The sequence below is a fragment of the Ixodes scapularis genome, unplaced genomic scaffold (assembly GCF_016920785.2).
Source record: "Ixodes scapularis isolate PalLabHiFi unplaced genomic scaffold, ASM1692078v2 PGA_scaffold8__174_contigs__length_109621045, whole genome shotgun sequence".
In the NCBI taxonomy this organism is placed as follows: domain Eukaryota; kingdom Metazoa; phylum Arthropoda; class Arachnida; order Ixodida; family Ixodidae; genus Ixodes; species Ixodes scapularis.
The window spans coordinates 24635346-24705120 of NW_024609883.1; the positions used below are offsets into that span (position 1 = coordinate 24635346).

Consider the following 69775-nt stretch of genomic DNA (forward strand, 5'->3'; position numbering starts at 1 on the left):
TCTTCTTTCAGTATGGCAGCGAGTGCAGTTTTAGACACCGAGGAACGCCGGGGGTTCTCGCAACGGTTTTCCAGCTCTTCACTTACCACCGGAGTATAAATTGCAGATTTGCACAAATATCCGCTTTTGTCTGCGGCAGCATCACGCGGTCGCGTCGCCGTCGAAGTGTCCGGCTTGCCCGCTTTGTCAAGCTGATAGGCCTAGCAACCGCCAAGGCTACAGTTGACAGGCTTCGCCGCTGCTCGCCCCGACTCGAGTTACGTCGCCAAATCGTAGTGGCACGAGCGTTTCTTACGGTGCTTTTTGTGAGGCAACGCGAAAATGTCGTGGTCGCCCCAGTAGAGCGTGCAGGATAGCCCGAAATGAAGCTTTCAAAGGCACGTTTATTCATCCGTCAAACGCAGTGCCCGTGCCAAGTCGTTGCAATTGGTTGTGCGACGATAACTCGGGCGAGAGGTCAGTCACGCACGAAGGCGTCGTCGGTCAAAGCCGCAATTGTGCCCTGCCATCGCTTTCAGCGACACAATCTGGAAAACCTTCGAATCTTCTTCTTCACATCTGTGCATGCCTCGCAATTACGTCATCCCTCTCGATCAGACACAAGCTGTGCTCCTTTCACTCGTGCCCGAAACCGATGCTGTTGTGTCGAGCAGCAGACGGTGCACCATTTTCTCGCGAGCCAAGCAGGCGCTCTGCGCCTGCGGTTGGAGCATCTGGGTTCTTAACCTGCAACTGGCTATAGAGAGAGAGTTCGACCCCAGAGAGTTTGGCCCCAGACAGTAGCTCAGAAGGAAGGACAGAATCCTGTGTCCGCTTTGCCGACCCATTCTTGGTCCTCCGATCGCTCCGAAGGGCCCTCACCTTTGGCCGCCTTCACCGAGGAGAACCTGGAGTGGAAAGCGGTGTAGAGGGAGAGGTCGTCCACCTCTGAGCTCAGGTTGCCGACAAAGGCGGAGAACTCGCGCCTGGGGGTGGGCAGCAAGACGAGAGCAGGTGCTTCAGCCAGGGGCTTCTGCCCTGCACCAGGGACTCGCAAAAATCTCACAGGGGGCCCAATAGGGGGCCAATTGGGCACACATACCTAGGGTGCTCTCTCCTTTCGGTTCTTCTCTAACGCTGCGCTAGCGAGATGTCCCGAAAAAGCGCGCCCGTCTGCCCCGGCAGCGAGAAAGAGAGGGAAGTTATCCATTAAGGGGGCGCACCACACCACGCAGCAGGAAGGGTCTCCAGAAGCCACATGCCCCTCCCCACAAGCGAGCGAACGCCAATTCACCCAGTGACAGTCGCGATACAATGTGACGCAACAGAGGATAGGCCGTCGTGCTTTATGTCGAATCACTGAGCCCACGGCCTGGATTAAAGCCGGAGGATCGGGCAAAGAGGTGCCACCGACTGCCGGTTCTCTGAATCCAATGTGGTCGACGGGCGAGAAATATATTGCAACAAGCTCGCAGGTATGGCCAGTTGGTGGCCATGTGTGTGCGAGGATTAGCAAATATTAAATATAAAAAAGGTCCAGGACATGCTGTATGGGCCTTCTGACAATATTTGCAAGGCATTAAACTATGATTAGATGCACACAAGCAGCTTTAAAGTTAAAAAGAGAAACTGCGTGGATGAATATAAACCGGTGCAGAGAACAAGGGCAACCACTGCCAATCCAGGTGCTACTTTCCTCCAAAATAGTGAACTTGGGTTGATTAGCGCAACCACATCTATTAATGAATAGTCATTTATCTCTTTGCACGATACATGTAATCTAAATATGGCAGTGGCATAATGTTGCAATTTGCTCATGTAAGACACAAACCAGATTCCACCAAAGTTAGTACTGCACAAGGTACACCTCAACACACTCCTGGTTTCAATAATTCTTTAAACCATGAAAAAAAAAAAACAAGAAAACCCTCTCGGTTTGTGTTGCACATTGTACATTTGCAAGAGACTGCAGCAGTGTGAGCTAAAACCCGACTTCCAGCCAGGGACAGTGCTGGAACAACTTTTGCCTCGCAGAGTGAACCCCCGTAAACCCTAGCAGTGCAGAGGCCATGAAAAACACCTCAACCACAAAATTTACATGTCGCCTTTAAGAAAAGGGTGCATATGTAAAACAGTGCTCATCTCAGAGATTCTGCATTAAACAGGCTTGTCTGTTTCATTGTCTTTACTGAGACAGATACAAGCAACCAAACAAAAAACCAATAAAAAAAGGTTCACTTGATTTTTAAAGATATGAAGACCAGACACCCCACTTTCAAATGTGATACCTTGTGTGCCTTCTATACAGAAGCAGTTTAACCAGTGCAGGAAGGTTGCTAACTAGAGGGTCTTAAGAATTCTTCACATGGCAGTGAGTACACGAAAACCCCCGGACTGGCCGACAAGGATATGTCAGCAGAGACCAGCCAATGGCTATGCTACCAAAGGAACAGATTTCGTCGATCAAAAAAGTCCTTGATGAAGATTTGGCCAATTAGATGGCAAGCCGAGTCAAAGTGAGGAAGAGGCTACTCACTGCTGATTGGCCTCCTTGCTGTGACTGGCGCGGTTGAGTTTGAACTTCTTGACCTGCGGAAAGACCAAAGTCTGAGCATGACCGCCAGCCTGCCTTCAGCTATCCCTCCACCCATACATTAACTGAAGCCCCATTTCATTGTGACACTCACATAAAAGTACTTGAAATAATATTTCATCCACGTCTGAATTTCAGTCGCCACATTCATGGATCCCACATTGGGGTTCATCACCTGGGTTGTCTAGAACTTAAGCATTTGCACATGTCCCCAGCAGCAGAACAGCTAGAATTCTACTCTGCAGCAGCTGTCGCGAGAACCCTCTCGAGAGCAGACAGTGGGAAGCAGCCCTTGCGCTACACCAATGTGAATGCCCCTCCGTGCGCCACACAACCTCTTGGAATGTCCCTACAGGGGTGGAACTCATGAAATGTACTTGGGAGCAGCCACGGGAGCAGCTGAAACAGCTGTTTTGGAGCAGGTTGGGAGCAGCTAAAACTACATTCTGGAGCAGGCTAGGAGCAGCTCTGATCAGTTTTCATTGCACTTCAGCTTGTCTTAGACAAGCACGGGAGCAATTTCAATAATGTTTAGCAACACAGATGAACATGAGTGGTTAGGGACCTAGGTAGTTGGGATAACAGTGTAACAGATGCAAAAACTTGAAACTTTGTGAGCCTTAATGAGAAGCAAAAAGCCGGTACCCTAAGTTTCTGAAGATAGCATCCTTAATGTTTTCTGAGTGGCTTTCAGCTGCTTAATATGCAAACCAGCACTGCTTATTGCACAACCCACACGTGCTCGACATAGTAATTATATGTGCGAACCATGTGACGTGCGTAAGCAACGGACGTGCAGTTGTGCGGAGGAACAGGGCAACAAATTTCGAGTTTATCTTATTGTGCAACTCAATATCGAAGCTGCAGACCACGATTAATGAGGTTATCGTATTTGAAGCGATAAGCAGGAGCAAGGTTAATGTACGCCGAGCTGCTGGCCGGAAAGGTTTCAAATCGGACCGCGTTTTCATTCCATCAAATCATGATTTATCTTGCGAGAATGCGGTTCTAACTTCTAACGATGAAGTACTGAAAGGAATCTCTTGCTCATTTGTTTTCAACGGCTGACGTCCGGATCCCGGGCCGCAGAGCCTCAGGTAGTCTGACGCTTAACGACTCTACCTCACCTCAGCCGACTTGCATAACCGCTTATGGTTGAAGAATAACAATACAGTCGCAGGTGGTGCAGCGCTTAGAATCCGAGTTTTCTCGCGCGCTTCCGACTCGGGATACACAGGGAGAATAAACAGAACAAAGGATTGCAAGGCCGACCAAGCTAAACGCGCCGATTGTAGCCAATCGAGTCAATAAAACTGAAACCAAGACAAAATAAAAAGTTTTTTGGAGCGCGTTTTGCAATCTGGCGCATAATGGCGCGAGGTATTGGCAGTGGCGCAGTTTCTGCAACATGGCGCAGGATGGCGCAGACACATGCATCTGGCACAAAATGGTGCAAATGGCACAGCCGTCCCACCCCTGCCCTACTGCCAGACTTCTGCTACATGCTACATGGAGGACTCTCCAACACCGCAGGAACATTTCTTCAGTCAGACGTTGCTGCCAACTTGTAGGTGGAAGCTCACCCGACGTGTCTTCTGTGACTTGCATGAGCATACATACAGAAAGGTACATCCCCCTTAACGGCCGTGCTTGATGGAAGTTGCGGCACATTGAATATCCCTCCTCTTTTAATTAACAGAAACAACACCCCTCGACAGAAACGAAATCCAGCAGCTGTATAGAGCTACCGTAAAATACCGGGCAAGCGCCCACTCAAAATTTAGAGATAATTGCAATAAAATAGGGGATGGGCGCTTGTCCGGTCATCAATTTTACATACAAATGTACTGTGCATATTTTCCGAGATCTTACAAATTTGGGTATGGGTGCTTAGTGTGAAATGGGCGGATGCGCGGTATTCTACAGTAGTCATGTCTGGTTAATACGGACGCCAAAAATATGGATACCCCTCTAAATAGACAAGACTTTGGGGGACAAACTAAATAAATATATGCCTCTTTGGATTGTTTCGGACAACTCACATTATGGACAATATTTGGAGGGAATGAAGGTGTCAATATCAACGAGACATCACCGTAACACCCGAATATTAGTGCAGCTACTCCTCCCCCTTTTCTCCTTATGTTTTGGTACTCTCAGAAACAAATGAAATGTAAGTGGCAAAGCCTGTAGCCTTCAATAGATGCTGCGCTACTTAGAGGCTGATAAAACTGTGGAGTGGAGAGGGAGGAGGGGGGAGACTGCAGGGCTTGTACTTACTCTGTACCATAGCTTCCTATAAAAAGAGAAAACCTGCACCTTCGATGTCTGAACAACAGTTCATCCAGTTACCTTAAAAGAGGGAGGAGGAGTGGAGGGATAGGCAAGGCAGAACCATTTGGCTAGCAGCACCACACTGGTTTTGTAAAGCCAATTAGCCCTTTTTCTTTTTGAATTCTGCAAAAGACACTGGGAGAAAAAAAATGGTGTCTATATTTTAAACAAACTAACATCCTGTCCCACTGCTCCTTGAGAGGAAAAAGAAAACACCCTTGGGCACTTAGGAGAGGAGCAAATACTGAAGGGGGATGCACCGAAGGAGTGAGAGAGGAGGATGCGTCGTTGGTGGGGTGGGGTGACGTGACCCACTAACTTTATTTTTTCTCGGAAAAAAAAAAGATAGAGGTGTATTTCGGAAAGTGGCCACACGGTGCGCTCGCCCCCCAGTGCCACTCCTGTTGTGTTTTGTAGTTTCGTCCTTCCCCTTTTGGCGACCGGATCAGGCGTGGGTGTTCTATGCCTGGGCACACCAAACACTTTCCTATAGGAATACAGCTTATTCCGCAAAAATGTAATGACCTCTGAGCAGACGGTTTTCGCACAGTTGCAACGGCTGGACGTGCGCAGCCACGGCGTTTTACCCTTCAAACTGGGAGAGATGGCTGCAGCCAGCTATCATTGTGGACAGTCTTCGAGACAGCCCAGGCGGCCGTTTCTGCAGTCTTGGCGAATCCAGTGCTATCTTAAAGCGTTGGCGGCAGCCCTTTTCCTCGGTGTGGCACAGAAGCGCGACAGCACGGGCAACGCTGCCGCTAGGGGAGGATTTGGTGCTGCAGGCACTGTCCAATGGAAATGAATAAAGTAGGATCTATACTTTTAGCAAAGTATTTGGGCACTCCCACAGGCCCCTCCCTCCTCTCCACTTCTCAGTTTTAGCAGCCTTCAGGTATGTATCTAAGGCCGCATGGCCCACCATTCGAGTTTCATTCGTTCCCAATAATATGTTGTGCGTAAGCACATGTGTGCATTTGTCTGTTTTGTCCCTACTTGCCTGGTTGGTGGCGCTTGACACGTACGGATGCAACGGCTTTTCCCGCTAACGTGCAGTGCAATAAATGCTGTCGCTGCCACCCATCAATCGTCGCATAGATCCTGGTGGCTCTTTTAAGCTGTAGTGACCTAAAATGACCTCCCAAAACGCCGCTTTTGTGCCTATTGTGGCCCACCTTTCGGCCACAAGTTTGTACAAAGAAGTTTCCTGCCTCTCCTTCCTAATAGAACGCTTTGTTCCATACCATGAAATCCTCGAACCTTGTCCCGATCAAATTAACATGTTTCCCAACAGGCAGCATCAGTTCTTTCAAAGAGGGTGGATTGGTCGGCCACTTATCACTGGATGGATGGAGGGATGCACACGGTTGAACCCTTTAAATCGGGCGATAGCTTGCGCCACCTTGCCAATGTTTCCACTTACAACAAGTAATGTCTAGCCGATATATGAAATCTTTAAGCCATATAATTACAATGCTAACGATCTAAAGTAACTGATAGGATAAGAACTGCAGGGCACAAACGGCAGGGCGAGGCTCTGCAGGATGTGCCGCCGCCGACACAAGCTAGGGGCGTTGCATGAACCCCCACGTGCTTTTCCCCCCACAAGTATGTGGAAGGGGGCGGGGGGGCAAGCCTCATCTCTTAGGTGGTATAGGCCTGTAGCTCTCAGGCTTGAACAGCATCTCTGGCACATCTTGGTCACATTTCAGTTGCATGTCATTACGCTTCCTCACATTGCTCGTGGATGCTGAGCTGGCAGAATTTCACTGGCAATTCCGCAAAAATAAAAGCGCCAGGGAAGAAGACAAGAAAGGGAAGACAAAGAGAGCTCGCAATTTGTCTTGACTTTCTTGTCCCGTTGCCTGGCACTTTTATTTTCGCAGAATGCACCAACCAGCCCCCTTTCCATTCTATTTCAATTCATTGGTAAGTATAAATCTTTAAAAAAATATATATACACAAGAACAATAAATATGCTCCAAGAGCATTTTTATTGTTTTCATGAAAGACCGAAAGCAAGAGCTGCCTTTTCTTTTGTTTTGTATTAAACTTTTTTTTAGTTCTTACAGGCGCTCCATTGGAGCACGTAGACAGATGCTGAAAAACGCTTGTGAACGACGGTGGCTTGTGCATAATCGAAAGCTGCAGTGCCGCTTTAAGCGCGAAACACATGTATGACGAAACTGTTTGATTGCTGCCCCGGCTTGCAGCAAACGATTATTCGAGACGCACGCTTCTGACCAAGCTTGCGACGTGTCGTTCCGACGGTTCCAATCGGCTACGCCCAGTTCCGTGACCAGTGCTGTCTGACAAAACTTTTCTTGGCAATGCAGTGGAAAGTACAAGCGCGCATTATCTCTCCCATTTTGAGCTCTGAATAAAGCTGTGCACGGGCTCTCCTCATCTCCCCAGAAATGCCAAGAAAAGGAACAGGGACTCTCAACCGTATCCTCACTCCTGAATAGCTCGCTTTCCAAAACGTGACGTCCTCATGACATTCCCGCTACCTGTGTCGTCATTGGATGCGGCCATCCGACCACCGCATCCACCTCTGGACAGTCGGTCGCATGCCGCAATGTCGTTCCGACGTTGTGACATGACCAAACAAGTTGCGTCCGACTGCCATATTGCCTGATCAAACGGTTTCGTCGTACATGTGGTTCGTGCTTTAAGCGCAAAACACATGTACAACGAAACCGTCCGATCGCTGCTCCACTTGCCGCAAACAATTATCCAAGACACATGCTTCCGACTTAGCTTGCGAAGCGTCGTTCCGACGGTTCCGATCGGCTCCGCCCAGTTCAGTGACCAGTGTGTGTTGCCTGACTTCCTACTCTTCTTGGCATTGCCATTTTGAGCGCCTAATAAAGCTGTGCGCGGGCTCTCCTCCTCTCCCCGGAACTGCCAAGGAAGAGGGACTCGCAACTAGATCCTTGCTCCTGAATACCCCGCTCACCAAAACGTGACGTCCTCATGACGTTCCAGCTACCTGCGTCGTCATTGGTGGCGGCCATCCGACCGCCGCAACCACCTCTGGACAGTCGATCGCATGCCGCAACGCCGTTTTGACGTTGCGACCCGACCAAACAAGCCGTGTCCAACCATCGTATTGCCTGATCAGACGTCGGATCGGTCAGTTTCGTTGTAAATGTCTTTCGCGTTTTATTCAACGCTGATAATGGGAGAGGGAACGCGTGCCTTTACCTTCCACTACATTGGTTGTGAGCAGAAGGGCGATCGTAGGAAGTCAGGCAACAAGTACTGGTCACGGAACTGGGCGCAGCCGATCGGAACCGTTGGAACGACGAGTCGCAAGCGCGGTCAGAAGCATGTGTCTCGGATAATCGTTTGCGCCGTGCCGGAGCAGCGATCGAACGTCGGATCGGACGGTTTCGTCGTACATGTGTTTCGCGCTTTATGCTCGATGCAAGTATATTACTCGGTCGCGTCTTCGGGACACGCTCGTGCCCCCTAGCCGAGAGATTCAGGCCTGCAGATGCTGCTCACCGGGTTGGAGCCAGGGATGGGCTTGCCGTCGCACTCGAGCAGGATCCGCTGTGCCGTGGCCTCGTCAAGGAACTCCATGAAGCCGTAGCCCACGGGAAGCCTGCGCAGCCATCGAGGGGTTGCGGCACGGGGCGGCCCCGCGCGCCCGCCGCCGCCACTTACCCGGTCAACTTATTGGCGATGATTTTCGTGGACAAGCACGCTTCCCCCATCTGGGCGAAGGCTTGCTTCAAGAACGCGTCGTCCATGTACGGCTCAATCTGCCGGAAACAGACGACTGCTCTCAGCCGTCGTAGGACGGCATTCCTTCCCCCGTGGACCGCGAGTCGAGAAACAAGCCTTGCGAACGCTCCTCGCACGCCGCCGAAAGTGGGAACGAAAATGGCTACTCACGTCGCCCATCCACAGGGTTCCCCTCGACATGGCTGCGCGGGTGTTCGCCAGCTAACGAAGACGGTCGGGCTTGTAGCCTAGCGAACAGTCACAACAAATAAACGACGAACGTTCGCGCTCAAACACGCTAGCGAAAGGCGACTTCGAAGAGCCGATACACACGCTAATCACACACCGCAACGCAAGCCGCAACGAGACAACCGAAGAGGAATCAACAAACGGAAGCCATTGGTCACGTGACACAAATCTGGACCAACGTCGCTTCGGTGATGCTTGTAAAGGGCGACAACTCGCGTCACCTAGCGCCTAACGTTAATTACAAAATGGTGGGACAAAATTCAGCTACAAAATTAACAACAATGACAACAACCAATATTTTTCCCTGATGAATTTAAAAGCTAGAGTTTCTTATTGCCTGCAGTCGGTCGCCAAGTAATTTTGCTCAAAGTCATTTTTAGTATTTTACTGTGTAACTGCGGGTAACTTTTCCCACTGCACAGCTGTGTTCTCCGGCGAAGCTGTGAAGCTCTTATGCGGAGCGCAAGCTTGTCTGCCTCTTGCACAGGGGTTACGATGATGGCAAAACGCCGAACTCATATTGGCTGATTGAAAACAAAATAGTGGGTAGGCCTCAAGGCGCATCCAACATTGAGATCCCACTATCTTTTCAATCAAAACCTACCAGAACTCGGCGTCATTCTCACGGTACCGCAACCTCTGCACAGAAAGCAAACGACTTGCTGTTCGCATTATATCGGCACGTTTATCTTAAAGTCACCCTACATGGTTATAAATGTACGGATATTGTCACTGATTTTTTTTACACACATACAAAAGAGTGAACTTTTGGTCTGCCGCGGACGTACGATGGGCTGCATTTACGAGATTACAGACCTTGTGTGCCGCCCCGTGTGTGGAAAAGTTTTAGGAAGTGGCCGATAGAATTAGGATGATAGGCTGAAAATCTGAAAACTCCCTGCGGATCTCTCATTATCTCTCATCGCTGGATGCGCTGGATGGATAAATGAATGGATGGATGAATACTGCTCAGCTGAGCCACTGGGCTGAGCCCAGTGGCTGAGCCTCTGGGCCACTGATCAGTGCTCTGGGCTGAGCTGGCTGAGCCCTTTGGATCGGGCGGTAGCTTACGCCACCGCCCGATCGCTGAAGGGCGCGCCGGCGCGCCTCTAGCGGCGGCGGCGTGCGTACTCTTTGGGAAGCGGCAAAGGCAGCAAAGGCGCTGGCAGCTCGTAGGCAGGCAAAGTTGGATTGGCGGTTGTGGCTGCTTCGTGCTCGTTTACAGAAACTATGGGCCCTAGTCGCAGCCACATGAACTGTTGTATTGTTGGGTGCAATAGTACGTACAGCAATTCACCTGGCACAAAGTTCTACGGTTTCCCAACGAGGCATTGGGAGAGCAAGCGCCGTGAGCGCTGGATAGAGCTCGTTCGTCGGCAAAAGTGAGACTTATTTCCCTCACCTTTTTTTTTTTCGACTAAATAAAAAAAAAAAAGGTTGTTTATACAGCCTAGAACTTAGTCTACCTCAACGGGCAACTTGTCTCCCAGCTGTACATGAGCAGTTTTGCCAGTGCAGAACCGCTAGCCTGGAGTATTTAAACGTGCACCACGCACGCCGGTACGATGCTCAGCCAGATAGAAACAGGCAAGGATGTGGATTGAACCCAGGGGGGCTATGTTGCACGTTTTGGACTCCCAGGAGACTAGGGAGAAGGAAGTGACGTAGTTGTGAATGAACAAATCTTAGCAGCACCACGCAACGCGTCATCAGTGACTCCACCAATCAACATCCAAAGAGCGTTCTTGACGTCACTTCCTTCTCCCTAGTCTCCTGGGAGCCCTGGGAGTCCAAAACGTGCAACATAGCCCCCTAGGATCGCTGGGTTCTGCAGCGCGAGCTTTCGCTTCACGTGCTGTGATCTTGACTAAAGCTATACGCACGACGCCAGATAGATGGATGGAGCCCGCTGATCTCTATGACTATTTGCTGGATTGCGTACTTGCCCGCTCCGCGAATGTGGCCACTGGTGGCCATCTTTTTGGTAGAATTATATTACCTTTAGCCTCACCATAGTAGTATGGTAGCGCAATCTACTGCCCGTTAGATAGGGTACAGCTGATGCAGCCACTATCATCCATCTATGCAAGGTATCCCAGGGGGGTAAAGGTGGGTGAGGAGGAGTGGCAAATCCCGCGCGCCGACATCCTGGATCCCGAGTGAAAGATCGCCAAAGAGAGCGACAGAACACAAGAGAAAGAAACCAATGTTGCCAGCTGAAGGACGACAGTCGCAATGGTAATCGCGAAGACTGGAAACTCTCAGCAATATAAACAGTGATAATTTAACGTTGCCAACTAAATTCTGAGCTATTCTAAGGTTTATAAAAAGCAGCATACACATTACGCTGCATTAACTTCCCTTCTGTCGAAATCTCGAAAATCTGGTAGCTGCGCGGTTTCGTATTTTCAGGCGCGGCTACCCGCGCCCAGAAACACGAAACTAAACGAGATAACCGGCTTCGGTTATCTGGTTTAGTTTAGTGTTGACGGGAGGCCGTACATCTGCGTGCTATGCAAAAAGAAAGCTTCGAACGGAACGCGAATATCTTTCCATCGGTAAGTTTGTGGATTGTTGAAGTTTATGACACTGCTCTGATGATATATTTGTGAAATCGAAGGCAGTTGGTAACCATGTGGGACCCCGAGGGTCTGCCTTCATACTCCGCCGCTTGCGGCAGCCAGAATGCATCGAAAAATGGCGGACCTTTTCCTCTAGAGTTAGTATGTATGATCTCTATGAGGTATCCATGGCAGACAGCTGTTGTGCTAGCAGGCTTCCATAAAAATAGCCGTGGGTGATTTTTCATGCTTGATTAAAAAATTGTTTGACGAAACATATATTCTTTAAACCCAGTGTGAGCGGCAGCCTGATCTTTGAGGACCCGGCAAAAGTTCCACGAAATCGCAGCACCGGGGAAAAGCACCACATCGATAGGCCGTGAACATCTGCTGGCATGCCTGTGAACAACAGCTGGTTGCACACGACACCAGCTGACACACAGCTGATTTCGCACCACACTGATGACGCCCTGTCTGCACTCTCTCGGTCGAGCGGTGGACGCCCTGGGCCTCTAGCTTTGACCGGTATGATCGGGAAAAGACATGGATTTACTTCATTTAAATGCATTTTATTTAGAACGCCACGGGCGAATATATGGTACAAAAAATATATAAATCACTCACGGGCACATCGGCACACAAGTTTGTGGAGAGACCCCGGTGAATATATACACTTGGGAGAATTCCCCAAATGACTGCAAGCACATCCACGGCGTCGCTCAAAACTCGGACAAAAGTTGCTTTCCGCACCATGTTCAGCCCTAAGCTGACAGTGTTGTGGAAGCTACATGCTCCTTGGGCCAGCCACACGCTCGTCACCCCACGGGTATTTCGAACGGCTCGGTTGTAACGCGTTGACGCTATTGACATCACCACAACGCTGACAACGCCACCAACGGCAAAGCTCATGACCACACCAGCCATGCTACGTCACGAATGCGGGGAATCTTTTCTTTCTGTTTTTGTTTGCGCCGGATATCCCATGACGCATCGCGCTGTCCGTTCGCTTCTCTTCGAGCGCTAGCTCAAGTGCACCATTTGGAGCGATAAATATAGCCAGTCGTTCAAAATACAAACGTGCAATTATCATTTACGATTATTTTCCGTCATGCTTGACTCATTTCCAAACGAAATTTGAATATTTCAACTTTTGTTTCCGTACCCCTTTAAACTTTGCACCGACATGGATCTGGCACCAACATGGTGCTGGCACCTCACGCACATGCTCGAGACCTACCGCCATAGTCAACGCATCCACTTATAGTAGTGCTGGTACCACATGCTCGGGCTAGCCAATCTCGATTGCCCATGTCCACCGCTAGGTGGCGTTAGCTCTGCGCGTTGTGCATATAGCCATTTCCGGTCGAGTTGCACGAGCTCATGCATGTAGTTTTGCTCGTATTCTTATCAATTCAGTGCTTCTCATTTCAAGTGTTGCAAAATGTTGACCCATTCATTAATGTGTTTGTTTGTGATCGGAAGCTTCCAGTTATAGAGGCGCTTGAGCTCATCAGTTCGCAGTTTGCTCACAGGATGCATAACGCATGTTTTGTTTCTTTTGCTCGCATTCCTTTTGTGCAGTGACGATGGGACAGTGTGGCTACCCACGAAGAATTCGAAAATTTGTAGCAAACACTTCGTCGGCAACACCAAGGCCAATGAAGAGAAGCACCCTGCCTACAATCCATCCATCTTCCTGTCACCGTACAGGAAGGGAAAGCCGAGATGCTCAGACGACCGCTATGAAAGGTCTTTTGATATTTGTATGAGTCGTCGTTAATATTTGTATGCTTAAAACAGAAAGTGAGGTCGTATGCAACGGTTGATCAAGAAATATGCAACTCTACCGAGATTGCAGCAACTTTTTGTTTTTGCAAAATGAGAAAACTTTACGTTCATAGGCTGGCTCGTGCAAAGTGCAGTATTGAGAGCTTCTATGCAGAGCGCAAGTTTGTCTGCTTCTTGTACAGGAGTTGCGACAATGTCGGAACACCGAGCTCCTATTGCCGTATTGAAAGAAATAGTGGGTAGACTTCAAGGCATCAAGCATTGATGTCTACCCACTATCCTTTCAATCAGAGCTCGGGATCGTTCTGACGTCACCATGACTCCTGCACAAGGAGCAGACGACTTGCTCTCCGCATTGCTCTGCTGAAAATCACCGTTAAAGCTACGGGCCATAGCATGTGTGCTGCCGATGCACAAACCTGGTTTCCATGCAAACGCACTGACTTGATTTGTTTGCTCCTTTGAAGTTTAGCATTGGCACTGTAATTTATTTTCTTGTGTGCAGGGATGGGCAAAATACATGCAAATATGTATTGAAATACAAATACAAAATATTTTGTCAAAATTGTATTTAATTACAAATCTAATTACATTTCCATAAAAGCATTTAAGCACAAGATACAAATACAACCAAATGTATTTGGTCTCCTCCCAAATAATTTTCCAAATACATTCCTCAAAATTTACGTCGGCGACTTCAGGGCACCTGCAATGGGTTTCTGGGTATCTTATGTTAATTTTGCATCGCACACTCGGGAGTTAGTGTGTGAGGCTCTAATAACGTAATAGAAATATAATCACTAAAAAAATGTAATCAGCTTGGACGTAATAGGTGAAAAAAGTGCAGAGCTTCAAGCAGCTTTTTTTTGTCGATTACATTTTGGTATAGATCAACAAAGAACCGAGACGACCAAGACGCGCAGCACTAGGTAGAGAATTTTTTATTGTTGCAACTCGCACTAGTTACAGAAATCTGGACGATCCGCACATTTAGAATAATCAAGGCAAAAATATGGATGGAAATCAGGCTGGAAAGCATCACAAGTTGTCACAGGCACTTATTTAGCCAGTCTGCCTCTGAACATTGATTTCGTCACTATTCTTGCTCTGGACTAGCACCATAATCACAAAGTCACTAAACGCTTGTGCTTGATTAAGTGACACTGCATTCGGTGCAGAACGTAGTTTTCTTCTTGCTCTGGACAGTGACAATAAACTTGAGGGATGTATTTTTGCCCACCAAATTGTATGTAATTACAATTGTATATGAAATACCTATGTTTTATTATTTAAATACACATGGCAAATACATTACCCAATTTGTAATTAAATACAAATGCAAGATACACAAAGTATTTGAAATACGTATTTCAAATACTTGTATTTGAAATACTGCCCATCTCTGTTGTGCTGTTTCATATGTAATCGGTACTGTACTTGTTTGGTGTGAACGTGAGCATTTCGCTCATGGTTGCAACATGTGTTCTTGTCGTGTGGAACTTCAGACAAAATGAGAGACAGAAAAGGAAGGGTGCCAAACAGAAACAGGACATGCAATCCTTGGACGAAGCTGTCCCTGCCAGCGAAGTGGCCACAGGCGGTGCTGATGCAGTTGAGCTCACAGAAAGTGGGCCCATAGATGTAAGTGTTCTTAGCACATGCAGTGAATTAAATTTTTTGCAATATTATATATCTTTATGGCATTGGTGAGTGTTTTCGCCTTGTCTTCGCTTTTCTACCGCAGGCATCAACGATGACAGAGGGACCCAGCGAGTGTTTCACAGGGACACTTACATTTGTCTCCATTACTATGGATGGAAATGCAAGCTGTTACGTGTGCCACAGGACTGTGCCCACGGTTGACCGAGGGACTGCGTGTGATATCAAGCTTCGTGACAAAAGTGTAGGGCCAGTACATAAGCAGCCGTATTTCGGTGGCTTTAAGGCGCTTGGTGCTAACGAATCAGCACTGCAATCATTCACATCAGTGTCTTTCCAGATTTTTGCTTTGCTCCTTAGCGTTTTGCCGGCTGCTACACACAGAGTAAATGAGCTTTCAGTTGAAGACGAGCTTCTTTTGTTCTTAATCAAGATAAAACATGGCCTCCCTTTTTCTTTTTTAGCCTCCCTGTTTTGCATCCCCAGCACTACCGCTTCTAGCATATTCAAATTGGTTCTGGTCAACCTTAAGTCTGCAACAAAACATTGGATCTACTGGCCGTCACGAGCAGCCATACACCGCACCATGCCAGCAAGTTTTCGTGCGCATTATCCTACGTGTAGGGTTATTCTTGAGTGCACTGAGCTGGAGACAGAGATGCCGCCAGGAACTGAGGAACGGAATCTGTGGTGCTCTCAGTATGAAGGAAGATGCACCCTGAAATACCTGATTGGTATAGCACCTAACGGAATGATAACCTTTATCTCCGAGGGTTTCCGTGGCAGGCCTACTGATGCCACTCTCGCTGTTGAGGCCACGTTCCTGTCTCTGCTGGAGCCCGGAGATGTTGTATTAGCGGACAAGGGTCTTCTAGGAATTTGTACAGATGTTGGTGAGCAGCGGGCAACATTAGTGATGCCACCTTTTGCAACCAGCCCTCAGTTTACCGAATCAGAAGTGGATGCCACTTACGAAACTGCGTCGGTCCGCATTCATTTTGAGAGGGTAATTCAACGGTTAAAAAAATTTGCCATTTTAACCCATAGAATACCGTACAAATTCACAGGATATATTGATGACATTCTTCATGTTGCTGCTGTAATCACAAATGTCAAGCCTGGAAGTTTCGCAAGGAATGATGGCGACGACTGATTAGGCACAAAATTTTTATTACACTTTCTCGATTTTGTATGTGTTTAAGAATCTTGTTAAAAGCATGTCTTCTGAGACTAAAACTTGTATTTATTAAACAACAAGTCCCTCGAGAATTCTGTCAAGTACTTGGTGAAATAAAACTTTCCGAGCTTTGGGATTGCTTCAGCCAGAAAAGCCTCATCTCGAGCAATCTGCAGCGCGAGTGAGTCGACTTTCGTGTAAATATGCGCAACCAACACTGCCTATGCTGCAGAACATAAAGTGGGAGTTGTATTTGTGCATAGTAGGTGCGTTTTCTTTTTCAATGCAATGTCGTCCGTTTTATTCCAGGTACCGCAGCTGCGGGAGTGTGGTCGGCTTCTTACTTCGTTCGGAGTATGGGCACTTAATCTCTGAAAATGTCATTTCTTTTTGGTCAATCCTGGAATGTACAAAGAGGACAAAGAAAAGGCACTGGTTTGGAAGCGAGCATTCGTGTCCCTGGGCGCCAGCAGAGCACTCCAATGCACACATCCGTGTTTTTTGGATTTGTTTGTTTCTAAGTCTGCAACAACCAAACGGTGCTCCCTTCCAACCATCGCCTCGATATGTGGACCTCCTGCTAAGTATGGCATAATTTCATTGACCAACCTATGTCAATCTTTGGATAGATTGGTCCACCCTCATAGGATTTCTCTGCTTTTCATCAGACCTGAATTTCCCAGTTTAATGCCAGTGACGTTGTGCACGTGTGAATGTCGCATAGACACTGTTTACAAAATGTTTACCGAAAAATGCCGTCGGAAGAGCATGCCAACTATGGTTCGAGACGACAAGGCTGAACAGGGAAACAGCAGTGCTGTATGCATTCTCAAAGGCCAAACGAACCCCCGGCTCCATTCTTAGACCATGTTGTGTCTGCCCGATTTGTGAAGTCGTGCTCGCAAATTAACACCCTCGCACATTCTTCTACTAAGTTTGGACTGAAGGAAAGTATTTTGTGCACCTGAAAGAGCAAAAAAGCACACTTCATTTTTTTTTTTTTTTTATGCTGCTCGGTCACACAATTAACTTTATATTGGTTGCATTTTTTACCACTCGGCATCAGCTGCTCAAAGGTCTCCTTTGTGCCCATAATTCGAGGAATTCTCTCTTCTTTCAATCTCGCCTTATCATTCATTGTGATTTGGGAGGGGGAGGTCGCATCCTTAGGGTCGATGGCAATGTGCATACTGCATAACTCCGATTCGGCACCTGAGAGGCTGCATGTTTTATTGTGAGTGCAGTAATGGTCAGCGTAAAATATAAGCTCCCATAAAAAAATTGAGATGGCAAACCTTTCGAGAGTCTTGCCTCTTCGGTATGATACGGTTACCACAGCCTTTCACGTAGTAGCTGGAGAAGTCACTGTGCACTCTGCTCCACTCAAAAAGTTCAATGACTTCTCTGATTTTAATATTTGAGTACTTGATCACCAGGTGCAAGACAATCTTCCGCAGCAAGATCACTGACGCCACATTCCATATCTCCAAACTGTCAAACGATGTACTTCACGGGCAAGGGCTTCATAGTCGCTGAAAGGAAATTCAGAGAAGCTGGGCGAGATGCGCGACAAAGCATCTGAGAAAACATGCATCGCAAACTGCTGGGCGATTACATTTGCACCAGGGGTGGACTTGTGGGTCAGGGTTGGGAAGGTCGGTAGGCATTCGGCTGGCGGCAGGGGGGTAGTCTGCTAAGGTATGACGCTACGGCCGAAACGTTGCCCAGATCTATTTTGTTGACCCAATATTCGCTATGTCACCGAAAACTAAACTGTTGGCTGGTGTATATTGTATATCATTGATTTTATTTTTAAAAAGTTGATCTTGGGGAGGAGCTGAGGGAGGGGGGGAAGGGCGGTCTCCCCCCCCCCCCCCCCCCCCTAATAATACCAAAAATTAGAGCCGAGCTTTAAAAGTGATCCCCCTTGATTCTGCGAGCTAGCGGCATTAGACCCAGAGTTTAGTCGGAATTTGATGCCTTTTCAATAAACTGCTGCATTGTTAGTTGTTAGTGCGTTTTTTTTTGTTTTTTTTTTAGTTTGTTTTTAGGTTTTTCGCAGTATGGCCATCAGAGCTCCTGCGCCATAAACCCTGCAAACAATCAATCGACTGCTGCGTGGGAGCTGCCATGACTATTTATCCAAGAGTGGGTGTGTGTGTTTCTTTAGAGCGCAGCTCTTGGGCACCTGTTTCCGGGTTGATCGGAGTCAACATCGGCGTCAGCGAAACCGCTCGCGTTTCACTACAGGAATTTTTCTGCAAACTTTCGCAGAAAACTTTTCTTCCTAAATTTAGCGGGAAAGTTTTCCCACTAATCTTAGCAGAAAACTTTCCCCGCTAAATTTAGCGGGTTGAGTTTTCCCGCTAAATTTAGTGGGTTAAGTTTCCCTGCTAAATTTAGCGGGAAAATCGACATCACGTGGCCCCAATGCCAATTCAGCTTTCCTGCTAAATTTAGCGGGAGAATGTTCGCTAAATTTCCCCGCTAAAGTTTGAAAAACATTTTTTGCTAAATTTATCAAAAATTTTCTGCTAAATGTGAGGGCAGCAGGTGAGGAAAAAGGAATTTTTGCTAAATTCTGCAAAAATTTTCCGCTAAATGGGAGGGCACCGGGCGAGGAAGGGGTAGGAGGGACATACCCTCACCTCCATTATACCCTCCCCTCCTCCTCCTCAAGAGCTGTGCTCTAATTCTGCATTGCAGAGAAATGTAAACGTCTTTCAATATTTTTTTTTTTACCTCTTTTTTAGCATAGCTCTTTAAAATCAGAAGTCAACCAACAATCAAGGCCAAAAAAGGTTGATCTTTAGTTGCCGAGCGTAATGCCCGAGCCCACTGCGCTAAACAATAGGTGTTGCCCCGCGAAAGCCGCTTTTCCTGGTGCACCGATGCGAAGCAGTGAAGCTCGACGCACACGAGCCTGTGCGTGGTAACAATGTATGCGAGCAGCGATAGTATCACGGTGTGGAGCTATGTAGTTGAGATTATAATCAAGTGTTCTTCAGGAGGGCGGGACCCTAGTTCTGTGTTATCATATCAGCCGCCATATACCACCATTTTATCAATTTTTCTCGCGACTTTTAGCTCCATGACACGACCGACATCACGGCATCATAATCAGGAAGTTAAGACAAAATATGCACGGAGTTGGACCCGGGTAATTAAACTATGCATCGCAGAAACCTCAAACTCAGTGAGACTGTGATGCTAGCGGTTGGGGTAGAATGCGAAAGCTTGAGAGCATGATGTTACCTGAATCAAGAAATTAAAAAGAATAATAATAATAATAATTTCCTCATAAGCCGAAAATGACATTGTGGGCACCCATGGCATCTGTTCCAATTTAAAAAAAAAAAAAAAAAAAAAAATGTCAGCAAGGAAGAAAAAATTATTCTCTTGCTTGCTGACAACTGTTTTCCACTAATACAAATCCCACAATTGTCCACAATGTCGAGTTCAGTGGTGACGATATTAGGCTTGGGTGGACGTTGTATCACAGAGAAAGTTCAGTTTTCTCAATTATCTTTTTATCCAAGTCCAAACCCCTCGAAATGGGGAAAAGACGAAGGACAAAACACAACACACCAAGTCAGTCTCTGTGTGTTGTGTTGTCCTGTGTCTTTTCCCGTCTCGGGGGTTTGTCTAAAATTATGTCTTCTTGCATTGTTTAGGCTCATTCTGGCGCAGGTGAGGCACAATGTTTAGCAAAACAGACATATTGGCACGACGTGTAGCAGCACTTGGGTTCGTATTGCTGTTTGGTGCAAATGGCACATTATTTCCATCACTGTAGGTATTCCTTCGCTGAGGCGTATTTTATTTGCACATTTCTGGCAGGGAAGTGGCGAATCTGCCGGGGTTCGAGTTCGACCAGGATAGACTTTTTCGAATTAATACCGAAAAGTTTGGCTTAAGTTCAACTTGAGTTCCACTATCACGATCCACCAGCTGGAGCAGGGGCAGCGTCAGCTCGTTCTAAAGTTTTCACATGCGCGAAAACTTTAGGATGAGCTGCGCCACCTGATGGAGCAGTGACAGCGTCTGATAGCACCTTCGATCAACTCGCACCGGAATTGCCCTGAAACCAGGACAGTGCACAGGCATGTATCCAGGATTTTGATTCGGGGGGGGGGGGGGGGGGGGGGGGGGCACTTATGACAAAATGATGTATGAGGGGGAGGGGAGGCCCCAGCAAAGTGGAAGATTTCAGGGGGGGGGGGGGGGGGGGGAAAGGGGCCTGTGCCCTCCCTCCCCCGAAACCTCCTGCACCGGTGCAGAAAAGTGTAGGGCAATGTGTATTCAGATACAACCGGAAGTACACCACCTTACAGTTTTCAGCACCGGTGAAAGCAGATCGAACAGCCTAATGTTTGTTTCACATTTATAAACTAACTGAATCACATAAAGCATTTCATTTTTTTTAATTGTGTAAACATTAGTAATTTGACAAATGTAAAAAAAAAAACTATGTGGTAAATTATCTTAAAAAATTATCCAAATATTTGCATAGAATTTGGCACCATTGTACAATTTCTGCAAAAGTTCTACACCTCAACAGAAGTCTTGCAAGAACTCTGGCTTGGCATTGCACAATTTTCATTGGCGGTAAAATTAGACGCTGCTCCTCAAGAACACCAACCTTGTGTTTTTGTTGCTGTTTTTTTTTTTTTCGCGAAACAATTGCATGTTAACAGTTTCACAGGAAAGTTAGATACACCTCAACAGAAGTCTTGCAAGAACTCTACTGCTTGGCATTGCACAATTTTCATTGGCGGTAAAATTAGACGCTGCTCCTCAAGAACACCAACCTCGTGTTTTTGTTGCTGTATTTTTTGTTTTTTTTGCGAAACAATCAACAGTTTCACAGGAAAATCAGGCCAGCTCTAGCGGTTGTTCCCGTAAACTGTAATTTCCGATACACAGCTGCGCAAGGCTAAAATTATCTTAGAAATTTGTTTTCATTGCAATACTGGAAAAGCTCAAGAAATTACTTAGTGGAGTAATATAATGTCAACTTATCGCAGTTATTGTAATCTAACAAAGGTCAACTGTCACCCAATAAACCCAATCAAATTCCTTATTGGAACACACTATCCCAACACAATTTACTATACACCGTGAAACGCTCATTTTCCCACTAAAAGTAAACCAGCAACAATGCAGGTAGGGTAAGAAACAGCAGAAGCCGAGTTTGGACAAATTTATTATCCACGACACTTCCAAAAGCTTCCTTCCATGCAAAACAGAAAAGCTTGGATACAGTTGAAACCAACTGAGTAGGACGAAGACAATTTTTTACAAAAGGATTTGTGCCAGCTCTCATCATAAAAAGGCACCCCAGGCAAAAATGCAAGAGTATTTTCAACACAGTCTAATTCATTTCCAGATAGAGGCCACCGAGATTTAAGATTCTGAGTCAGTGAAGACTCCTTAGCAATTTCAGTAATCAAAGGCTAAACAACTAGTTGCTACAAATCCACCTCTGCTTCTCACACACCTTTTTGTTTCTAGAATGCAGCAATCTAAAGAATGGCATGTCCGAACCATAGACATAGTGAGGGCTTGCCTGCACATTTCTATGTGGTCAACTAAAGTGAAACTTAATTGCTGACATCTGCGTGTCCTTCCTGTTGGGCCGTTCCTTTTTCTCGTACAATTCATATAACTCTGTTGGGCTTGGCAGGGAATGGACAAGTGGCATAGCACACACAAGCTAGGAGCACGTGGAGCGAATGCTCGCACTGCTGAACCCAGGGACCCTGGGTTCAAAACCCTCCCCTGCCTGTTTTGAATTGGATGAGCAACATACCGCTGTGCAGTCGTGTATCATTACTGCCTGATGCACGTTAAAGACCCCAGAGTAGCAGCTGTACTGCACTGGTGAAATTTCTCATCTACAGCTGGGACATTAGATGCTTATTGAGGCTGACTAACTTCCGGCTCTCAGAGCCTCAGGTAATCTAACACTTAACGACTTGCCCTCACCTCGGCCGACTTGCTTAACCGCTTGTGGTTGAAAAATAACAATCCAGTCGCAGGGGATGTAGCGCTTGGAATCCGACCACCGTGTTTTTTCGCGCGCTTCCGACTCGGAATACACAGGGAAAATAAATAGAAGGGATTGCAATGCTGACCAAGCTAAACACGCTCATTGTTGCCGATCGAGTCGATAAAAGCTGAAACCAGGACAAAATACTTTTTTTTCTGCATGTTGTGCGATTTGGAGCATAATGGCGCGAGGTATTGGCTCTGGCGCAGTTTATGCAAAATGGCACAGGATGGCGCAGACAAATGCGTCTGGCGCAAAATGGCGCAGCCGTTCCACCCTTGAAGACCTCTACCCTGTGTGCAATTGAATGTGCTGTATCAGATTGTCACATTAACTGAAGGCTTAGGGACATTCTTTGCTTTTGTATAGTCTCGTCTGTTTCTTTAGCCTGTGGCGGGCAAGATGAAAGATCTGAGGGAACGCTTTCAGACAATGCTCGCATTTGTGAGGTCTCTCTCCTGTCTGTTTTTCCATATGACAGGCCAGGTCCCCACACACGCTAAAGGCTTGGGGACATTGCTCGCATATTTAACGTCTCTCACCTGTGTGCACTTGAATATGCCACATCAGGTTCTTGCTCTTACTAAAGGCTTGGGGGCATTGCTTGCATATTTAACGTCTCTCACCTGTGTGCACTTGAATATGCCACATCAGGTTCTTGCTCTTACTAAAGGCTTGGGGACATTGCTCGCATATTTAACGTCTCTCATTTGTATGCACTTGAATATGCCACATCAGGTTCTTGCTCTTACTAAAGGCTTGGGGGCATTGCTCGCGTTTGTAAGGTTTCTCGCCTGTATCTCTCCGCATGTGGCAGGTCAGGGTCCCACGCTCATTAAAGGCTTGGGGACATTTCTAGTATTTGTAACGTTTCTCGCCCGTGTGCATTCTAATATGCTGCATCAGGTCCTCACACTGAAAAAAGGCTTGGGAACATTGCTCGCATTTGTAGCGCCTCTTGCATGCGTGTCTGTGCATGTGGCGGGCAAGAGAAAAGATCCGGGTAAATGCCTTGGGACAATGCGTGCATTTGTAAGGTCTCTCTTACGTATGTGTTTGCATGTGGAAGGTCAGACTCTCACGCATACTGAAGGATTTGGGGCATAGTTCGCATTCGTAAGGTCCCTCGCCCGTATGCGTCCCCATGTGGCGGGTCAGGTTCCGGCGCGAACTATAGTCTTTGAGACACAGCTTACATTTAAAAGGCTTATTAACTGTGTGTGTTCGAACGTGTTGCAATAGCTTTATGCTCTGACCAATGTCTTGGTAATATTGCTTCCGTCTGTAACGTGTCTCACCTGTGTGTGTTTGAATGTGAGTGATACAGTCCATGCTTAGGAAGAATGCCTCTCGACAGTTGGTGCACTTGAACGGCTTATTCCAAGCAGGGGCTGGGGAGCATTTCTGACTTTTGGAAGGCTTTTCACCTGTGTATGTTTGGCTGCGGTTGACCACTTGACTATTTCTCCAGAATGCTGCTGGACACAGGTGAGACTCAAATGTGCTTTCTTGTTCGTGAATCCCACTATGGCATGTAGAGTCTTCTATTTCGGAGAACTTTTGACACTGCTGCTGGCACTGGAGTTGTTCACCACCACACACAACCAAGTGTTTGAGGATTCCACGCTGATCAACGGTGACATGAGCGCAGAAACAGCATCTGAAGAAGACTTCTGTCGTGGTTTCTGGTAGGCAGCTGAGCTTCTTTGAGCATGTGCCTCCATCACCTACACAAATAGACATCTCCATGTGTACTATGAAAGACAAAGGAAGACAAGATGTGGTCATTAATGTTTCATATACTTTTAGACACCAATGAGTAGTTTGTGGAAATTTCCGGTCAGAAAACTGGTTCGACACACCTTGGCGCCATAGCTTACTTTGAGGCTCTAGATTTCTCCAGCTGCACCAGGCAGTGGCAGTTTCTGACGCAGCATTCTCTATGGCATCCAGTATGTTCCTGCAGCATGGGACATGCATAATAATCTTAAGGGACCTAAAAAAAGGTGTGGTAGGACCTTAGTAATTCGAGGATTGTCATACCACAAAAAATATTGATTTATGCAAATTTTCTAATTACATTAGTTACGATATTTTTTGCCAAGGATGCTGCGTGCCATTTTCACCATAAGTTTCCATTATATTCGGCCCTCCAGGTTTTTTTAATACAAGATAGGCTTCGAAATGCCTCGCATAGACATGGTTTGTCGCCTGAAGTTGGAAATCCTTTTGCCTTGCACGTCGCCAGAGGATGACTTATGCATCTATAAAAGCAGAACATATAGAGAACTTCTACTAACAGCTCTTTTGTCCCTCATGCACTAGGGAACAAAACACTTCTTTCCCATTGCAAGATTCTTAACATGGCGACATTACTAGCTAAACAATACAAAACGTGGCAGCCAGTGGGTCTCAAGTGACTCTCATTGACCCCCTACGTACGTATGAAGGTATTTCTTTCAGCGCAACCTCTTTGAATCGGGGATCTATTAAATAAACAAGTTCCAAAAAAGACGAGGAAATGAAGTCCCCGAAATGAAGTATGTCTCATCCCTGTGCCTTAAAACCCTAAGCCCCTCGTCCGTAAGCCTCCATTTGGAGCCCGAGACAAGTAACGCCACCTCGCGGTGCTTGTTAGAACTGCGAGTGAATCTTCGCCATGCTTGCTCCATGGGGAGGCAGTGCCGTTCAGACAACTCTCTTCTTCCACTGTGGTCTACCCTATTGACGACTCCAGCAAAATCGACGGCACCTAACACTAGAACAGAAAGCTGTGGCGGCAGGTTTCCTCGCCAGCTTTCTCAAGCGAGGCAGATATTCACAGCACCTGGTGGTCTAAGGATGAACCTGTGAAAGTGGGTTCCAAAACATGCGATGGAAATCGCCAAGAAATAGCACAAATGGTACCAGTGTGCAAGCGGATAAAAGATAGTGTTGCTGTTAGTGGCAACTTTGCTCCAAATCAGCTACTTTCGAGCGTATTTGGCGACCAAAAATTGAGGTTGGCTGCCTGGCTACTTTATGGCTACAGATTCAACTATGGCTGCCAAATGCTTCGTTCACACTACAAAGGACCACTGCCGTAAACCTAGAAACCATAGGGAGCTCCAACAGCCGTGCAGACATAATGAGACAACCACCTCCCTTTTTTGGAAGTTATTCTCAAGAGCTAGAAACAAATTCGGCAGCTGCGGTCAGTTTTAGCATTTTGCATCATAGAACCAGCTCAAATTTCTGGCGAGGAGCGGACACTTGCAAGAGAGTTTCTCGTGTATGCCCTAATCGCGCCCTCGCAGAAGGTGCTCTGAAATTCCTGCCACTTCTCATATTAAAGTCAGATTTCAAAGTGTGTCTTCTCAAGTTTAGGTAACAAAAACTGAACTGAGAAAAAAAATGAAGCTGGACGTCCTTGACGCAATTATGAGACCGAAGTTTGGGTTGTGGGTGCAAGAAAAAAACTTCCTCAACATTTGCCGTGCCCATCGGACACATTCAGAAAATGAACCTCCATTTACTCTCGCTACGGCACCATATATTCACAATGTGAGTAAGGGCGTACAGAGCTTCATTATTTAACTTGTTACGACGTCTTTTTTTAGAAACACGGTGGCTACAAATTTGGTGCAAAATTAAATAAAAAAGTTTATTTCTGGCTTGTGTTTTGGCCGCTTTAATTAACCGCCGAACAGCAACACTGAGAAGAAATCACAACACACTTCCGCCCAGCGACTCCCTTGCCGAGGCAGTGTGAGGGAGGGGGGGGGCGATGTTTTTAGTTTTATTGCCCGATCCCCCAAAGGTCATCCCGGTGATATCCCACACTGCCTGGTGATAGCTAAGGGAAGAAAATTGGCTAAGAAAGGCAAGAGGAATCATATGTTTGTCTTTTTAGACTTAGGCTATGTGGCGCAAGCTATCGCCCGTTACAAAGGGTACAGCCAGAGCCGTACATAGAGAGTTTGGCCATTCATTGAGAAGTATAGGAAGCGAATGAGGAGGCACCATTGGCTGAAAGCAGGCTGGGCGGGTTACAGGGCGTCTTCACAGAATTGAACGTGACCAGCCGGAAGCCCCGGCGGCGGTCGCGAAAAACAAAAGTTAATAAGTGTGTCGGAGTAACTCTCCGCGATTGAAAATATGGCGCACGTGATTGTTCGATTACGGTCATGCAAAATCAAAATCTAGGAGAACGTTCGACGTGATGTGTACGCCAGGTACCGAGGGCCGGGAATATGCCGCGTGAGGCGCGTCCGAGCGGTAAGACTGTCCGATCAAAATAGAGTTTGAGAGGCACATTCAATTCTTACATCTTTTTGCATGATTATAATGGAAACATCACGTACACTATATTTTCAGCCATAATGTGCCGTTCCCACACTTGCAACCGAGTATGACCAAGAGAGAAAAGAGCGGTTTTTAAGCCTCTTGCGACGGCAGAGGACCGGATGTGCAGCTGTGGAGCAGGTTGTACGCCGTCGCAAGTGGCTTACAAACCAGTCTTCTCTCTTAGTCGTACACGGTTGCAAGTGTGTGAACAGCGCTTAAAGGGGCAGTGCAACGATTTTCAGACTTTGGCCAATTGCGTCACCTATGCGTCAAATCTGCGTCACCTATGCAACAAAAAACAGAAAACCACATTTTCTTGCGAAAGCTAGTTCTTATTTAAAAAAAAATGCAACAAATCGAAGGTCGAAGTGCCTCTCAAGTTTCCACGCCGACTTTCGAGTGACATACTCTCGGGGTTCTTGTGGTTTCCCCTTGGGCCCTCTCCTCAGAGACCCCAGCCGCTTCCTCCGCGATTGTCGACTTTCAAAGGTTTAGCCTCGTCGAAGGTCGCGACGAACGATGGACACAAAGGACGGTTCACCACGGGGCTGACGGCGAGTGTAGCAACGGAGGGGGACGGGTTTGTTGACTCCCGCGTATCCCTCAGAGACGCCGTCATTTTCGTTCCCGTAGCCGCCACAGGCGACAGCAGATCGGCAAATAATTTGTTTTTTGCCTCGCGATTACGCAGCAGAATAGCAGTTTTTCGGGGAAAGGTGACGCGTTTTTGGTCACTTGGGCTTGTATAAACAATATAAAAGATGCAAAATGGCAATTCTTTCAACATTAAAACCGTTGCACTGCCCCTTTAAAGAGTTGCTAACTCTTATTAAAAGTGCTTCTCGCTACCATCGCTAGGGGATTCTTTTCGGCTTCTGGTGGCCAAGAGAGCATGCCAACCCCTCTATCTGCATCTCGTGCATGCCCCTGGCTCTGCCCGCTCATCCCATTCACCAAACTCTCTCTATATACGGCTCTGGATACAGCCATTAAAGGGATGCTGAACCGAGATCTGGATTCCACAAAGCACGACGGCACAAGCGTGCAACGGGATGCTACAAACATCAAAACATCACTCATACAACGATATATCGAACGAATGACCATATTTTTTCAAAAATAGGAGGCGCATTTGACAGATATGTTCATGTCTTGTTTTTCCGAGAAGGAGAGGGAACGGCCTCGCGTCTTTTCCGCCTCGCCGCCTTGAGGGGACGAAGCAAAGAAAGGGGGCAACAAGATATCTTTACGTTATGCGCCTCGTCGGCCTCATTCAATCTTGACCTTTTTCCCCCAAAATATGGCCGTCGCCTTACGAGTAGTGTTGTAGGGATTGTAGCGTTCCGCCTACAGCTCCTGCATTGTTTTCTGAAATCCAAGTTTCGGTTCACCATTCCTTTAACATTTTGACTTAAACAGCGCAAATAAGGTAAGGAGGGAAGAGACAACAGAAAGGAAGGAGCGCTCTTTCCTTAATCTCGTCTCGTCCTTCCTTACCTTGAACATGATTGTAAACCTGAGACTGGGGCAGAAAGAGAACACAACAGAAGGTAGGGATTGAGACGTTGCCTCCTCTTTTACTACCTTCTGTTGTGTTCTTTCTGCCCCAGTTTCAGGTTTACAATCATGTTCAACTTACACCAGCTCGCCTGCACTCTGACTATTTTTCCTTACCTTATTTGCGCTGTTTAAGTCAACAACCAACTCGCCCAGCAACTTATTTTGGTGCCATTAACATCCATCCATCCATATACTCGGCGCAGACAAACGCAAATCTGCGAACCAGCCGCAATATAATTTGTTGATCAGTAATAACCTGGAGTGAAATTCTAACACGCTGCGTGCTATGAGCAGACAGCCTTTAAATCGTCGTCCGTCGCACGCGGGATCGAAGCCCCAAACACCTCATATGCAAAAAAAAAAAAAAAAATAATAATAATAATAATAATAAAGTGCACAGAATTTCCTCCACGTCACCTTTAAAATACTGTTAACGTTACTAAAACGTTAATTACTGCGTAGTCGAAGCACAAATAAAAACAATAACTTGTCAGCGTAACAGCAATACCTTGCTCGATGGGATCGGCAGGACCCATTCCCTCACCAACAAGCGGACTGTGGTCAGGTCGCCGGTTGCTCATAAAATCATTATGAAGGCGTCGGATATCAGAAATTTAAGACGTTTTGCAACAAAATTTGAAGGAAATCAAGTTATGTACGACGCTCGACAACGCCAAGCACAGTTCACATCAATCTCTCTTCTGCCCATAACAACTGAATGGTAGCGCGAGGCAACCATTAGCAATGACCCCTCGAATCAGGTGGTTCTTTGCGCTATCTAGCGACTAGCGCACACACTTTGCGAGCTCTTGATTATTTTTCCGTAAAAAACAAACTTTACTCATTTGTGCTACATATTAAGGCGTAATTATACAACTCTATTTTTTTTTCTACAGATTACTTATGCATTTAACAAACAAACCGAACCAAAACTTGCGGATTAGCGCGATGGTATGCCATGTTATCAAGGTTTCAAGACAAGAAAGTACGACGATAATAATCCCTGGAGAAGGGGAGCAAGGGTATCAAAGTACAAAATCAAGCCTCAAAACACAGATAGGTGACTGGTTCGCGCCCGAAAAAAATCCGCCTGGTCCTGGTATCGAACCGATCGAACCAGAGACCTCCATTTCTAGCGGAGCGCTCCGCCAACACACACAAACAAAAAATGTCTGTCTGTGTGTTTTCGCTAACCTTTGCGGGGAAATTCAGGTCGAGTGACCTAGTGACTTCTTGCGGAAGTGGTGTGGCTGGTGTGACAACGGTGGTTGAGTAGTAGGACTTTCGGAAGTAGCGGGCGCAGTGGCGCAGTCACGATACGCGAGTTTTGGTTTTCAGTCCTCATCAGCGCAAGCCTGCAAGTGTGTACATTGTTAAAATAAAGGCGGGAAACACTGTGCTCTTATTTTCTCTGGTCCAGTGGGGGATAGAGATAAAAAAGAAGGATAGGAGTGCGGCAAAAAGGTTCTGGGAACAGGGAAAAAAGACCGAGGGTTACCTAGCAGACACTAACCACGGGATCCGGACAAGATGGTCCCGGACAAAATGGTTCCATACAGAATGGTCCCGAGTGCTAGGCCGGACAAAATGGTCCCAAGTCATTTTCACAAGTTAGTATATTGTGTGTATTTATTTTTGCTAAACACTTATGATATGAACCGTTAGTCGATCATTTTGAAGTTATTTCTTATTGCTTACTCTTCACAAGTTTGTTACTAAATGTGATTCATAAAATACTTATGTTGCGAACCGTTTGCCAATCTAGAGTTTATATTTTTTCCGCGTAATTTTCACCATTCTTACTTCTTTTCTTGCATTAAACTTGAGTTTGAACCTTGACCTTTAAACATTGTTGAAAAAGCACCTTCCACAGCATTTATGACCGTCTTTATTAAGGCGCCTCTTTATAAAGAAAGTGACGCATTTAGGCTGTTTGCTGGTATGGTGAATGAACTCGCATTCTTACCTTTGGATGACGTAGCAAGCGGAATGGACTTCTTGCGAATGATCACACCTCCTGGAGCGGAAGACCTTTTCAATTAGTTTAAAAGCACACGTGTGAACCGTACACTCCGCCATATATTAACAAGGGATGGAACGGTGAGGGTCTGGAAATGCGCGTCGAAATTTCCTCCAAGCATCTAGAATGTGCATGTCCCAAATAGGGATGCCGCGAACTTTTTTCGAATCGAAGTTTCGATGATCGAATCAAGCGTTTCGAAAGGTTCGAAAGATTTCGAATTTTCGAATTTTCCATATCGAGAAATTCGACGGAAGTCGAATTTTCGAACTTGTTAAACTAAGAAGTTCGACGCTTTTCGAAATTTCGAACTTATTACGCTGCAAAATTCGATGCTTTTCGAACTTTCGAATTTTAAAAACAAAAAAATCGATGATTTTCGAACTTTCGAATTTCTTGCACTAAAAAGTTCGAAGCTTTTCGAACTTTCGACCTTTCTACGCTAAGAAATTCGCTAATTTTCGAACTTTCGAACCTATTGACCTAAATAATTCGAAAATTTTCGAACTTCCGATTCCTGAAAAGTCAAAAGTTCGACGAACTTCGAATTTTTAGGGTAAAAGTTCGAAGTTCGTCGAACTTCGAATTTTTACGGTAAAAGGTCGCCGAAGTTCGAAATACGGGCGGGCGGTTTCATTTCGATTTAAGCGTTGATGTACATTCGTAATTTTTTTTCTCGCATTTTTACATGTGGTGCCGCATTCTTTGCAAAAGACAATGCCGTTTATTTCAATCATCTGGCATGCTTGGTTTTAAGAAAATGGATTCCCGACGGGTTTTTGACAATTGTCGTTTGTACCATATTTGAAGCGCGCTGTAGCCGAAGATATTTATGGTAGAGATGTTCAACTTTTTTAAGAATGATAAATGTATAACCTAGGTCAGTGTCGCCTTAAGATATGATTATTGTTGCTCAAGACGAGTTTCGAAGTAATATCCAAATATGTATCCACGGGCAATTATACCCTAAACTTGGTAATTTTGTTCGCCTACATTCTTTGAGGTATCGCAGTTAAATTAACACCAGAGACAGTACAACTCATTAATATCTGCAGAATATGAATTATTGTATATATTCTTCTTTTCACGTTGAGGAATAAATTAACTCGGGGAGAAAGATTTCTAATATTGTTTAAATTCGGCACGTCATAAAAAAAAATTAAAAAAAAAAACATTTTTTTTTTCATTTTACTTTTTTGGGACGTGTTTCTTTTAGCCTGTACACATTTTGGTAGGGTAGGAGAAATTTGTTTCGTAGTTCTGGGCCTCTGAATATGCAAGAATACCACACTTCCGGCGGATTCTAGATAGTTTTTTTTTCAGCTTTTTATTTTTTGCATTTATTGTTATGTTTATTTATTTATTATTTCTTACCAATGGCACAGTTATTTAGGTCGAGAAGACATAGCTTTGAACTTCCGAACCACTAAGCATGTGACGAGTAGTGCCTTCTGACAACGAGTTTCTTTCTAACAATGACCATCTACGCGATCTTTTATGCAGTGAAGAGCGACAGTAGCTACACATACGCATAAATGATTTAAGATTAAAATAAGCTCGACCATGGCCTCTTTCCCCGTATTGTTTTCTTTAACAGTGCAAAATATCTGGGGTTGGGGGAGGGGGGGAGAGAGAGAAACCAAAACCCCCCCCCCTTCTTTTTTTTTTCCTATTCGGGGTCTGCTGGTATGGTAGAACGCTCCCCCCGACCTCAAGCTGTGTCGGCTTCTGTGCTTTTTGCTCGGCGTTTCTTCCGTCTCCGAAAATAAACCTCCAAAGCAATTACAAACTAAAAAAAATGTCAAGGTGCAGGCGAGCTGGTGTCTGTTGATCATGATGCAAAATCCCGAGACTGGGAATGAAATTCGAAAGAAATAGTGTAAGAAGAAAGAAAAAAGGCGACAGGACAAAGTCTCAAACTCAGCTGTGTTGAGTTTGAGACGTTGTCCTGTCCCCTTTTTTCTATCTTACACTTTTTTTTTTTCAAATTTCATCCGCAGTCTCAGAATTTTGCATCATGTACAAACTAAACTTACTATATGCCAGCGTCACTCGGGCGGCGTTCGAGCGGATTACTACCAGCGTGCAATGGGGTGGGGAGGCAGTTTGCCAGATCGCTGCAAGGTTTTTCTAAGCCTCAAGTGACCCTCAACCACCTGCCTGCCCCTGGCCGTTTCAAACTGGATGTGTATCATTAAACAGTGCGTTCGTGTGATCACTACTGCGTGATGCACGTTAAAGACCCCCCCCCCCCCCCCCCCCCGGGGTGGCGGCCACAATTACTGATCTGCACACGTCACCCTGCACTGGCAAATAATCCAGCGCATCCGGGACACTCGTCGTCTCATTTAATTGACTGACCAACTTCGCGCAATCTGAATATCACACCCGAACATTTCTAAACCTGATTTCGTGAAAACGTTATTTGAAACTGAAACCGTCGCGGAACATGAAAACCGAACTTCGAACTTTGCGCACTTGGACTTTAAAGAAATTTGAAACCTAAGTTTCTTTTTCAAATTTAGCGCTAAAAGAGAATCGAAACCTTCGAACTTTGCGAACTTTATGTGGAAAGAAATTCGAAATCTTCGAATTTATCGAACTTCATGTCAATAGGAATTCGAAACGTTCGAATTTTCCGAATTTCAGATCCAAAAAAATTCGAAACATTCGAATTTTGAAGTTAGGAAAGTTCGAAATCTTCGAATTTCTCGAACCTCAAGTAAAAATAAATTCGAAATAATCGAACCCGAACTTTTAGAAATCGTGAAAGCTTCGAACTTTTCGAATTCGAAACTTCACGATTTTTGAAAGTTGCGAATTTTTCGAATTCGAATCTCCGTACGGTCGAAAATGTCGAAACCTTTCGAATTCGAACATCAGTTCGGTTCGAAAATATCGAAATCTTTCGAAATCAAACTTAGGGTGGTTCGCGGCATCCCTAGTCCCAAACGTGACCAGAGACCACGGGACACGCAACCTCGTGCCTTGCAGAAGCGTGGAACATAAAATTTTCCAGCATGGTCGGTCATTGTCATCCCTCTATTTGGAGAGTAATCGATGCCCTGCAATCTCAGCAGGCTTCTGTCGCCACAGTTCTGACGCAAATGTAGGCCGGACATCCATCAGAGGATGTACCGAGAAATGCAACAGCGACTTCTAACACTCTGCACACAGTGCATACAAGGGAGCCGTACCATGAATGACTTTCAGAAGGGCATGGGCCATATTAACAGGTTCCTACACTAAGTGCTGCTTCAAAATCATAGACCTTTGTTGGAACATACTAAAACTTGTCATGTGTTCAAAAGCATGTTTATTTCTATTGTTATTTCCTAACATTGCATCGAAACATGCGATATCTGCACTATCAATTGCATTTATCCCCCTATTACGAATCAACATGTGACAAATGGACTTTATTCCATTTATATCACTCACCTTGAAACTGATCGCTGCAGATACCAGCGACATTTTATACAGAGCGTCAAGTGTCTAAAAATTGACTTGGGACCATTTTGTCCGGGTTTGCACTTGGGACCAAATCCTCCGGGACCATATTGTCCTACACCCAATAACCACACAGGAAGGGAGAAAGGTAGAGGGGGGAGAGGCAAGAGAATACATTAGACATACGATCAAAGCAGCATTTTCTGAGTTAGAACCAGATAGGCTGTAGGGAATGGTAGCATCTACACAAAAGGAAAACCATAGTGAAAAAGAGGGAATGACAACAGGGGAATGGGAAAAAGCAGAAGGAAGGGTTCCAGCTGGAACTGCGACAGGTCCAGACTAGTGATGGACCGAATCTGCCGAACTTCAGATTCGGCAAAGTTCGGCAAATGCCGAACTTTTGCAGGAAAGTTCGGTAAAGATTCAGGAAAAATTCGGCAAATGTCTGCGCACGCGCGAGAACGCGACGGAGCCAACGGAGCCTTGGATTGCAAATGGACGCCGTGCAGTCGTGCGGTTACCGTCGTGCAGTGTAGTACAATACAACCAGCGGTTACGGCGCGGTGTGGGGTAGGGAACACGGTAATGGTGCGTTTGTGAGCGAGTGTGGTTCTCTTGAATATTTTCTGCCTCAAGGATAGAAGATCGACCAGTAATTTACGCAGTCCACTGCGCAAGTGACAAATGATGCGGTGCATTCTGAAACATTGAGACATTGGCCGACAATTACTTTAAAGCACTTCTCGCAATTTTAACAATTCTGTTTTCGGCTCACAAGTATTGTTTGTGCGAAAACAAAATATTGCTCTTTCAATTAGTGTTATTTCGCGATTTTCATGTATCTGCATGAAACTAAACACAGAACTATAATGCTCGACGTTGCACATCCGACATTCACTCTCCCTACCTTTAGAAACGTTCCTGTGTGTCCTAACACCAGAAACAGGCATTTTAAACATTAAAAACAAGACGTTGCGAGTATGGGACGCACTTTCATGCAAAGCTGACGTCAAGTGACTCAAATCGGAGAACATGCATATTTACAATATTATTATTCTCTTATCCGCTGAAGGCTCAGCAACCGTTGCATTCGTTTTCGCGCACGAAACAGTGACTCTCAGAGAAAGCGAGAATGCAGCGTAATTGCCTTCATTTTAGCAATGTACACCATGTACACACACATGCGGGCTTGCGCTGATGATGCCTCAAAACCAAAACTCTCGTAGCGAGATTCATGACTGCGCCAGGCTCGCTTCTACTCAACCTTGTTGTCACGCCACTTCTGCAAGGAGTCACTAAAATTGCCAGTAAACACACAAAAACGACACCGGCACAATTATCTTGCAGAATATCACCTTATTTAGTAAACATGTTGCATTTAAGTTAAGAAAAAAAGAAATATAAAACCTTTTTTTCGCCAGAACAAAACAAAATATCAACGAGTCTGGTAACAATGTATTTTTGCCGAATCTTTAGAAAAGTTCGGCTTTGCCGAATCTCAAGATTCGGCACCGAACTTTCGATTCGGCAAAAGTTCGGCCCATCACTAGTCCAGACGGCATACCAGTGAGACTGATAAAAGTCCTAGGCAAAACAAGCAAATTTAAACTAAGGCAAGTGATTGACCAGATAATTATGGGAGGGGAGATACCCAGTGACTGGAAATTGAGCGGGATGAGGTTATTATACAAGGGAAAGGGAGACAAAGACAGTATCAAATCATACCGACCAATCACAGTAACTTCAGTAATATAGACTAGCTACGCAAATTGTAAAAGGATGGAAGAATGGGCAGAGAGAAAGCAGATTCTGGGGGAGCTTCAAAACGGTTTCAGGAAAGATGGACGAGTAGATGACAACTTATTCATAATCACTCAGTGCATAGAGATAGCAATGACAAGTCAAAGGCCATTATGGGTAGCATTTTTGGACATCAAAGGGGCATATGACAAGGTGAATCAGGAAAAACTCTGGGACCAACTGAAGGAATATGGGCTGGGGGAACTATGGTTAAGTTTGTAGAAAGAATATATACGGAGAATAGGGTGGTTATAACATGGAAAGCCGAAACTACAATACCAGCAGCAATAAAAAGAGGACTTAGGCAGGGTTGCCCATTGTATCCCCTGGTGCATGTGCAGCACGGCACACAGCAGCTGAGACAAAGAAGCGTGCAGGGTGTAAATAAATTTTACTCCGTCCTGCCGAAAGGTCAGCCCTGAGGGCTGCCCAGGGGAGCACTGTTACTCAGGGGCAGGTCAAGTGCAATGCCCTTCTGGGACTTGCTCCTGACCAGCAGGCCAACCTTGGGACTGTGGCCGGCCTCTGGACCCTCCACCACCAGATGCACCGTGCACCCCGCATCGATGAGCTGCTTCTCGTGGGCCTCTGCCAGACGGTTCACCACCTGCCGCTCCACCTCGTGCTTGACCGAACGCGCCCCGTAGTGCACGTTGTAGCCGTCTGCCAGCAGCTCAACCACACGCCGCTCCCATGTCAACTCAATGCCGTGGCGTTCCCGAGCACGCCGCGTCCAACCCTCCAGCTCTCGTGTGACCAGTGCCGTCAGCTCTTTCCTCGAGAAGGGCAGGAAGTAGACAATCTCGTTGATGCGGCCCAGGAACTCGTCCCTCCGGAAGTGCCGCTTGAGAATGGGGCGCACCACACGCTCCTTGAAGTCGTTCCGGATGCTCACCTCCTCTGCAGGGTCTTGAGACTCGTCCCTATGCAGGGCCATACGCTGCTGCGCTAGCCGCTCAACCTCCCGCCTCAGTTCGGTGGCATGCTGGGCGATTTCGTCACTGGCCAGGTTGGAGGTCATCACAAAAATGGCGTCCTTGCAGACTATAGTTTTACCCTTGCCGTCGGTGAGTCTGCCCTCATCGAAGAGCTGCAGCAGGACCGTCAGAACGTCTGGATGTGCCTTGTCCACTTCATCCAGGAGCACAACTGCCGTGGGACATTCACGCAGCCGCCGAGTTAGCTGACCGCCGTCGTCATGCCCCACGTAGCCTGGCGGGGACCCGATCAGCTTGGCCACCTCATGCTTCTCCTGGTACTCTGACATGTCCAGCCGGATGAAGCCCTTCTTCGTACCTTTGCCCCGCTTGTCGCCGTGCAGGTATTCAGCCAGCTGCTTGGCCAACTCTGTTTTGCCAATGCCGGAGGACCCCAGGAAAAGAAACACTAGCGGATGTTCGTCGTCGAACCATCCAAGCTCCTTACGTCGGATAGTGGCCGCCACCAATGCGATGGCCCCTTCCTGTCCCACAATCACCTGCTTGACCCGCTGCTCCAACGGGAAACGGCGACGCTCCTCCGCCTCCAACTTTTGCATCCGCTCCTTGTGCTTGTCGACGTGCTCCTGCAGAATCTTGCGGACACTCGGATTTCGTGTGTAGTCCGCAGGCTGGTGCCCCTGATCGTTGCAGCATGTGGGGTCAGCATTGCGCTCAAGGAGGGTGCGGACAGTGGCCACATCGTCCGCAAGAACCGCATAGTGCAGCGCTGTGCAGCCGCTGAATGACGCTCGGTTGCTCAGCCGGTTGCTGAACTCGTCTTCCCTGAGCACCAGCACTTCCAGGGAATTCATGTTCTTTTCCCGAGCGGTCTGGTACACGTTGCTGAACTCGTCTCCGGCATTCACGTCGGCGCCGGCATCCAGAAGCGCTGCCATGACGTTGCAGTGTCCGTTGATGGCCGCCACGTGAAGAGGTGTCCAGCCAAGCGCATGGCGGCAGTTAGGGTCGACCTTCGAGTTTTTCAGCAGCCTCTGGACTTCGTCCACGTGACCCAGCTTGGCGGCACGAAGCAGCTTGTCCTCCCCGGGGTTAGAACCCCGACTGCTGTTGGCCACGAGGCAGCAGGCAACACCGACAGGGAGAGCACACGCGAGTCCCGCTTTCCACTGCACTGAGGCTGCCTGGCTCACAGCGACCATATGCCGCAGGTTCCTTCGCGAACCCTGGTAGAGCACACTGCCGGGGGGCCTGGGGGCTCTCCTCAGGAACCGAACGCTCCTCAACACAAAGGACGCCGACATTTGGGTGCACCTTTGTTTCACCGAAGCAGTGGCACGGCAAGCCCCGGCTCAGATGTCCATGTAGAGGAGGTCATACTTGTTGATGTGCGCCGGGTCTATCGGGGACGTCACGACGAGCTTGCCCTGCATGGCGCCGCGGTAGATCACTTCCACCAGGTCTATGAAGTCTTGCTTTGTCTTGAAGCAGCCGATGAATTTGGTGTGGTCGGCGGTACTGCGCACAAAGAAATGAAACACGTATAATGTGACCAACACTTTGTGGCTAACACCGACAGAAATTAAGGCTACCAAAACTTCCCCGCAGGCCTTCAAAGTATGGGCGATTTGCCTTTCCGCGACGCCGCGAATCTCCCGAGCTGAAATTAATATATCATATCATATCGCACCCGTAGTCCACCTTCATGTGTTGTCCGTTGAAGAAGAAAACCGTGGCCGGCGTGATGGAGATGTCAAAGTACCGAGTGTAGACCGGAACCGACTGCGAGTCCACCACGTAAATATCGGCCATGCGCGAGAGCAGAGGTGCCGTCTTCCTCAACTGCATGCAAAGAAAGACAGTGAAGCGCGCCTTTAGGTTCAGAGCAATGTGCAGAGAAGATTCTAGAATCCAGACAACGCTTACGATTTCGTCAATGCGGAGACACTCCAAGCTGTCTTCTTTGCCGAAGCGTAAGACGAGCACTTTATCGATGGTTTCTTTCACTGCTCGATCGACGTCTCTTTTAGACTGGAGTGAATTTAACGCGTAACTCATGATTTGGAGCTCAGGCGCAATTGTTGCTGGCAGGCAGCACCGATTGCTTCGGTCGAAGCATCTTGCGCCGAGTGTCAAATAAGCGATACTCTCAAGTCGAAGGTCATAAATTTTTAGGTCAGATGCTGATATTTGGCAATCTTGTTACCGTGATCAGTAGACTACACCAGACATACACCAACCTTACCACACTTCGACATCGAAACCATCGAAACTCCACCAAGCCACCACCAGCCGACGTTGCCTAGCCACAGTTGACCTAGCCACAGCTGAGCCGATTAGAGCGGATCACAATATTAACGTACTAAATTTAATATGCGCAATATTACATAATGTAGTTAATTAAAATTCTGCTTCAAAGACACGCACAAAAAAAATAACAGTATTAGTAGAACGTTTTTAGTACGTTGGCTCCGACATAGCCATAGAGCATAAGGCTTTGGCAACTGTGGCTTTGGCTCCGATTGGCTCCAGCCGCTCGAGCGGTGCTTTCGTGTTTTGCATCGCGTGCATCGCGTGAGTTCGGCGGCGTTTCGCGCACCCTGCGTTCGCGTACGTTTCAAATCGCGTGTCCCTTTCTTAAGATTTGTTTTTTAATATTTATTTATTATTATTATTTTTGTAAGCTGGGCACGTCCCGGGAGAAGGATAGGGATGGTGTATTGCTGTGTGCCGTTTTGCAAGTCAAGACGAGGGAAAGCAAAAGGAGTTAGCTTTCATGAATTTCCCACCACAACCATTCGGCAAAAATGGCTAAAGGCAATTCGTCGTCGAGGTACCTACTACTTATTTAGAATTGTCTACTATACTCCGTATCACTAGTTGCGTGCAGTACAGGTGAAGGCAACGCCAGGCGAGGGGAGAATGGGCAAGCACTACACTTTGTTTCAGCTTCCGTCCGAGCGCAGCCAAAGCTACGTGTGGCCGCGCGATCTCGCCTGCAATTTTGTATCACTCCGCTGACTCCGCTGCGCCGCTGGTCGTCCGCGCAGCCCGCGCTCGCAGAGTATTTCATCTGCTACGGGCGTATCAACGGTATCGTCTGCTACAGGTTTAAAAAGTGCCCTTTCACGTTCTGAAATTTAGTCACAGGGGATGTCGGTACGTAGGCTGGCCGCTGGCGTCTGTGTCAGAGCTTTCTACCTGTTCGGCATTTCGGCATAGTTTCGTGATGTAAGTACACATTGCAAGGTGCCCGATGACCCACTGTTGATGTTTCCTTGTTTTGTCTGGATATACCAGGGCTCGAGGTGCAGTCCTTTCCACCATCTTCTCGGTGTTCAATGTGATCAGTAGGTAAAGGATGCCATGATTTCGCCGCATATCAGTAAGTTGTAGTGGCCAGGACGCTTTTCTTGTTTACAACGCATTTGCTGTACGACGCGGCCGGAGTCTCCTGCTGAATTTGAAAGTAGACATTCATCACCACCTCTCGCACCTGACGCCCAAATGGGCCTTTGCTGAAGAACGTTTTGAAGCGACTCAATGAGGAAAGCAGCGAAGCACATGATTCGGCCGTTACAGGAATGAAATCACACAGAAAAACCGAGCGCTGCAGCCGTGTTGCCAGCGGATGTACGTGTTTTCACTTTTCACCAAACCAGATGCAGTTACATATATTAATAAAAACATAAACTTCAGATATGTGATTCCTTTAGTTGCAAATCATTCTCAGCAGTACACATCTGGAATATTGTGCAATACGCACAAAACAGTTATTTAAAAAAAAAAAAAATTCTTTTTTTGAGAACTATTTTGTTGTGCGTAGGAATGCTCTTCTCGAGGTTGCGAACCGTCCCTCAGCCTTTGGCTGCGCTCGGACAGAAGCTGAAACGAAGTATAGGATGGTTGGGTAGGTAAAGAGAAACATCTCCTCTCTAACGTTCTGAATGCACTCCCTTTTTTCCTCCCTTACCCTCCTCTCCCCTCCCACCTTCCTAGTGCGCGCCCTTTCTCTCTTCGCCTGGCGTTACCTTCGCATGCACTGCACACAACATAGTGACTCGGAGTATTCATAACTTGCGAGTGTCGCCATAGCTGGGTACTGACGGTTATTTTTACTTGCTGGTTTCTTCCAACTACAACATCTGCGGTCTGAAACTATCGCTCAAATCAAACGCTCGCGGCGTATGAAATACTGGCATGGTTGCAAATGATGTCACATGCAAGCTTAGACAGTGCTTTAATTATTTCATGTTTCGGTTGTCTTAAATTGGAGGTACCACGACGGCGATCTGGTGGCCTAGTGACTGTTCGACCGTTTGCAGTCTGCATTTCACTGATGACGACTATCGTCCAGGGCTCAAATTGAAACGACTGAGGACAGACGCAGTTCCCTCGAGGTTCCCAGGCTATCCTGCACACCTTCAATCAAAAGAGAAGCCACCGCGACATGCGCTGAGGCGTACACCGAGCGAACACAAGGTCGTGCCCAGCAGTCGGAAAAGGTCGGTCCACTGTACCACAAATGTTCAAGTACAGAAAATGTCACACACTCTGAATTTATTTTCAGAATGGGTTGCCCTCCTGATGGCCTGCACACCACAACTGGTGATGAGGTGTCACGATTTGATGAAAGCGAATCATCGCAGATTTTGCGACAACTCGAAAGCAGCAACACACCAGAGGCCTTCACAGTACCGCCCCTGCCCCTCAATTCGAATGGAAGAGCCAGGCCGGGTTTTCATGCCAGACAATGCTCACATCCGAGACAGACCTTTTGTAAGAGGACTGTCTCAAAGACATCTCCTCCTTTCTAAAGGATGAATGAGAAATGCGACCTAGACATCGCGTCTCGTCAGGTATGAAGAGCCTAAACATTATTAAATAATTTTTGCCAGACTGGACAAAGCAGTTCTTTTACCATCAATTTGTTTTGCTTGTGCTAAAGCATTCATTCATTTCTAGGTGACCTTGGTGCTCGAGTATTTGGAGAGGTACGTAACGCAGTATGGGATCTTGGGCTTTGAGAACTGCCTCTTTACCATTGAATATATGAAGCTGGTGTACGAGTGGCTTACTCTTCACTACATCCAAAGCTCCACATCTTCAGCAGGGATCCTATGAGGATGCCCTTTTATGACTCCAATGACGACAGGGGAACGCATTGATAGGGTTTGTGTTATCTTATTTTTATTGTAGCAACTCAGAAATCGTTTATTTATTTGCAGGCTGGCATGGCTGTTGAATGATTGCCTGGACTACTTTTTGATCTGGAAAAATGCTGCTCTTGCCGAATTTCTCTCGGAGGAAACGTACCACTGCCTCTACGGTCGCGTGCACAAAGTCGCCTCCTAGATGTTGGCTTTCATTTTGTCCTGACAGCAAGATACTCTAGAGATGACGTGGAGGCCGTGTTCTCTACAGTGCAGAAACTTGATGGCCAAAATGATCAGACGGATGTCCATGCCACCTTGTCTTTACTGCAGAAGATCCTCGTACGTGACAGGGATCCTACGTTCCTTTAGTAGTGGAAATGCGGTCAGACACCAGGGACCTCGGTGGACCTAAAAATACTGGCTCCAGCGGCATGCACCACAAGATCAAGTCCTATTGACCTTACGGACATCTTACAACCCTACACCGACGCTTTGGAGATGAAGGCAGGTGAATGTGCAATTATTGTAATATACAATGTTTCTCTGGTCGGTGACAGTTTGAGAAAGCTGGGCAAGGGGGCTTTCACTTTTTCCGTTTGAACAGTAGCGTGCTGGGAAAAGGAGAGGTTTTCTCTAGTGCTTGCCGTATGTTCTTAATCTGTCACCGACTATACTAAAAATAACACCGGCGTACTGTTTGAATACCTAGAGCTGAAAATACATGCCACATTGTGTTTTACTGTCGTAGAAAGTATCTTTTTTGCTTTTGTATGGTTCAGGAACAGCTCAGCCAGGTCTGCAAGCCGTTGGTCTTGTTGCAAGATTTATGGTCCGGGCCGTGCAGGACAGCACTTCTTGTCTGGGCTGCCTTAGCACGGTTGGAGCTCAAGCATCGTCCTCTCCCACGATGATGCTCATCGTAAACATTGATGGTGGTGGCTTATCTTGGCTCTTTGTCGGGCTGATCATGAATCTGGAAGGAGCTGCAATAGCTGCAGTCAGCGCACTCCTCAAGAGCCCAGTACAGCCGTTTCTGGAAGCTCCCTTCTGTGAACCCCCTGCTACAATGTAAGAGGGACCTTTGCAAAGATCATAGGAGGTCCCTTGCTGATCATAACCAGGTTCATGAGGCCCTTCTTGGTGAACCACACCAGGAAGCGAAAGATTTTGAAAACCAAATCAGCATTGCAAGAGGAGAGTGTAGGCAACTTGCAGCAAAACACTTGAAAGAGAGGACAAGTATGTGTGGACCAAAGGATGGAGCCAAGTAATAGGACAATAATAAAAGCCTTAAAAATGCACGATGTTGCAAGCATCAGTTTTCGTGGGAGGCATAAAAATGAAAACAAGCTGAAAGACATCAAGATGGGATAAAAAATGGGTGCAATGCCTCTCTTAAGATCAAGATGAGTATTGTGTTTAGTTCACAAAAAGGATGAACCGGAGTGGTGTATGTATTTTTCTCCCAGTTTGCACTTAAATACAAATCTATTTACATGCTTTCTTATTTTTTATGAGATTTTTTTAGAGTAATGCTTTTCATTCAGTGTTAGTGTTAAAGAATGTGGCCAAAAGAAGTCGCGTAGCAAAAATTTGAGATTGTGGAGGCGCATATTCAGCTCTGCAAACTCACGGATGGATGGATGGATGAATACGGCTGAGCCCTTTGGATCGGGCGGTAGCTTACGCCACCTAGCCATTTTGTTTTACCATTTAAGCTTAGAATATTTAAATGTGAAATCTATATTCACTCCCCAGTGCAAAGAAAGTGATGCTATGAAACCCCCTTGCCATCAGTGGATAAGAAAATACCTAGTTTTCTCTCGATTTCTGCCACCATTCGCTTAATCTTTGCTTGGTAATCTCTACAGTCTTGAAATCCACTCTCCCTTCGCTGTCTCTAAATCCCAATGACTTTATTAAATGTATGTTGTCTTCGGTAGGCAAAGGGTGAAGCCCTTTACAGTAGAGTATCAAGCGCTCAGCCGTTGCCCTGAGCCCTACCACGCGTAGGGCTCAGGGCAACATGCAGACAGGCTTGCTACAAATTCGAACATGATCTCCAGCAGCCAGCACAAGCCTACTGTAGAGGCGACAAAAAAAAAGGCTCGAGGACTGGTGGAAAAAAGTGTACTTCGGGACCATTAAGACCAACAAGGTCTAAGGCTTTGGCTTCATGAACCCCGTTCGTGTCCACCCCTTGCCCGTTCCAAGGGAAAGAGCTGCAACATCATCATCATCATCATCAGCTTGTAAGCTGTTGTAAGCCATCGCAGAATGAACCTTGTTTCAGTGAGCTTCTGCTCATGCATACACTTCCAAGGCCTGGTCTTCTCGCTCTCGCAATTTTTGCAGGGTACCGTCCCGCACGACCAACATTGTTAACATCTATCTTTGTGCGTATTTAGCCTATTCTGATGCTTTGATTTTAGTAGTAGTATATTGTTATAAAAAGGACTTAAAGGGGTGGTGCAACAATACTCAAACAGAACGTTTTTCACTTTACGCGAGTTTACTGGCACTAGTGAGACCTAAGTATACTCGCATGCATTGCCATATTGACCAAGAAACCTTTTAGCTGTGGCGTAATTTTGAGGATAAAAGTGAGTGTTTTCTTTCAATCTCCGCAAAATTTGATGGCGTAGCCCGGCGGTCGCAGTACCGCCCAGTGACGATATTTGAATGCGGCTCATAGATTGCATGAGCACTTGATTTGGGCTCATGATAATCGATAGCTCGAGAAGCATTTGGGTATTGGACTGTGTCCAGTCGCGTCAATGACGACAATAGCCGAGCTCTACCAATGTCAGGAACTCAACACCCGTCCTGTGCTTTGCCAACCTCAGTGCATGGCTATGATCAGCTTGGTGGGATATAATCTGCTCCAGATCATGTGACCGAATGCTGCTAGTTTTTCTTAATTTATTTCTGCAACGTTTTTGCGTGGGGAAAAAAACAAACGCGTGTATCATTGGTCAAAAACATAAGGGATTCCTTCTAATGGTATTCTTGCAAAGCATAAAAATGGTTGCATTGCCCCTTTAAAACTGATACGACAGCTTGAGGCCAATAGGGAGTTTTCATAGACTGCGTTCCCCCCCACCCCCCCTCCCCCCTAAGCCCTCTGCAACGAAGATGCCACTACTGCGCTTGCGCGCCGATGGCCTTAACTAAAGTTCTGGGTATTGTAGCGGGTTGCGGAGAGCATATCGGGACGGCGAAAACAATCTATGAAAACTACTTAATGTGTTCTGACGGCCAGAGGCATCTTAGGCTGCCCTTCATTTGTAGTTCGCAAACAACTCCCCAGACGGCGCTCGTTACTCGAAAAAAGTGATCATCATCACCATCATCAGGTCCAATGCCTTCAAGGTACACAGAGTGGACCTGCCAAAGCTACAAGAACGCTCGCAGAAAACAAATATTGTCATCGCTAGTCAGTTTTATCTGCTTTTAATAATAATAATAATAATAATAATTTTTATTTGCACGAGAAAGTTTGCCCACTCAGCGGCGTGCAAGGCTAGACAGAAAGGTTTGTACCCTTACGCATGTGCGCCTGCTAGCCCGCCGCTGAGTAGGTGTAAACATAAACAGTAGTCGTAAGTACAAGATAACATATATACATGTATAAAAACAACGAATAATCATAACCCAGAGGGGAAGATATGAAACCTCGCTGTGCCCCACCCCACCCCCACGCAGACCACGGCGGAGGTCCCAGCCACAAGCACAAACACGCGAGCGCACCGCTGTGTGCGGTGCACCCCGCGCAGCCGAGCCCGCAACCGCGGCCCCCGCCACGCCCCGCCCCAGGGTGACACGGAGCACGCGCGAAGACCCTTGGGCGAACCTCTTACGGGCCATCAACTTGTGAACAGATGCTGGCCGTATCGTTTGCATAGCTCATGGGACTCCTCCCTGCCCCGCGGAAGAGGCTTGCGCTCCCTCAGCGGGACAGAGAGAAGCTCACCTACGCCTGCAGGGATCGCGGACAGGCCATGTCTTACAGTCCTGGCATGCAGTGGCTCAGGCTGGCCAGTACGTCTATTCACACGCACTGCCGTTGATAGGTACGACCCGGTCAGTGAGCCGTCCAGCGTGCGGCAAACAAGGCGCACGCGAGCCATTCGCCGACGTTGCTCAAGTGGCCGCCACCCCGCAAGTTTAAGCCTGGTTGAATAATCTGCGTCCGTGGAGCCCGAAGCGCGTGCGCAAAGAATCCGGGAACCGCGTCTCTGCACGCTCTCAATGCGGTCCACGAGATGCCGCTGAGACGGGGACCACACTGAGCTACAATACTCCAATGACGGCAGCACGATCGATGTATACAAGGTGCGGAAGGTCGAGGGTCCACATGGCCTGGACACCCGAGACACAAACCCCATGGATCGTCGAGCCTTGGCCACGACACTGGCTATGTGGACAGAAAAATCCAGTGTCCTCGTAAATGTGACCCCTAAGATGGTGAGAGAGTCGCATGTGGCTAGCGGCACACCGAGCAGATGGTAACAGGGTTTTTCCACCTTACGGCCGCTGCTAAAGCGCATCACGGCACTTTTCGCAGGGCTAAGCCGCAGGCAATTGTCAGTCGCCCAGCCCTTTATGTTGTTGATGTAGTCTTGGAGGAGGAGGCAGGTGTCGGGGGAAGTAAGTGGGGCCAATATCGACGTGTCGTCCGCGTACTGGACGAGGGGGAACCTGTCGTCCCGGGGCATGTCATTGACATAGATTAAAAACAATGTAGGACCCAGGACCGACCCTTGTGGCACACCGGAGGGAACGTTCATCGCAGCCGAGCGCGCACCTCGGTAAACGACTTGTTGGCTTCTTCCGCTCAGAAAGTTCGACAGCCACTTCAACAGGAAACCTTGGATGCCGGCGCCCGACACCTTGCGCAGCAGGAGACCGATGTCGAGGGTGTCGAACGCGTTGCTGAGGTCAAGCTGAACGAGATCTGTCTCTGTGCGATTGTCAATGCAGTTGCTTACGAAATGGCTCAGGGTCGCCAGGGCCGTCTCACAGCTACTGTTGTGTCTGAAACCGTGCTGTGACTGCGATAGGTAGCCAGTGCCCTCGAGGAAGTCGAGAAGTTGGCCGTTCACCACGCGTTCGAATGTGCGGCAGATGATCGATGTTATTGAAACCGGTCGATAATGCGTGACGTCGTCTGTAGGCTTTCCTTTTCCTTTGTGGATAGGGGTAACCAAGGCGTGTTGCCAGGAAGCAGGAACAGCTCCCACGTCGAAAAGTCTCTGAAGCACACGGGCGAGCGAGGGCAAAGTGTGCTGCGTGATCATCTTGAAAAAGGCAGGTGCCACGCCGTCTGGGCCAGGACATTGCGAATGCTTGATCTTGGACACCGCAATGCTCAGTGCTTCGGTTGAGAAAGTGATCTCCTCCAGGCTCGATGCGTCGGTGCCAGATGATGATGGTGCGAAAGCAGCGGAATGCGCAGACAGCCGCTGTCCGTCGGTGTTGTAGACAGACGAGAAGTGGTCTGCGAAAAGTGCAGCAATCTCACCGGGGGCATCGATCGTTCTTCCGTTGGCGCTGAAGCTGGGACGTTGGCAAGGCCTTCTGAGGCGACTTACGTACGACCAGAAGACCTTAGGGTCGTCCTTTGCTTTTTGTGCTATCGTGGAGGTGTAGCGCTGGTGTGCGACATGTATGGCAGCCTTTAGAGCGCGCTGGTGGTCTTTTGCAGCGCGTAAAGCCACGGGACAGTTGGAGCGGGAGGCCTTCCTGAAGAGTCCCCTCTTTATTCTCGCTGCCTTCATTATGTCGGGGGTGATCCATGGGCAATAATTTCGTCCCGAGGAGCGGGTGCGGAAGGGCACGCACTGCTTCTGAATTGCTCCCGCCAGGTCGCACCACAGATCGAAATTACCAAGGGGGTCATTGCCAGTCGTCGTCATGCACCAAGGTGCGAGGTGTGCCAGGCGTGCCAGGTGGCCGTGGTCGGTCTGGTCGAACTTCCATAGTGTGCGTGCATGGTGCCCCCTACGTGGCAGCACAGCGGCGTACGTCACCTCGATCGCCAGGTGATCGCTACCGGGCAGTCCCTCAGAAGTCTCACAGGAAACTATTCGGGTCGGGTCTACCACGAAGAGAAGGTCTAGAAAGCTGGAAGTTCCGTCGCGAGTGGAGTACGTCGATCCAGTGCACGCCTGCGTGAGGCCAGCTGATGACGCAATGTCGAGTAAGAAGTCATCCGAACGATCGCGGGGAACAGGCTCCTCGTGTGTGAACCAGTCAATGTGCGAGTTGAAGTCGCCGAATACCAGTATGTTCTCATAGTTCCTGAGAGAAGCGGCCCGTAACGATACCTCCAGGAGCCTGTATGACTCCTCCCGTATCGACGGCGGGCAGTAGACACAGCCCACTAGGACTGTACTGTGAGGCAGGCAGAGCTCCACGAAGAGTGCTTCGAGATCGTGGTGTTCAAGGTCCGTGCGACGAAAAACGCGTGCCGACGCCGGGAAAGCCAATAGGACACCTCCCCCCCTGCCACACCTGTCTTTCCGGAACACGGTGTAAGCATTCGTGTCGAAAAGTTCGCTGTCTGCTACACCTACGTCGAGCCAAGTCTCCGTGAGCAACACAACAGAACCTGGGGGCAACGAAGACACGTGTGCCTGGAGGTCTACCACCTTGTTTCGAATGCTTCGGCAGTTGCCGTACCAGAACGTTGTCACTTTCCTCCCTCCGCCGGACGATCTCCCGGTTGCAACAGGCGTAGGTACCGTAGGAGGCTGTATCGCGGAGGCCACGGGAAGGTCAAACAAGTCGTCCGCGAAAGGGGGCAGGGAGCAACCCAGGCAATACCACAAATCGTTGCTGGAGCTCAACTTCCTGTACTCCGGCAGAGAGACATATACGCATGCACGGTGGGACCAGCGGTCACATGCATCACAGCACAGCGCGGCCTGGCAATCCAGAACACGTTTGGTACAACGGGTGCAGGTGGTGTGCTGAGGTCCTGGGTTTGAAGCGACGTCGCCGGAGAGAAGAACCGTCGCGTCGACCAGCCACTCGGTACTGAGGCAGAACAACAAGCAGGCAGCAGAGTGTCTCCATCGCGGGGTCGTAAGTCCTTTAAGCCTAACGGCAGCGCCGGGCCCGTTCAAGCATCTCGCGTAGGACGCGTCGGACGCGGAGGCGGCACACAAACCGAGACCGCGAAGGCCCACGCTGTTCGGAGGTGAGATACAGGTGGAGGCACGGTAGGTGACGAGCGACAGCAGCAAGAAAACGGCAAAAATGCTGTGAGACGAGCGGCAACCTGTACGTACGGCCATTTTGCCGTCTATCAAATGGATGAGGCTTTTCAGGCCTCATCCCATAAATCTGATTTCCCCCCCACCCCCTGCCTTGCCAGATGGTATCAACCAAGAGGGAATGACATACAGGCTGAACACAAAGTTGTCTATTAGACGTCGAAAGACGTCTTGGCAAGACGAGCAAGAGGTCTTGTATATGTCTTGGCAAAACGTGATCGCCTAAGACGTCTTGAGTCATATCTTGTAGCCGGCCTGTAGACTTCATAACGTTTCCTCTTTTTCGGGCTACAAGACGTCTTGCAAGGTGTCTAGCTCCTAGACATCTTAGAGACACCTAGAAGACTCCCAATAGGTGAGTCGTCTCTTTGAGATGTCTTTTAGGACGTCTACAAAAAGATATCTTGAGACGTCTTGTAAAGATGTCTTATAGACGTCTCTGCTTAGTCGAGCCGTTTCAAGCCGGCTACGAGACGTCTTGTGTTCAGTGGGGTAGTGGCTGTCCGTACCACAACCTACTGTAATCCTGACCTGTCGGCAGACAAGAGCGGCAGCGCGCGGTGTTTGGTACACACAGAATCCGCAGTGTTTCGTAATGCTATGAGTGCATGGCGCCACTTAAAGGTCATTCTGTTTCCTAAGATATCCACACGTCAATTTGAGGCGCGCAAGTCGCGGCTGCGGTATCTGGTCCTGACCTAGCTGTATGCGGAATAGCTCTCCTACCGCGATTTCGGCGCTGCGCGTGTGAAATAGTTTGCCACAAGGGGCGCCAGCTACCGTCATAGTTATTGCTGCGCGCCAGTTGCAGAGAAGGCATGGGTCGAACACGCGCATACTTATTGGACAGCTCTAATATGAATATGCGACGGAGGATAACCGTTTTCATGGTTATCATTATTTATGATATACGTTTGATAATTAACACATGAAGCCTATTTCAGTTCTTTCAGAAGACATTGTGGGTCATTAGCGGCCGGTTCATACCTTGAAAACCTACCTAGACGCAGGCTTTGCTTTCACTCCTCTTTACATTTTTTTTCTCTCTTTTTAACTTCGTGAAAACTAACTCCAGCCATCTTTTTACTTACCGATTTACAATAGGGTACGCAGCAGTAAACCATACCATTGGTGGATCGTTACAGTTCAAGCTAAAGTACAAGTTGCAGAGCCCGAAAACATAAAAGCAATTCGGTGCTGTAGTCCAATCTGGTTCTACCTCCTGGCACCGCCCTCTTGCCCTTTAATCAGCCAGACAGAGGCGATTAGATCAACATTGAAAAACGGTTGGTACCGCCACTGGCGCCGCTCTGCGGCGAGGTGGACCCTCTGCAGAATAGAAGGAAGAGCGGTAATCACCTAGTGGCAGGGATGGGAGGCCGCAGGGAAGGCAGGCTGTGAGCTGCGTGTGGGTCGTAGAAAAACCTTTACCGCACGCCCTCAATGGAGAAACCAGGCACTGCGCCGGTAACAGCTGGTCCCATAGGGGGCCCTTCTGTCGGCAGGTCAAGATTACAGTGGGTCGTGTTCCGTACTCCCTAGACAACGCCTCCTTTGCCCTAGGGTACGAACAGCCACTGCCATGAATCTAAGTCGAACGCCACGTGGCGTTCGACAAAAAAGACAACAAAATCCCGTCTCTGAGTGTTGAGCAAACAGACACGTCGTCCGTGTCTGTTGTGTTTTTTATATTCTACATGACCACACTTTAAATATTTAAGAATATTTTATCAACAAACTCTTTTGTTGTAGAGGTGTTTTACAAACCTCGTTTACCGACGCCAAATCAAGCGTATAGAAATCACCACAAAGCATTGAGGTTCCTTTCTGGCTTTCCATAGTAATTAATGCTTATTATTTTTTTTAAAGATATGACATTAAAATGAGGGCTCTGTGGTGCTTTCAGCTTTTGTTGTTCACTGTTAACCATATTTTTTGGTGGCGTAGATTATTAAAACTGTACCCCTTCTGCCTCGCTTAAAGGAGCCCTGCAATGACTTTTTTTACTAATTTTTAATTTGCACCGAACCTGAGCGCACTGAATGTAGTAACTTAGTGAAACTTTTCTTTTCTCAAAATTCCTTTTATTTGAAAGTTATAGGCAAATTAAAATTACAAAAACAAGCAAAAAATAACCTCCCTCGTGACATCCTTGGTTGCTTGAGAGTGGCCGTGAACTAGAGAACGCGTAGTGAACTTGTAGAGCGCTCACTGTTGCCGCACTCCATGTTGACGGCGCGAGAGGGCGCCACCAAAGCATCTTCTGGATAGGCTGCATGCAGCGGGCAGCCAGAGCGGCTCTCATTGCATTTGCTGCGTGATTAAATACTAATTCGGCATGACACTTCATTGGCCACAAACGAAAGCAAACACGGGGTAAAGATCGGTTTAGAACGGGAGCCACTTCGTACTGCCATGCCCCGAAACGGCCAAACCGCAAGACAAAGATTCTCGCCGAAGGCCTTCGGAACGCTCGGAGCCGGTCGGATCCTCTTGTCGACCGCAGCGCGGCCGCGTACATCCGGGACCTTTCCGTGCGGCGCCTGATCTCACTACTCCTTTCTAGTATGCGCCGCCTTTTCCACCGCTTGGTGGCGGGCATGTCGATGGGTCATTTCATGTTTTCGTACTTAATGAACTGCATTCGTTTCTTTTCTGCTCTAAAATACTGAACAAAAACTACGTTTATAGATAATTGAAACGGTTCGCGCCACTTATATTTTGCATTTCGACTAAAAAAGAGCTTTTAGCGGCTCTGACCAGTATTTAAGCCCAGGACCAAAGACGTCACATTTTGCGCGCTTTCGGTACCGCGGGTCGCCCTCGTCGGTGGAGGAGGTTTCCGCGTCATCCGGTTAAAATATGAAGCATTGATATTTAGTTACTCTCTCTCTGTGCCCGCTGGCTTGCCCGAACCCCACGAGACGTGGAAACTGCAAAGAAGGTAGGCGCTTAAATATGATTGCAGGGCCCCTTTAACAGATTTTATCTCGTCCGCATACATTGAGCTGCTTGCACATCAAGAAAAACACAGGCCGACAATACAATGTTCATAAAAAAAAATAAAAAAAGGCCATAAACAAATTTGGTACAACTTCGTGAAAAGATTAGTGCCACGTTCAACGGCTTCACGCCGCGCGATAACGTCCGCATGTTTCGTCGCATTGTCACGTGCACCGATTGGGTTTGTCAAAAGCTGCGTCTCAAGTAACAAATAAAAATAAGAAAGAATTCTGAACCCTGCTTAGGTTTGCGTTCACGCCACGCACAAATCGAAGGTTTATCATTGCATCCGCAGCGGAACGCAGCAACGCGTTGGCATCGCATCTATCGCACGGTTGCTTGTTTACATGGTCGCTGGTTTCGTTTTCTCGCCGCTACCAAGATGGCGGACAAGGTACTCGGTGCTCTAGCAGATAGCGCTCTACATTTCGGACATGATCTATTATCGCTCTAAGGCCCTATACCTTGTTGAAAAACACCAAGGGAAAGAAGATGGAACAGGATTTTTAGCTAAATTTGATCAAACCCTCTGTATTCGGCTCTACCAGCGGCTACAGCCAGGCCAGGCTACAGCCGTTATTATTCATCCATCCATCCAATATGGCGGCGACCATAAGCAACGTTGTTTGGTGACTGCGTACGTAACGTGCGTAGTTTATTTGGTATTGCCCCCCAGAAACGCGCAGTTCTCTTCACCTTCAAGTGCCGAAAAGTGTAAATCGAAATGGTGGCAAAGAAAGGTGAGCGTGACATGTCGTACGTGACCCTGGCGAAAACCCGGAGGTTCCTTTCAGGTCTGAGCAAAGAGGAGGTTCAAATGAGGGTGATCTCGGAGATTATCAAGGAGCTTCTCGTAGCGCAAAAGGAGAAACGAGATGTGAATCTCAACAGGTAGGCAATCTGTTTTGGCCTTCTTGCTTCTATCGCCAACAAATGTCATGTCCGCAGCATCAAGGGTTCAATCTCCTCCAAGTATGGACTTCATTCTCAACCCAAGATCGTCGACATCATCGCTGCCATACCGGCCCAGTACAAGAAGGTTAGGCAATCTTGCTTTAAGTAGATTGAAAGTTCAATCGCCAAAATAAATAAATAAATAAATAAGCTGATGAACGGAGTCCGATGACGGAGGCATGCGGTTTAGACTAGCTTGTTTTAGCAAACGCCGTTTTGCCGACCCCAGTAAAGAAACACAGTTTAGAGAAAATGGCGATGAGCCCCCTTTTAGCGAATTCGGCCGCCGCGAACCGGCGTGTACAGATGGGTCATGTGAGTTAGCTATTTTGGACTTGGGTTAACGCGTGCACCAGTAGTGCACGCGCGAACTAGGAAAGCCTTTTTTAAACAGCGTCCCCTTTTCGATAAACGGCGTTTATCTAAACTGAGGCTCTGCTTTCTCTAAACCGTGCTTCGACAAAACATACCCGTTCTCTAAAACGTGCTTGGATGAAATGGCGTTCAATCAATTGTAGTAAGTGTGATGAAACTTTTTAGAATGGTGCCGTCAAAGGGACACTGACAGGGTATTTGTGCTCGCCGAGATTTTTAGTTGTACGTGACATATGAGAGCCCAACTACCCAGAACAGAATTTGCGGCTCGAAATTCGGTTTCTTTCTGCCCCAGAACCGCCGATCGAGAACTGGCTGGTTTGAGTGGGAGGCACTCACTTGATCGAATGACGTTTTAGCGAACGCCCACGTTTCATCGAGCGACACTTTAGCGAATAGTCGGACGCCGCGAAGCGGCGTTTTCGGGTGGGCCAAGTGAGTTCATATTTTTGTAATGAGTTGCCGTAGACTGTCGCCGCGAAGCGGCGTAAAGCGCAGCGCGACGGATGGGTTAACGCGTGCCCCCGTTATTCGCTAAAACGACCATTCGCTCAAATGTCGCCGTTCGCTAAAATGTCATTCGCTCTTGTGATATGGACCCGGTTTGAGTCGCGCTTACCCTCTTTTTCGTGGTCACGGGCCGTTTTCTAAGGTTTGGACACAACCACCAAATTTAATCAGTCATTGGTCATTGAAGGCACACAGTAAATACTAAAAATAGAAAAGAATATGAAGCCCATTTTTTTTTTGGCTTCCAAAAAGCTGCAAATATGTTGACTGAAGAAAAAAAAAAAGAAAAAAAGGTTGCACAGACAACCGGAAGCATTCTGTGCGTTCACTGCATAATTCTCAGCATGGCGTCGTTTGGCGTTCGCGGGACTTGCGGGTGGCAGCGGACGACGGGCGTGGGACCCCTACTTCAGAACTGTTGTTCACGGTACCGGCGAATTCTGTCTTCCTTCGAAAGAGAAATTTTGGAGCGATCAAAAGAATTGATATTCATCCTGTACGACACGCCCGACCAGCAAGCCGATTGCGTGAAGACGTCGCCGAGCCGTCGTTCTTTCTAGTGGCTGAAAACATCGCTCGCTCAAACGTCAAGCACAAAGTGCGTACTTCGAGTTGAATACAGACGCGTACGGTTTCTTTACTAGGTGCGAATGTGGTCAATGCGTGGTGCTGCCCAACTTCAAGCCGGGAGTGCATGTGCTGGAAGGAAATCGGCAGCAAACTTTCCGACGTACAGTTGACCGGCTGCATGAGAACGGAAAAAAGAGTTCCTTCAGTAGCTCAGTGAAAAGGCGTCTGCTTTACACGCTGTGGGCACGGGTTCGATCCCTAGAAAATGTTTGAAAGAAATCTTTTTTTATTTCAAACATTTTGCGATGTTTACATTTTTTTTTTTTTACAGTTATCACTGGAAAAAAAAAAACAGTTGTTGTGGACGATACGTCGCTGAACTAAATGGTATGGGATTCCTTTTTTGTCACCTGTGCCGCACAATGCCACTTTCAGATGCAGGACATGTGAGGCAGCTCTTCACGCAACATCTTGGGAGAATTTTTTCGGAGCTGATCACGAGAATTCACCACGGGCATTCACTACTAATTGCCAACACTTAAATGTACAAAACAAGAATGAGCGGAACAAACATAACTGCAAAGGAATTGCATGGCAAACGGATCCGACAACGCATTTCGTCTGCTGTGCGCAAAAAAAAACAAACAAGAAAAACATAAAAAAAACAATTGCACTGTTGGGTGTAGCCACTTGATTTCTGCCACTCACTCTCTCCTTTCCACTTCTTTGTGCAGTACGAGGGTTTCGGTTTCGAGCAGTTGCGTTTTTTGGCTTTATTAAAAAAAATATGTGGCTCTACAGCAAATTATCAATTCGGTAGTATTCCGACACCATAGTAAATCGCCTGTCGAAAATTTAAAAAAAAAATTTTGGGGGGGTGTCAGTGTCCCTTTAAGTCGGCGCTGCTTTACTCCTACCCCGACGCTCCGAGTTTCATACTCCGAGACCAGCAACTAAATGACGCATAGCATACAGGAGTATGACACGCCGAGGCTGCGTTCCAAACCTACTCGAATGGATCTGAGCTACCCTGGGTGGAATATGTCAAGTGACTACAAAAAGAGAGAAACGCTGGATGCGAGTAGGTTTTCGAAAACCACCTTTAAGTCTTGGAACACGGCCAGAAACTACCGACGAGCCACACGAGCTCTTTCCGATTCTGGATATGGGTGGCAGAAGCCGAAATTATTTCGAAGATAAATTAACTAGGCCCGTGTGGAGCGATAGAGTCTAAAGCAGTGATGTGATTGCCGCGCCACTTGCGCCATACTGTGCCAAGGGGCTAACCCTGCTACATCCTGCCATATTTTTCCAAAATATGGGTAATCAGCGCCAAGCCTGCGTCGAGGGACCAATTTTGGTCGCCTTTGAAAACCGAAACTAAACTGGGTACCATAATTGAGCACACATGAGCTTGGTGGTTCAAGCAGCTGTCTGACACAAAGTACCCTGCATCAATCGTTCATCCAATCTTGCATGATTTTTCTCGCTGTCTCTCGTCTCGCGTCTTTTTAAAAAAATTTCAATGATAGACGTGGGCATGTGCGGACACTCCGACGCTAGCGTGCTGGGTACCAGCCATGCCGTCATGCTGTGAAACGAAACCATGTTTTTGCGCGGCGGGGGTTACTTTATAAGGTGAAGCACTCACTTTTAAAAGCAACGGCCGTGGCCAAACTTTTTGTCCCTGCCTGCCAGTCACCATGGTCGCGTGACGTCATACATTGCCACCCCATGTCACTGCAGTTATGGCACTTTCTAAACTGAAACGTAAGGACTGCCGCATGGTCATCAACAATCCTGTTCTTGTTTAAACGTTACTATAAACATCCTTTTAGCTAAGACTGCTGTGTCGAAGTATTGATTACCTAAGTTTCTCTCGGTACACTTTCTTTCGAGACGTACCCCGGTACGTGAAAGATCAGCCGCGAAAAAAAATTGGTGAAGAGAAGTAAGCTAAAGCAATGAAGGCAATGTCTGCATGCTGGACCCGCACAGCAAGCTTATTTGTCTCGAGTTCAGTCGTTGCACAAAGCGCTCTTAAGAACTTGACCCTGGCTCACGATGTCTTGCATCGATGCACTCAGGTTCTTTTTTTTCTGTGTTTAGCTTGTACCTTGCCTGCCGGCCTGTCAAGCACGTGCTGCTGGACTGTTTTTTTGTCGTATGTTGGACAGTTACATTTTGCATACAATTTTGGGAATTAGTTGGAGGTGGAGCGGGGTGGCATGGTTTTGATCGAACAGCCATCTCCTCTCGCGCGACAATTTCGCCTTGCTTGGCAGTAGTTACGTGTTTCATCAGTTGGAGACTGCTTCCGTATATTTAGGGTTCCGCGTTTTCGTTTTTTTATTTTTTAAAAATTCGGCATACTTTTTTCGGTGTCTATTTTAAAATTCAATTTTCGTTTTTTTTTTTTTTTTTTTTTGGTGTATATTTATTCCCCTAAAAGTTTATTGTTTTTTTGGTGAAAATGAAAGAAACACCATCGGACATTGGATCAGATGATCCGTGTAACTGTGATATTTGTGATCAGTCAAAGAATAACGGCACATACACATACGTGGTCTTTGTTACAACTTCCGTCAGGACACACCTCATAATCGCGGAATTTGCGGGCATAATCTTCAGCGCGCTTCTTTTTCCTTCCCATTCTGACGACGTGACCATCTGAGGTGATGACCGTACAGAAACCAGCGGAATGGAAAAAAGAAAAATCTATTGTATTTCTGTTTTTAACCACAGGGCCATTTGAGAAAGGGTGCTAAGAAAGGTATTAACGACTTTCCTCAATGTCCTCTGAAGTGCATGAAGTGAAAAACCTTATACTAGTGGACATCCAAACTTCTTTTTAGGACCGGGAACTTGATACACTCGGCCCGATCACGGAAAGGCCTATCCAATACCTCTTGTTGCATGTTGAACCTTGAAAGAGGGCAATCACGAAGATGTCACAAAATGTTGAACCTTGCAAAGCCCTCTCTTTCTCTCCTACTTCTTCCTTATATTGACGCGGCCCTAAAAAACTGACCTTTTTCGGTTAAAACCGAATTTTAGAAAACGAACTAGACTTACTTTTATTGGTTTTTATTGGTTTAAAGTGAAAACTCCGAACCCTGCATATATTGTATTACCAGTCAACCTAATGATGTGATATTTACTACTAAGCTGGTCATTTTCAAATAAATATTAATATGTGCAGTTTGGTCCTATATATTTGTATCATTTAACTGAAGCATTGCAAAATGTGTCATGTCATTGGCATTTCAGTTACATGTTGAAGGACTCCCAGGTGGTCTATCTTGACTATAATTGGTTGATTGTGGCGAACAATGTGTCCTTCGTTTGTCCACCACTTGAAATGAATATCTTTTTTTTTTTTCTAAGAATATCTGCTCCAAGAGCCACTTTTGCTGCTCCGAAACACTGTTTTAGCTGCTCCAAAGGCCACTTTTGCTGCTTTAAAACTCTGTTTTGGCTGCTCGAGAAGGTGCTCCAAAACGGCTTAGGCCAATCAGATCACTGCTAAAGCAAAAGAGACGGTGACGTTACGAAGTTTCTACGAGCGTTTTATTTAATATACTACGGTTGAAAATATTCGGTTCAGCTAGGTCCACTAAATAAGCTGCGCTCAGGGGACCTAATTTCCCGGTTTTCTTGTAGGTGCTGCCTTTTTGGTGTAGAGATACAATTTGAGAATGCGACCTCCCGAGTTCTAGATGCGCTCTCTGGAAGTTTGGGCAACATAGTTTTGCTCTATCTAGAACCATTCTAACGTTTCCCGAGGGTGGAAACAGATGTTCTCCCATTTCAGACACAGCTTGTTAGTGGCAGTCATGATGTGAAGCCCCTGGGTGGCTGAGGTGTCATTGCTGCCAGACGTAGCTCGCCTATAGGCTCCAGGTTGAGCGAGTCGTCTTTCTTTTGCTGTCCCGATCAGGTCCTTCTCCCGAAGCTTAAGGCAAAGCCCGTGCGAACTGCAAGCGGAGTAAGTGTGTTTGTGTCTGCGTGGAGTGTGGCGAACCCGCTAACATTTGCACTTTCCAGATTGCGGTGGTTGCAGTCATGTGCAAGCCTCATCGATGCCCACACATCAACATGACCGGAAACATCTGCGTGTAAGTAACCTCTTGATTGGGAATGGCTGCCTGCTTCGAACCTTTCAACGGGCTTTGTCACGTGGTCCCGTGCCTCAGAGCAGAACCAAACTTATCGAATTGGGGGGTTTTACGTTCTAAACACACGAAGGGCATCTGGCACACCTCGGCGGGGGATTAAGGATTGATTTTGACGTCCTCTTTTGACCCCGGGTCGTCCTGGGGTCCCGACCGAAATATTGCTTACGAGGTGTCCGAATACCTACATGGTATCCGGACACCTTGGCCAGGATATGAACCTGCCGCCCGGGGATTCGTAGGCCGGCTCTTAGCACCGAAGCCACAAAGGCAGCTATAGAGCAAAACATTGGTCGGAACAGCTCTGGCCCATTTGGCTACCTTTAGTTAACTTGTGTGTACCTAATGTTATTTCATTGTGAGGGTCGACAGAATGGCAGGTCATCTTTTGGAACGAACTTCGTCCTGCTGGGAAAATATTAAAAAATATGTAGTAACAAAACAAGAATGTGGGCCACTTCCAGTTGATCGCACCTGTGGGGTAAGCTTCTGTATTTCGCACCTTCAACATCGTAACTTCCTGTGGAGCCGTCCAAAGGGGTGTTTGGGGGAGACACTTTTTCTAATCAGTAGCTAATAGTTGCACTTTGTGGTCGGGCTGATACTTTTTTCAATGGTGTCTTTTATGTTCTCATTATTTTTCTTTTTTCGCATGAGGCTGTTTTTTTTTAAATATAAAATACAGGGTGATGAAGTAATACCTGAGCAAGACAATGGCCCTTGCTTCGTCCATTTTGGGATATGCAGGAGTACCTAACTTGTAAAGCCTTCCTGGTAGGCCTACTGCCCCTGCTTTAACTACTTTTGGAGGCCTGGTGCTGAAGCGCAGTTCACGTCTGGCACCTCGTAAATGTTGACAGCTTAAACAGTGACAAAAGCTGTGAACCAACTAGCTCCACTAAAGGTCGTAGTGTGGCACACTGCGGAATCTGTCTCGTCGCACTCTAATACTCTCGTTGCTTTATCAAAATTGCAGGTATTGCCCGGGCGGACCAGACTCTGATTTTGAGTATCAAAATTGCAGGTATTGCCCGGGCGGACCAGACTCTGATTTTGAGTACTCTACCCAGTCGTACACCGGCTATGAGGTAAAATAATTTTACGTGGATGGATAAATGCGTATGGCTGAGCCCTTTAAATTCTTGCCAGGGTACGGTCCTGATGAAACCCTCTGGCAACTGGGCAAGGTAGACGGCCGACAAGTTCGAATATTGCCGTTTTCCTCACAGTATCGACAATTTAAACTCTGCCAGCCGAGCTAGTTGCTGACACTAAAGGTGGTTCACACTTGCAAGTCACAACGGTCGCACAACAGCTTTTTGTCACAAAATTGACCTGTTCGGGGCATTCTCTTCCAGAGTGATTTTTGGAACCGGCTGCTGCATCATGCTATGTTCACAACACGGATGCAACGCGCCAATCTTTCATAACACACTCAAACTGAAGTGCAAGAGGAAGAACAAGGGGGTGATTGGTGGCCGAGTGGGCTAGCGCGCACCAGCTCTGAGCACATGGAGCAAAAGCTCGCGCTTCAGAACCCGGGATCCTGGGTTCAATTCCCACACCTGCCCGTTTCAATCTGGATAAGCATCATACCGGCGTAGGGTCATGTATTACTACTGCGTAGTGCATGTTAAAAAAACCCAGGCTAGCAGTCGTACCGCACTGGCTAAATTTTTAATCTATAGCTGGGAGACAAGTTGCTTGTTGAGCCAGACTAAGTTCTAGGCTGTATGAACATACACACACCAATAATTTTTTTAGAAGCAGAACGAGTTTGTTTATATTTTGATTGATTGTAGTCTGAACGCACCTTGCGCTTACGTTTGCGCGTGTTATGAAAGGTAGGTGCGTTGCGTCCGTAGTGTGAACATAGCATCACCCTGCGGCTGAACCAATCACTGGTGCCTTAGAAGTGATGTATAGTGCACCTCGCATTTGTTTACATCCGGCACTTGGGAGAGATGCAACCAACAGTCCATTCAATGCCTCAGTTCGTGGTAACGGCCATGGGTACAGAACCATAGAGGTCTGCAGTGGCTCTAATCAACGCTATTAAAGGGTACCCATTTTTTTTATAACGAGCAGTGCTCCCTTATTTGAATGAGCGCCCGCAGAAGAACTCCGCCTGGCAGCAAATTCGTGGCTTATGGCTCAAAAGGTACCGTATTTATTCAAGTAATAGCCGCACTGTTTATAAGAAAACCCGAGGGTTCACTTTTCCGTGAAAAATGTGGCTTGCCAATCACCGCGATCGGCAGCATGATTCTAGCGGTTTACAGGGCAGAGATAACGTCTTTGCGCGAAGATACCATTTGTGAAGATTGCATTTGTATGGAGACTCGTGTTCTCAATCTAGTTATTCGCTATGCTATTTATGTGCAACGAAATGATTGGCTGTATATGTGCTTTGCGGGAAAGTAGACTCAAGGACATTGTTCATAAATAGTGCGGCTACTACTCAAGTAAATACGGTACATACTGCACCGCAGAAGCTCGAGTGAGTGCTCACCAATGTAGCGATTGTGCTTTTGTTGTGCGTTTCCAAAGGACCCAGGCCGATATCACCAGTGTTTCTCTTATGGCGCAAGCGACGCACGTGTAACTGTGCGACAACAAAAAGGCAAAAGAGCGAAACATGAACTCAAGCTGAAGTGAGAAGGACTCGAATCGACGTCGGCTCCAAGAGAGCTTCAGGGAAGCGACTTGCATGTTTCTAGTCAGTTGCTTGACTGCTGCAAGTTGCAAGTGTGAAGGCACCTTCATTCAAGCTCTCGAACACCTCGCTGGCTTACATGGCTGTTGGAGAACCCAGGCAAACAAGCGAAATGATGTGTGGCTTAGAAGACGAAGAAACTGGTGCCAGGGTCAGTGTCCTCTAAACCTGACCGGCGTCTTTGTCTTTGCAGCCGACGTCTATGCGGGCCATCAGGGCACGCTACGACCCGTTCCTCCAGACACGCCATCGCATCCAGCAGGTAAGGACGTCTGGATCAGCAATCGGTTGACTAGGCAGTTTGGGAAGTGGACGCGTGTGCATTCGTCAAGTGGTCGGATGAATTCTGGATGAGCTCCGGTAAAAATACCATGTACGCTGTGCTAGTGTGAACTAGACTCGCACGCTTTTGTGCATTTTTGCTTTGAAAGGGTGGTGGCGGGCGTCAAAATTTATCGCTTGGTTTAGTACTCCAACTGAGCACTTTCCAAAACTAGAGTAGTTTCGATGACATTCTCCTTCAAGCACCAGGTTTCTCGATTTGAAGGTGCGGTCACGTTTATGCACAGGCTGGAAAGTTTGTTCGGAGCTGAAAACATGACATCAACCTTCACTCTGTTCGCTGTTCTCTTAAAGCCGTAAAAAAAAATTATGGATGTACGGGACGATGACTGTTCTTTTTTTCCTGTCGCTCTGCGTTTGTTTGACACAACGTCCTTGGTTCACTTCTTTGAGGAGTTTTTCAACGACCGACCCCAATAGGAAAACAGGGTACCCTGCGCACTTCAGCCTCGCAATTTTCTCCTCGGAGCTCCTTTGTGCCAAATGTGTTCCAGCCCATGCAAAAACAAGACCACAACTTCAAATCGAGCATCCAGCTACTCCGTGAAGCATAGAACAAACTTTGTGCCTTGCGTTGAAGGGGTTGTCTATTGATTCCCCTCTTTCTGTAGAGCAAAAACTTAGGACAAACTGGGCAGTGTCCTAATGACTGCCTTCGTGAACATGACAACAACATTGTCAACGCCAAGTCTGGCCACTTAGGAATCGACTGTCGGGATCGTGGTTGTTCAGTGTATTTTAACAACGGCACCGTGTTAGGAAAAACTGTCTACCAATGGGGAATTATCGAAGCCGAGAACATCATGCAACCGGAGGACAGATGCGTTAGTATGCTGTCTATAATATTGTCACAAAAAGAGATTAATTATTTAGCCACGAATCTGTCTAAACGTTAGAAGGCAATTTCTTCCTTTTTAATTTTCTGGCGTTTTCCTTTTTTTTATTTGAAAATTGTCTTAAATTAAAGTAGAAGTAGAATCGGAAGAAGTTTATCGCGCATTACAGAGTCGTTAGTGAGTGCCGTGTGAGTGTTTGTTTTTTGCGTGTTTGGAAGCTCGAGGAACAGTTGAACGGCCAACTTGCCCAATCTAAATCTTGGACAGCCTTCACGTCGTCGGGCAAAAACGGAGTGATCACAAAGGAGGATGCGACGATATAGTCCACCTTTTGCCCGCAGCTGCGTCAGCTAGGCCACTCGGTGGACAAGGTGGAGTTCATTGTGATGGGCGGCACCTTCATGTCCCTTCCCGAAGACTACCGGGACTGGTTTGTGCGCTCTCTACACGACGCCCTCTCGGGGCACACCAGCGGCTCGGTGGGCGAGGCCGTGCTGTATGGCGAGCGGGCGCGCACCAAGTGCGTCGGCATCACCATCGAGACCCGGCCGGACTACTGCCTCAAGTGGCACCTGGGGTGAGCCCGCATCCTTACGTCGTTTCATTGCCCGGACGCAAACTACCGTCGTGCCTCGGGCAACGGGTGCTGCAGAAAATAGTTAAGGGGGACACTAGCCAGGAAAGTCGACTTCTGTACCGCTTGCTTGATTTCAATCAAATTTGCAGTGGAAGTTTATATGAGTGGCCAGACCATCTCTGCCAGATTTCATTGTCCTCTGTCAATTCTGGAACTTGTTACGAATGTTGCAATATGGAATTTAGTGTGTTCGCTTAGAAAAACTATTGTACTAAAATAAAATAAAAATTTGAATTTTATGTGTTATATAGTCATAGGAATATGCATAGCACATATTCAGCTAGTTATTTTGCTCTATTGCATTGTTTTTTTTATAAGTATAGCTCTATAAAAAGATTTACATTTTTTTTCCATATCTGTGCTTTTTGACAAATGTAGTTTTTTTTTTTTTAGCATAAAAGAATGTAAAAGCAGAGAAACCAACCAGCCAGGCATGTCTTCAGAAAATTCTATCCCAAAAAACCACCTAAGAGTAATTATCTATTGTGTAATAGAAAAACAATAATTTTCCTATAGTGAAATTTATGCCAAAAGGCGGAACAAAGAATAACGTGTTCAAAGTGCTCGAACCTCTACCTTTTCTTTATCATCGATGAACCAAAAATAATTTATTAAAAAATAACCATACAGCGTAAACAAATGAAACTTTCTGAGAAAACTCTCTAGATGTTTGTGGATGTAAACATAACTTATTGAAACATCAACTTTTTTTTTTGCAAAAAATCTGTTTTCTGAATAGTTTCCCTCCTTAAAGGGTAACTGCAAAGAAAAAAAGTGTATTTTTAAGCAGACCAATTGGGACAAGCATGTCACAAAACAATTTTTTTGCCAAAAACAAAATTTTTTTACAGCAATATTTATTGCGCGAGATTGATTTTAGTTTGCGGCTATTTCGTCCGTTTTAAATCGCGCGCCACAAAGTTTTTATTATAACATACGTCACGTAGTGCTGCTATACGTCACGGAGTGACGTATAACAGCCGCTGCGCGTGCGTCGAAAGAGCGGGAGTTTAAAATGTGAAGTTGTGACCCTGACTAGATTACGTCCTGTGGCGTAAATATTGCTAGAAAAAATTTGTTTTTTCGCGGAAGATTTGTTTTGTGACATGCTTGTCGCAATTGGGCTGTTTAAAAAAACACATTTTTTTTCTTTGCAGTTACCCTTTAAGGGAACCCTCAACTTCGAAGAGACTTTCTATGAAATCTGTATGAGTGACTCTAAAACATACTGTACCTTTATTTTGGAATCAACATCTCGAAATGGAAGAACATTTCAGAATCATACCCAACTCAAAATCTGTCTTACGACGTAAATATTGTGCCGGAAAGATTTTCTAGAAAAGTTTATTTTGTGACGTACATGTCCCATCCAAGCACAGTCGATTTGCAAAATGTAATCTGTAATCAGTTGTTACTTGTTGACATCACCGGCGTGACATCTTCGGCGTCACGTGAGACCGCGCAATGTGATGGCACCACGTGACCATTGCTTGCGACGTGGTCGTGTTACTGCTATCTGAATTTGCATGCTGTATCACACGACGCAACGTGCTAGCGTGTCGTGTCACGAGGTGCTTGTGTGGTGCAATCACGTCACATGGACCACGAGACGTGATGCAGCAGGAGTCTACGAGTCTCGGTATAAATGCGATCGCTCTGACATTAATTCTTCGAATGCCACGCTTGAGTCTACTCGGGCAGATTCCCGCGTGGCTTCTATTTGCTCTCTGGCCCTCCCAACTGGGCTGCCATTTTCTTTTTACCTGTAGTGGCACGTATGAGCGAGCAATCAAAACAATGTTCTACCTCATGGTGTCAATTTTTCATGGCACATAATTTTTTTGTTCGGGTGACTTCCGTTTTTGTACGCTCCCTCCCATGTTGTTACGGAATGGTTAGTTCCTATGTCATTCAACCTTCCACTTCATGCTGGACGCCAAGATCTAGAAATTACTAATAAACTTGATATTCCTCAACCGTGAAAGCGAGGAAGTTACTGGTCCATGTAAACAAAGGCCGAATAAGGCCTCTCGAAAGCGTGACCTCGGGGTGCGAGGTCGAGGTGCCATTGCAGAGTACCGTGTCTCAAAAAGTACAATATGAGAAATATGTCTTAGGTTGGAGGCGTGCGGGCACAAATTGACTTTTTTTCGCCATAAAACAGTGTGTCTCGTATAAATAAATATCCTTTGCGGAGCATCCCACACAGTTACTGAGACCAAAATTTGCATTCGGCATGCGGGAAAAAAAAAGCCTGGCATTGAAGGGGTTAACTTCTCTGTAAACTATTTTTTATACAAGAATTTTGTCATGGATGACCTTTACAGGCCGCTAGCTTTTTAGCTGCTGCACAGTAGATTTGGGCTGCAGAATAACGGTACTAAATGAGGCAAATTTTATTGTGAACCGGGTAGTCTGCAGCTTGTGAGAAGAGTCGTAGCTTTTCTGCTGTGACAGTGCAACAACATAATGATGATTCTTTGTGTGTGTCTCAAGCCTATTCGGGAATCTCATACCTGCTCTTTTGTGCTCTTGAAGACTGTTTGTGATTTATCTCTAGCGGCACAAAAGGAGAACTTGCAGAAATAGCTGACCCAAGCATTTGCCGCAGTAGTCGTAGAGGCATTCCTAAAAGTGTCGTTGCAGGGTTCAAGGAAGTCGGTGTGAGCTGTTGATGTCATCTCTAAAGGGAGTATGGTGAAACCATTTGCACCCTGCACATACGAGCCTGATTATCAGATCAGACTGCACGAACAATGTATCGGGTTGTGAGGGATTCAGATGTAATCATATGTGAATCCCTCATAACCAAATAACCTTGCCTTTTTGTCTAAGTGTTCCTTTTTTGTTGAGAGGAATCAGGAGAGATTGCAGTCGCCTGAGGTGTCCTTGCATTGTAACAGGGACATGCTCCTGTATGGCTGCACGCGTCTCGAGATCGGAGTCCAGAGCGTCCACGAAGACGTGGCGAGGGACACCAACAGGTGAGGCGCCTTTTTGCCCCTTGCGGCCCCGCCTGCTCCTCGAGGGAGCCACTAGGTTTCTTTTATTGCGCACGAGCAGTGTAGGCAGCAGCAGCAACAGGGCACTGCTTCTGGCCAAGAAGATGGGCGCAAACGAAGCGACAATTCAAAGTCGCTTCGTTTGAACTTTTGGTTAGTTTTAAGCAGGATTGCTCACATTTACACATTTGGAAAAACCAGGCCAAATCACTCCTGCAAAAAGACTACTCCACGTGCAGGAAAAACTTGATGCCATTGTGGTTTGTGCCAAAGGGCCCACTAAGGAAAATAATTACCATTGGGTATAATTAGGTCATTAATTACTTTTCAGTAATTAAAGTTTGATTTATTAATTTTACAGGTATGGTTTCAATGAGATACTTGATGCGAATCATAGAAAACTGCTAAATCCACCCACATTACAATAAGGCACGCGCAGCATTTCACGGCATTACGAAAAAATACTTAATTTGGACGCGTTAGTGGGTTTCGGTTTCTTATCGGAGCGCATCTCCGTGCCACCAATCCCACTACCCGTGACAAAAACGCACAACGTATGTGCGCCACCACGCATTGCACGTAGAAGAGGCTAGACAAGAAAGCCTCCGGACTGCCAGATGAGGTTTGCCTTTTTGATGTCGGTGCCGTTGTGAAGACGCACCTTTACGTGCGATGCGTGGCGGCACACGCATCGCACTTTGTTGCGCTTTGGCCATAGGGGACGAGATTGCTAGCACGGACATGTGCTTCAATAAAAACCCGAAACCTAGAAACGCGTCCAAAATGAGCCAGATTTTGGAACTCCGTAAAATACTGCACGTGCCTTATATCGTTATAATATGGGTGAATTTAATAGTTTTGAATGATTCACATCAAGTTTCTAATTGAAACTGTACCTTTAGATTTAATAGTTAAAAGCTTAATTGCTAAAAGTAATTAATTATCCAATTGTATGCACGCTAATAATTTTCTTTAATGGGTCTTTTGGCACAGAATTGACTCACGAGAGGTTTTGATGAGAATCAGCAAGTCTCTGACTGGAATGTACTATGTTTATTATCACTAATAGTTAATCACTAGTTATTATCACTAATATTTAAACAGTTAATTGGGAAGTTTTAGGTAATTATTTTGCCAATTAGTATGGTTCTTAAATTTTCTACGTCCACCGTGGCTGGCAGTTTTTTCTGAAACGATTTTTTTCTCAGACACCCTATTTTAATGGACGTTTGAAAGCCTTCACAGAAACACCCGGTGTACAGACATCTGGACAGCGCGACTGTGGGACATAGGGTCAGGTGACATTGTGGCGCAAAGTCATAGTGTTGTCGTTAATAGATCTGCTAATGTTGGGTCAAGCCTCAGTTCAGCGAGGCGTCACACAACACCAGGACTTTGCACCGTGACGTCACGTGACCTCACGTGGTTGGACGCACATCACGTGGTCATGTGACCACTTGACCTATGGTGGCGTTCGTCTAAATTTAGCTGATAACAACACGGTGCAGCGCCACCGCACAAATCCCAACTTGGCTTTCATTAAAATGCGTCGCGCATTATAAAAGGCGTTTCTGGGAGGCTGTGAGGCCGGAGTTGAGGGGGCGTGAACCAGGAGTTGACCGGCCATGTGTGTGCAGGGGCCACACGGTGCGTGCGGTGTGCGAGTCCTTCCGGCTGGCCAAGGACGCAGGCTTCAAGGTGGTGGCACACATGATGCCCAACCTGCCCAACGTGGACTTCGAGCGGGATATCGACCAGTTCGTGGTGGGTCGGCACGTTGGCTCCATTTTCAGACACCCTCGAGAACTGGTGGTGGGGCGGAGCTGTAGGGCCACAAAACAAAGCTGAGAATACAAAGAATTACTCATTAGGGAAGTGCTCGAATGCCGACGTCATTAAGGCAGCTTTAAAGACTTCAAAGAAGAAAGAGAGCTTTGGGTAAAGACACCGCAGACGCCGAAAATGGTAAGTGTGCTTCGGGATACGACCGCGAAAAGGCTTACGCGGAAGTATGCGCATCTCGTATTGGTGATGGAGATGCAACAATCTGTAGAAAGGGGGTTTTAGTAACTTTTCACGCAAAGGGGAATTATGCTAGATTTCATGAAAGTAGTGCAAATGAGAAATTTTTACGAGGGATGCGAGGTTAGGCACGTTCAAATTCGATTTCGTAGATGCTTGCTACGTTGGCAGTGTTACGATAGCGTGTGTGAAGCAAATGGCCCTATTTTGAACTACTTTGACAGAAAATGTTAATATACGTCGATGGTAGGTCCCATATTAAAAGGCAGAGTCGCATCTCTTCCACGCGCCGCATTGTCTCCATTAGGGGCTGAATTAAACTGGCCGTTACGTACCTAAGTATCTCGAGAAACATTGTACCTAGGAACCAATGGGGTATTTTCTCGACGCGCCCCTTCCAGTTATCCATGAAACGTGATGACCAGTTTCCGCCATTTTACCCGTACGCAAGTGAGCGACCCTTTGTTAGCGTCGTGCTTTGTGCCAGAAAAATCGCCGCGAGTGGCTCTGTCGACGACAGAACTTGAGAAGCAGGATCGGGGATGTATTTAAGTCGCTCCAGGCTTACTTCGTTTTCCTTTGGAGTCGAACCGGCAGCATCTACCCACCTTGACTCCGAATGAAGACCACCGTGTTTAAAAATTGAGTATACCGGCCGACAATCTCTTAGGTCATCGGTGCAACGGTGGTTGTTGTAGAACCAGATTGGAGCATCTCAAGTGAACAACTTTTTATTAAAGGTACACACTGAAAGTTACATTACTATAAAGACAATTTCGAGCAGAAGACGCGTTAGCCGCGTCCTTCCTTTAGGAGGACCCAACACAAAGAGACTCGAGCCACACCCCAGCCACCCAGAGCTTCCTCCGTTTCTCCCTCTCCTGGTCATAAAGAACACCACACAGACCACGTAGACTAAACACTCTCCGAAAAACTCTTCGTCCCTGAATTGAGTTTCCAAACTCCGTCTCCCCCTCTCCCCAGCTCAAGTGATTTGTGGTATACGAGCCAGTTGACTGAGGTGGCGCGTGGAAGTCTATCCGCAACAGTGGTCGCATCACATTATTACAGTCATTGGTGTTACGCGACTCGAAGCGGGGTTTGAAGGCACAACATGGCCGAATCTCGGTGCAGACCCTGCATTACCGGAGATTGAACCGACGTTAATGACCCTAAAACTAGGATTCCATGTTTTTGGTAAATACCGGTAAACCCGAGCTGGGTTTTATTGAACTTGGGGAAAACTGAAATACCTCAAATTGTATTTATCTTAAAGTAAAAAAAAAAAGACCCGAGCTCTACTGGGAAAAAATCTTCATCCGCGAGGTTATTTTGTGTTGAGCTGGAACACAGGCCCTAGTGAATTGTCCGCGAGGCCTTCTTGCGGACCACATACAGTTTCCTTCCCTTATTGGCGAGGTTTTCCAAGTGACGAGTGTTGGGATCATGCTCATGTTGCCTGAAGGTTGGGGAATTGCTTGCTTGCGCACTATTTTCTTCAGCCCCTATAAACTCAGAGGTTTTTTTGTTTTTGATATCGAAATATTTCCATCAAGAAACACAGAATCTGTGGGAAAGAATAAGCCTAGATAGAGCCTCTTGAATTGGGAGCATAATAAGGCCCGAAAACATGGAACCCTACTTATAATGTATTCTGCGTGCAAGTACTTCGTCAGGAAGGACCAAAGCGGGCTGAAAGTTCTTCTCTTGGCCGATAGAAGCAGTTCGTGGCGTTCAATCTCAAACTTTCTTTTTAAAGAAGCAAGTTTCGTTCGTTGTGTCTGTTGCAAATATACTCAGCTTTGTCGAAGGAAAGCTCATGGGAATACAGGGGCTTTTCCCATTACGTTATGAAAACTCGGTAAACCTTTTCCGTTGGCAGACCTTTCTCATTAGAAGACCTTTCCCATTAGGTCTTTTTAATTAACCTAAGAATGCAGTAGACCTTTCCCATTAGTAAGCTTTTCGAATTAGCCTAT

General features: G+C 46.9%; 6 protein-coding genes and 1 pseudogene across 7 annotated transcripts in view; 3 read left to right on the top strand and 4 right to left on the bottom strand.

The window, feature by feature from the left end:
* LOC8026283 (tRNA selenocysteine 1-associated protein 1) overlaps positions 1-9052 on the bottom strand; it is an 18439-nt gene extending 9387 nt beyond the window's left edge. Inside the window, exons 1-5 of one of the 2 annotated variants that reach the window (XM_040502832.2) lie at positions 8807-9052; positions 8576-8673; positions 8414-8513; positions 2516-2568; positions 862-965 (exon numbers count right to left, since the gene is read on the bottom strand). In XM_040502832.2, the coding sequence (XP_040358766.1) occupies positions 862-965; positions 2516-2568; positions 8414-8513; positions 8576-8673; positions 8807-8836 (385 nt within the window). In that variant the 5' untranslated portion in view covers positions 8837-9052. The remainder of the gene's footprint in view (positions 1-861; positions 966-2515; positions 2569-8413; positions 8514-8575; positions 8674-8806) is intronic. The other variant, XM_040215592.3, reaches the window with a different exon arrangement.
* Positions 9053-10001: 949 nt separating this feature from the next.
* Positions 10002-16217, top strand: LOC115327734. The gene is made up of 4 exons (XM_029988766.4): positions 10002-10266; positions 13027-13194; positions 14739-14874; positions 14978-16217. The coding sequence occupies exons 1-4, from the start codon at positions 10115-10117 to the stop codon at positions 16043-16045; spliced, it is 1524 nt and encodes a 507-aa protein (XP_029844626.3). The 5' UTR covers positions 10002-10114; the 3' UTR covers positions 16046-16217.
* Positions 16218-21257: 5040 nt separating this feature from the next.
* LOC115327732 (zinc finger protein 2 homolog) lies at positions 21258-33255 on the bottom strand. Its single transcript, XM_029988762.4, has 5 exons — positions 33225-33255; positions 29974-30024; positions 28516-28546; positions 24002-24081; positions 21258-23848 (listed from the first exon to the last, which is right to left on the bottom strand). Exons 1-5 carry the CDS (start codon positions 33253-33255, stop codon positions 23166-23168), a joined length of 876 nt encoding a protein of 291 aa, XP_029844622.3. The 3' UTR covers positions 21258-23165.
* A 2399-nt stretch (positions 33256-35654) lies between these two features.
* LOC121832871 (caseinolytic peptidase B protein homolog) lies at positions 35655-37522 on the bottom strand. Its single transcript, XM_042286810.1, has one exon. It carries the CDS (start codon positions 37520-37522, stop codon positions 35693-35695), a length of 1830 nt encoding a protein of 609 aa, XP_042142744.1. The 3' UTR covers positions 35655-35692.
* On the bottom strand, positions 35655-38613 carry LOC8026284 (thioredoxin-like protein 4B). Its single transcript, XM_040501857.2, has 3 exons — positions 38145-38613; positions 37909-38060; positions 35655-37736 (listed from the first exon to the last, which is right to left on the bottom strand). Exons 1-3 carry the CDS (start codon positions 38274-38276, stop codon positions 37571-37573), a joined length of 450 nt encoding a protein of 149 aa, XP_040357791.2. The 5' UTR covers positions 38277-38613; the 3' UTR covers positions 35655-37570.
* Positions 38614-38798: 185 nt separating this feature from the next.
* On the top strand, positions 38799-41877 carry LOC115313387 (annotated as a pseudogene).
* A 10147-nt stretch (positions 41878-52024) lies between these two features.
* Positions 52025-69775, top strand: part of LOC8031185 (elongator complex protein 3) — a 31068-nt gene continuing 13317 nt past the window's right edge. The window contains exons 1-10 of the mRNA XM_040213031.3: positions 52025-52397; positions 52452-52548; positions 52606-52696; positions 58007-58054; positions 58114-58184; positions 59266-59329; positions 61151-61219; positions 62477-62712; positions 65676-65756; positions 67412-67538. Coding sequence (XP_040068965.1) covers positions 52382-52397; positions 52452-52548; positions 52606-52696; positions 58007-58054; positions 58114-58184; positions 59266-59329; positions 61151-61219; positions 62477-62712; positions 65676-65756; positions 67412-67538 — 900 coding nt within the window. The 5' untranslated portion in view covers positions 52025-52381. The remainder of the gene's footprint in view (positions 52398-52451; positions 52549-52605; positions 52697-58006; positions 58055-58113; positions 58185-59265; positions 59330-61150; positions 61220-62476; positions 62713-65675; positions 65757-67411; positions 67539-69775) is intronic.

Excerpts from the sequence above, each read along its gene's own strand:
- LOC121832871 (XM_042286810.1), bottom strand. The coding sequence starts at position 37,522 with ATGTCGGCGTCCTTTGTGTTGAGGAGCGTTCGGTTCCTGAGGAGAGCC.
- LOC115327732 (XM_029988762.4), bottom strand. The coding sequence starts at position 33,255 with ATGGCCCATGCCCTTCTGAAAGTCATTCATG. Across the intron at positions 30,025-33,224 it reads CCTTCTGAAAGTCATTCATG|GAGGTGTGATCATTCGCAAG; the intron begins GTACGGCTCCCT and ends CTTCCGCTCCAG. Across the intron at positions 24,082-28,515 it reads TGCCGATCCCATCGAGCAAG|GAACATACTGGATGCCATAG; the intron begins GTATTGCTGTTA and ends CCCATGCTGCAG.
- LOC8026284 (XM_040501857.2), bottom strand. The coding sequence starts at position 38,276 with ATGAGTTACGCGTTAAATTCACTCCAGTCTAAAAGAGACGTCGATCGA. Across the intron at positions 38,061-38,144 it reads GTCTCCGCATTGACGAAATC|TTGAGGAAGACGGCACCTCT; the intron begins GTAAGCGTTGTC and ends CTTTGCATGCAG. Across the intron at positions 37,737-37,908 it reads CACATGAAGGTGGACTACGG|TACCGCCGACCACACCAAAT; the intron begins GTGCGATATGAT and ends CTTTGTGCGCAG.
- LOC115327734 (XM_029988766.4), top strand. The coding sequence starts at position 10,115 with ATGGGCCCTAGTCGCAGCCACATGAACTGTTGTATTGTTGGGTGCAAT. Across the intron at positions 13,195-14,738 it reads TCAGACGACCGCTATGAAAG|ACAAAATGAGAGACAGAAAA; the intron begins GTCTTTTGATAT and ends GTGGAACTTCAG. Across the intron at positions 14,875-14,977 it reads CAGAAAGTGGGCCCATAGAT|GCATCAACGATGACAGAGGG; the intron begins GTAAGTGTTCTT and ends TTTCTACCGCAG.